Raw genomic sequence first — 60,948 nt, 5'->3', positions numbered from 1 at the left:
CTGTGGTCTCAGCATGCCACCATGTCTGCATTCCCTATGCTTTGCCCCTGGAGAGGTACAAATAATCCCTATTTTAGGTTATGTTCTATGTACTGCATCCTTTCTTGCTACCTGATGATTTGTCTGCCATTTTCTTTTGTTTTTCATCTTCTTCATGTTCTTCCTTTGCCGCTAAAAGGAGCAGAAAGAGGAGACTCTCAAACTCATCCACGTTTGTTTCTGACCTCCTGCTGGAAAGGGGAAATATAACTAATTTATAAAAATAAATATTTCTTTTTGTTTCTTTTTTTCCAGTGCACTTTGTGTTTTCATTAGGCTTAGTATTATATGATTCTGAATGATGGGTTGACTGCAGGAGTGTAACTGCATGTGTACTGGGTAGCTCCAGAGAATGTATACTTGTAATAATTTTGTGAGTATGAACAGAAGTGAAGAGAAGCCAAACAATGAAGATTATAGTTGGGCTTCTCCTCATTCATGCTCTGAATATCTTTCTGTTGGCCTCTACAAACTATCTTTTTGTGATTTTCATAACAGCATAAATAGTAGTGAAATTTCTACTTTTATGACAGTAGATATTGAAAAAAAGTCACTAATTATCCCTATGTAATGATAGCCACTGGGAAATCATGACCTTCATGGAAATATCACACAGCAAATCCCAAATAATACCAACAATAATTAATTTTGCCATTTTCTGTTCTTTGCCATCTGATATGGAGAAGCAGTTTGTCAATGTTTAGGCAGTGCCTAGTAAACTGGGGCTGGGTGCACATATGTGGCACTGCAGGACCCATGTCAAATAGCTTTATTGTGACTGGTAAACCCCAAAATCCCATAGCATCTAAAGCATAAAAATAAGCAGGTGTTACAAGAACCAGTCATGTGCCTACTTCAAACAGAATACAAACTTAGGCCTTGATTTACTAAGCATTTATCCCATAGATGCTGAATGAGGAAACAGACTTAGTAAATCAGCTTGAGTACAGGAAATTATCTGAGGCTACCAGTTTCTCTCTCCAGAATGTCTCAGTTTTCATAGTTATAGTGTTAGTTTTACTTTATCAGAGAGGATCAGACATGCTCAGAGACTGAAAATGAAAAAGTACATATTAGATGTATTTGTCCTTTTTAAAATTCAGTAAAAATTGGCAATAGCAGTTTGAGAAAATGCCCTGAAGTCAATATTCAAAAGGATTTGTCCGGGGGGGGGGGGGGGGGGGCACTGGAGGACCTCACCAAAGATGGCAGCCTGTTTCCCTCTCTCTCATGCTCCTGGGGTTTATTTTACATTTTATTGCAGGGAGAAGCTGTGGCCTAGATTTAGAGCCTTGGAGGAGATCCTGATGCAAGTTCTATTCTCAGGTGGTGAAGGGAGGGCAGCAAACGAGCGCCGATGTAAGAATTGTGCTGTGCTGATGTTGTGAGCGCAGCTGGTGTCCTTTCTGCAGCTTGGTGAATTTCTCTTTTTCAGCATAAATTCTTTGCATGTCTATCAGCTTCCATCATGTTTGAAATGTGTAGAGTGTCAGGGACTTTAGTGTGCCGACTGGTGATTTGTAATTTTTTGACTAGTCTCTCTTTATTCTTGACTTTTCTGGATTACCTGGCTTCTGAGCATATTTGGGGGTATCTCTTCTTTGAGGTGTCAACAATGGAGCAGAATCCATCATATGCAACTTTTGTGAAATTTATTAGAAGGGCCAGTAGTACAATGAACCATAATGATCCTACTTCTGAGGGGCATGGAGTTGTCAGCATCCATGTTTTTTAAAAACTCTAACATCATAGTGACAGAATTGGTAATGTCTGATCTTGTCAGAGAAATAATGTTGCTTCTCTCCAATGAAAGTAATGCCAACAATGACCTGACAGTTGAAATTAAAGGCCTGAAGGAGAGTATCACTCAATGAGAACAGATTACAGATGATTTTTATTGGGATATAAAGGAATTGGAAAGAATGACCAAGGAAAGGAAAGAGCACCAAGATGATTTGGGAAATTTGTCAGCAGCAGAGCTTGGAGTTCGAGAAATGAAGATCCTGTGAAATTGCTGAATGAAAATATCCAGTCCTGTATTTTGGCACTTTGGGGACATTCAATTAAAAGTGATAAAGTGCACAAGGTTGGTAAACCTCTCTCTGATGAATTGAAAGTCATCATTGTACGTGTGCACTCTTGAGGATAAGCATGTCCTCAGACTCCCCAAGGGTATTGATGGTCTAGATTTCAAAGTAGTGAAGATAATTTTTTTCCAATATCTCTCTCAGTACACTATTGAAAGGAGGAAAAGTTTCAATCCCCTTACTACAGTGTTGAGCGACAAAGGGATACATTACTGATAGGACTTTATTTTAGTTTTGCAATTCACCTGGGATTAGGGATTATTGGAGTGCAAGGAAATTTCCAATCACATGGTGAGAAGGCCAAAATCCAGAAGAGTTCCTTCTTCTTTGGCAGAATTGAAATAGTTAGATATCTCCCATAGAAGGAAATATCAAATCTAGAGGAAGAAGCTGAGGTTCTCATTTCCAAACCAGTCAAAACCTGTCTGACATTTAATGTGCTAAAATGATTTCATTCTCTTTTGTCCTGATTATAACACTAATATTTTCTTATTGATGCTTCTCTTTCCATTCTCTCTTTGTCTCATTTGTTCATTGTTGTATTGTTTTCTGTTCTTGTCTTGTACTTTTTTCAGTGCTGATGCTGTATATGCTTCCAAAAACTAGGCACTAGAACATTTTATTGTGAAGAAAAGCTTAAAATGCTCCTCATTCATGCATGTACCCTTTAATAGCTATTTGTATTGGCCTATGCTCTGCTTTCCAAAAAAACCTATTTGCCTCACACAGTATTTATGTCCTTGAAATAGATTAAAAAAAACTGGTTGTTCATTCCTCCAGGCTTCTTTTCTATTCTGGAGATGAACTATCTCTCCCTGCCTTCAATTTCATGCAGAAACACCTGACTTCAACCAGTAGTTGAGCACACTTGTCAGTGGTCCTTCCAACACCACTCCAAACTTCATTTATACCCTATGATATAGTTCATCTAGCTCCAGTACCATGTCTGCTCTCAGATTTCTTGTGGACTGAGGTCCACCTGTCTTCCATTGGCACTTTTGTTTTGCATCCATGGTCCCTCAAAATCCTATTTTTTTCTGCATATTGCACAGAAGTATTTGCTCAGCAAATCTGCTTTATCCCAGTTCATACATTCTTGCCTTTCCTGTCTTGTGTCGGATTTCCAGCCTAAAGGCCTCTTCTATAGTGTGGGCCAGAGATAGCTCTGGGCCTCTTGCAGTTCTGGCAGTAATAAGGAGAAGCAGATGAATTTAGCAGTAAGAAGACCAGTCCAGATAAAAGAATAGGTAAATGGATGTGTTGTTCTGGTTTCAGGATAAGCTACCTCTGCAGTGCACAGAGGCAGGCTCTGGGTTCCAGGTATAAGGTCAGAAAGCGTACAGTTTGCAGGAACTGCTTTCTGGTTCCCAGCATTCCCTTTTCAAGGGTGAAAACCCAATCATGGTAATTGGTTCTGGCATTAGGCTTATTCCCTTCAGCATCTGAGCTTTTCTTGTGCTGAATCTTTAGCCTATTGGCCAGAGCACAGGTCTGCTTTCCTGAGCAGTCCCTGGTTTAAAACCTGCCATTGCCAAAACTTTCACTTGTTTTACAAGTCAGTCCATGCATTTTCTGCAAGAAGAATTCTTGTTGTTTTGTTTTAGCACCTTAACTATTTTATCCTCTGTTTTTATCTACACTGATCTGACTACCATCCCTTGAAAAGCGGCAGTGTCTTTCCTAACTCAACAAATCATATTTCCTTGTTCTGGAAACTTCAAGGAAACAGGACATTTGCTTTAATATATTAGGGTCCTTCTTTTTCCACATAAATGTTATTTTTAATGACCTTAATTCTTTACATACAAACAATTCTTCATGGAGAGTATGGAAGATGCATGGGATGTAGTGGAAGCAAAAACAGGAAAAGATTTCAATACTGCAGTTATGTTTGGCAGTCCGTGGGCTCCTCCCATGAATTGCCACAAATACTTTCTGGTCCAGGCCATCTCCTCCAGCTCCCGACACCGCCAACCTCCCTCACTCACCCACATGGCAGGAAGCCATGCCTCATCGAGATAGTAAAATTTTGCACATAGTTTGCTGTGCCTGATGTTTTATTTAAATCAATAAGGAGCTTCTGCAATGCAAAATCATGCAAAGTAGCTCATTAAATATTCCAGTGTAGGTAAAGTGGATGTGAAATTCCTCTGTGGGCTGCATTTGACCCAAAAACCTCAGTGAGATGTCATTATTACTTATACAGTTTATGTAAAAAATTAGCTCATTTCCATATGTAGAAAACTAGAGCATGAAAAAATGTGATCATGCATTCAAAACCTTGCAACTTAGTACAGAAGCCTTTGTATGCAAATGTGCTAACATCAGAGCACTTTTACACATTAAGGTGAATTTTAAAAGCCCAGCTTGTGCAAGAACTGGGGGATATGGGAATATGTCGGGTTAGCGCATGCTGAATACATTTTAAAAAGTTTTCCAAGTGTGCGCGCAGCTCCCTCTGTGTGCACAAATGAAATGTACCAACAAAGAGGCAGGGTGTGGGTGCGGCCTGGTTAGGGCAAGGGTGATCCTGGATTTCAAAATCAAATTTGCATATAAATAATTATGTGCACAGTCACTCACTGAGGTCGCCTGCCAGATAATTTTACTTCTGCTATGGAGGACGAATAAGTAATAAAATAAAGAAAAATAGTTTGACAAGGTTTTAAGGGTTGGAGTTAGCAGGGGAGAAGGGAGGCTATTAAACTAGGAGGGTTTGGATGTAATATCCCTTACGTGAGTGAAATGGGAATGACCTGGGAAAACTGGCAATGGCATTCGGGCACATCCCTTTTAAAATACCTCCACTTATGAGGTAGATGCGTGATTGGCATGACAGGTGCATGCACCCTTAAAATTGAGCACACGTGCATGCAGCTTGGCTATTTTATGTAATGTGAGCATATACCCACGAATGTTATAAAATATTCACATTCCTTGGCACAGACTGACAAACATGCGCACATTTCTGCCCATACATCTGTTTAAAAGTTACCATCGTTATTAATAATGCTAATAAAAATAATTAAATTCCCTTATTTGAATACTTCTTGGAAACTGAACATTTGCTAAAATACATGTGCATGCTTTGGCATGTATGAGGTTTAATGGAATCATTTGATGGTAAATATTTTACTTTAATACATTAATATTTTCATGCTTAACAGCATTTAGAAATGAAACATAATCAAGGGACCACTAATAGCACAGCACTCTAAAATAAGCTGCTATAGTATTAAAGATGACATTTTTTTTGTTAATAATCTTCATGTTTTCTTCAGCTGAATGACAGTACCCTAAAGAGCAAACCTCTTGATCCTACTTTAAATTTCTGTCTTTCTTTAAAATAATTCTAATTTAGGAAATAAATTCTGAAAGGCAAAACTGTTTTATCTTGCTCTAGTTTCACCGTTTTATTGCTGATGTATAAGCAAAACTGTTAGATGTAGTGTAAAAAGAACATAATGAACCAAAAGGCGGCAATCTCCATTGTCATTCATGCCCACAACCTAGGAGTCATAATTGACAATGAACCACATCACTGCTAAAATCAAAGATGGATATCACAAACTCCTAATCCTAAGATGTCTAAAACCTTTCCTTTCCCTAAATGACTTCAAAACAGTCCTTCAACTATTCATCTTCTCCAACCTGGACTACTGCAACTCCCTGCTATTCAACTTACCTCTCATCACCATCCGACCACTCCAAATCCTTCAAAATACAGCTGCCAGAATACTCACAGGAACTAAAAAACATGATCACATTACTCCAACACTTATATCATTACACTGGCTCCCAATAAAATTCAGGATAGATTACAAAATACTATCCATATTACAGAAAATAATATACCAAAAGCAAAGTACATCAATAAAACTCCACTCACCAAACCGAAGCCTCCACTCAACTAACAAATGTCTCTTAAAAATTCCACCTGCTCAATCCAAACAACTTACCTCAACTCAGAAAAGAGCCATATCCCTAAGAAATCCCAAACTTTGGAACACCCTCCCAACCGAACTTAGAACACAGCAAAATTTAAAAACCTTCAAAAAAGAACTAAAAACATGGATGTTCACCAAAGCCTAACAAAACACCCAATGACTCTCTTTTATTACTTCCCTCCCTACCTGCTCTATGTACCATGTGGAACCAATGAAAGCAGGTAATATAACCTGTATAGCTCGATATCCAAACTACGTTTATAACGCCTACAATAACTATGATAACACTCGCAGGAATTTTTTGAACACTCTGTTAAACATGGAAACTTTGTAAACCGAGCGACGGTATATAAAACTCCATAAATAAATAAAATAATTGGCAAAAATATTGAAGCTAGCTCACCTCTTGATAAGTGTCAGTCTCAGATTTATCAGTGATGTCTTGTTTGCTCCTGTACCGTGTTGCACAATTGTCAGTAAAAATTAAGTCATCCAGTCTTTCAAATTTTGGTTCCAAGAAAGTGAACTCGTTCTTTCCGGATTCTGATGCAGTGCATAGCTGGTAGGTATAAGGTAAAGTCCCGTCGTTATAGTGTTGGGGAAATCTGGGATCAGATTTGGAGTAAATATCAGAACCTAAACATTGAAGAACTGATGGCTTCCTTGATCTTACACATTTCTTCACTAGCACCAGAACAACAATCGCAAGAAACAAAAAGGAGATCAAAGCCAAAGATATTACTAAGTAAACATTCAGTTCAGATTGATTTTCTGAGACTCTGGAGTGGTTGCTTAATTCGGGTAGAGCCTCTTGGATGTTTTCAGCAAAAATCATATTCATAGTAACTGTTGAAGATAGAGACGGCTTTCCATTATCCTGCACCAAGATGACCAGTCTTTGCTTCACAGCGTCTCTGTCCATAAAGACACGAGATGTTCTTATTTCTCCAGAGTGGAGCCCGATGCTAAAGAGCACTGGTTCTGTAGCCTGGAGCAGTTTATAGGACAGCCAAGCATTGTGTCCAGAATCAGCATCCACAGCCACCACTTTAGTAACTAGATAACCTCTGTCAGCAGAAGGAGAAACCATTTCGAATAATGCGGAACCATCCGATCCAAGTGAAGGGTACAGGATTGTAGGCGCATTATCATTACGATCTTCAATAAGCACTTTCACAGTGCAATTACTACTAAGAGATGGGGAACCACTATCTTTAGCCTTCACTTGGAATTGAAACTCCCTGAATTGCTCATAGTCGAAAGAGCGCTGAGCATAGATGATCCCAGTCAGTGAATTGATGGAGACGTAGGCCGACACAGGTAATGTCTCAATGTTACTGTTAATTATGGAGTAAGTGATTCTAGAGTTCTGATCAAAATCCGGATCTGTAGCACTTACACTGTATATGAAAGATCCTGATAAATTATTCTCCGGAAGATACACCGTGTAAGAGCTTTGCTCGAAAACGGGTGCGTTATCGTTTATATCCGTAATTTGTATTTGAATTGTTTTGCTCGTGGACAGAGAAGGATATCCTTTATCAGTTGCTACAACTGTAACATTATAATCTGAGATTAGTTCTCTATCTAGGATACTGTCAGTTATAATTTTGTAATAATTACTTGAAGATGAGATTATCTTGATCGGAAAATCATCTTGAATTTGACAGGTGACCTCACCATTTTCTCCATAATCTTGGTCATGGACTTTGATCAATGCAATCACTGTTCCAGGAGGAGAATCTTCAGGAATTGGAGTGGAAAGAGATGTAATTGTAATCTCAGGTGCATTATCATTCTCATCAAGAACCTCAATTAGCACAGTACAGTGAGAAGCCAGACCACCTCCGTCCCTTGCTTGCATATCGATTTGAAAATTACTTATTTCTTCAAAATCAAGGTTTCCATTTACTGTAATTTCTCCACTTCTAGGATCTAGGCTGAATACCTGACGAGTGCTGCCTGGCATATTTTCGAAAGAATAAGTAATTTGTGCGTTTGAACCTTCGTCTTTATCATTGGCTTTAACCTGTAGTACTACAAAGCCTATTGGTGTATTTTCCTTCAGGCTTGCTTTGTAGATATTTTGAGTAAAAGTGGGGAAATTATCATTTGCATCAGTAACTTTAATATTAATTTTGGCAGTGCAGGTTCTGATTGGATCTCCCCCATCCGATGCAGTCAGGATAAAAGTAAATGTATTTTGTTTCTCCCGATCAAGAGATTTCTCCAGCACTAGTTCTGCATACCTCTTTCCATCAGTGCTTTCTTTCTCTTCCATGATAAAAAACTGATTGGGACTGAGCTGATAATTCTGCAGCGAATTAATACCAACGTCCGGATCTTCTGCCTTTCCTAGAGGGAATCGCGCACCTGGTGAAATGGACTCACTTATCTCTAGTTCAATGTTATTCTTAAAGAAGCTCGGCGCATTGTCGTTAATATCCAGGATTGTCACTTTGATGTGGAAAACATTCAAGGGATTTTCAACAACTGTTTCCATATTGAGGAAACAACTGTCAGATTTTCCACACATTTCCTCCCTATCTATTCTCTCATTTACATACAAGTTTCCATTTTCTGAATTTACGGTGAAATATTGCTTTTTGACGCTTGAAACAATACGGAGCTTCCGATTTGAAAAGTTTTTTAAATTCATACCCAGGTCATTTGCGATATTTCCTATTAGGGAACCAGTTTCCATTTCTTCCGGAATGGAATAATGAATCTGTCCAGAAACTGCGTGAGAGAGACAAAATAGAAAGGAAAACAGTACTTGCCGTCTGACTCCCCATGCAGTCATCCAATGTTTTATGTGCAGCATTGCCGTGGTCAGAAACAGGACGCTTGATTTCCAAACGCCTGAGCAAATTCAGCTTTCGAAATATTCTTCACATACAATTTGTCATTATTAAAAAAATACATGAAAATCTACTTCCTTCTACGGTAGTTTAGGCGATGCGATTCCTTTTCCTGGTGTAAGCGCGTGATCTTTTGATGTGTTCCTTTCGGATCTGCACCGTGTGACTGCAGATTCAGAGGGAGGAGGCTCCAATGGATCTCCCGCTCCTGCTCTTGTTCCGCATTGGCCAACAGCGACACCCTGAGTCTCAACTAGAGAATTACAGCAACTTAATTTCAAAATAGTTCTATTCAAACCAACTACAATATTTTGATCCCAAACATGAAATCCGAGAATACTAGAACGCAGTCCGTTTTACAGTTTATTAGCATAGAAGCAGAAACTAGTACTTTTCATAATTTACATATTTTCAGCATCTTGGCTAATCTACTCATAGATAAAAGACTCAATATTGTTGGCATAAATGACTATTCTATAGTATGGAAATAGAATGTTTAATCTTATGGAGAACGATGGCGCATAAAAAGGCTACTTATCTGCAGTGTGACATAAGTACAATGAAAAAAATTGTATATCACAATTTATCCCAGTATTTGACCAGTCATTAATCGTTAGCACATGTTTTAGCATAGTGAACTACTGCTACAGTATTTCAGTTAGCACATATCATTATTGTACACTAGAGGTGTACAATACAATACAATACTAGAGGCAGATCAATGTATGTGTGGTGAATACTGATTTTGATTATATATAAATTCTTGCTATATCTGATGAAAACTTTAGTCTTTAAACTCAAATTGCTAAAAGGTATGTGTTAAAGAGCCATACAGAATAGAGCATATAAGAATATAAGCTATGCCATGTTGAGTCAGACCAAACATCCATTGAGCTCTGGCAGGGGCCAATCTGGTTCACAAGAACTCGGTAGATTCTGAAAAGTAAATGCATTTCTTAGACTTGGGAAAGCCACCATCTGGCTGAAAGTAGTATATGGACTTTTCCTCCAAGAACTTGTCCAAAGCTCTTAAATCCAGCTGTGCTGGATGCCTTGACCACATCTTCTGTCAATATATAGTTAAACTTTCTTTTCTTTAAGTGCATCACTTTACACATTACATTAAATTTAATCTACCATTAGTTGCCCAGGCCCCCATATCCCCTTCACAATCTTATCATAGTATAACAACTTAGTATATTTTTGTAGAAATCTGAACACTTTCACTCATTGCTCCCTTTTCTACATCATTTATGAACATGTCAAACAGTACCAGTGCCTATTAGAGATGTGAATCGGAACCGGAATCTGATCGGTTCCGGTTCCGATTCAAATTTTAAAATTTTTATCGTCCAGCTCGATTTTTTTTTTGTTATCGGCTGTGCCCAATCCGATAATAAAAAAAACCCTCCCCCACCCTCCCCCACCCTCCCCCCCCCCCCCCCCCAAAATGTTTTAAAATTACCTGTTGGTCCAGTGGGGGGCGCGGGGAGCAATCTCCCGCTCTTGGGCCATTGGCTGCGTTAATAAAAATGGCGCCGATGGCCCTTTGCCCTTACCATATGACAGGGAATCCGTGCCATTGGCCGGCTCCTGTCACATGGTAGGAGCACTGGATGGCCGGCGCCATCTTTAAAGATGGCACGGGCCATGTCCGGCGCAATCTTTAAAGATGGTGCCGGTCTTTTACACAGTTACCATTGCTTCCAATCCCATGAAATTTCAAATTCCTGAGGAGTCTCTCATAGATGACTTTGTTATATGCCTTCTGAACATCTAGATACATTATCCACATATTTATTAACACTTTAAAGAATTGAATAGATTGAAACATATAAACAGAAATAATGGCAGAAGAAGACCAAATGGCCCACCCAGTCTGCCCAGCAAGCTTTCACACTTATTTTTCCTATCTGTTACTCTGACCGCTGAGTTCAGGGCCCTTATTGGTAATTTTTTGGTTCTAATTTCCTTCCACCCCCTCCATTGATGTAGAGATCAGTGCTGGAGCTGCATCAAAGTGAAGTATCAAGCCAATTGGTTAGGGGTAGTAACCACCGCAATAAGCAAGCTACTCCCATGCTTATTTGTTTACCCAGCCTGTGCAATTTGCTCCTTGTTGGTTGTTGTCTGAATATAGATCCTATTTTCTTCATTCCCCCCTGCCGTTGAAGCAGTGAAATGTGCTATATATGTATTCAAAGTGAAGTATCAGGCTTAATTGGTTTGGGGGTAGTAACTGCCACAACAAGCAAGCTACTTCCATGCTTAGTTGTGAATTCAAACCATTTTTCCCACATTGCCTCTTACTGTTGAAGCATAGAGCAAAGTTGGAGTTGCATTAACCATGTTTATGTTTATTGAATAAGAGTATTAATCACCAGGTAGTAGCCTTCATTCCCGCAAGCCAACCCCTTGCCTCTTCTCTTCATTCACATCCTCTAGACTTTATGGATCCACAGTGTTTATCCCATGCCCCTTTAAAATCCTTCACAGTTTTGGTCTTCACCACTTACTCCAGAAGGGCATTCCATGCATCCACCACCCTCTCTGTGAAGAAATACTTCCTGAAATTGGTTCTGAGTCTTCCTCCCTGGAGTTATAAATCGTGACCCCTGGTTCTGCTGATTTATTTCCAATGGAAAAGGTTTGTCGTTGACTTTGGATCATTAAAACCTCTCAAGTATCTGAAAGTCTATATCATATCACCCCTGCTCCTCCTTTCCTCCAGGGTATACATATTTAGATTCTTCAATCTCTCCTCATAAGTCATTCGATGAAGACCATCCACCTTTTTGGTCACCCTTCTCTGGACTGTCTCCATCCTGTCTCTGTTTCTTCGGAGATATGGTCTTCAGAACTGAGCACTGTACTCCAGGTGAGGCCCCACCAAGGACCTGTACAAGGGGATAATCACTTCCCTTTTCTTACTTGATATTCCTCTAGGAAAGACTTCCCTTTGTTAAATCTATATTGGCTTGCCCTCAATATGCCATGTCTAGCCATCGCTAGTCTTTAGATTGTCAATTTGTCTATTTTCACAGTGAGTTGCTTCAGTTCCTCTGAATCAACACCTTCAAAGAATGTTTCTAGTGTGGGTATCTCCCCAACATTCTCCTCAATAAAGACTGAAACCAATAATTTAGTTTTTCTGCTATGGCCTTTACCTGAGTGCTCCTTTTACCCCTTGGTCATCTAGTAGTCCAACTGACTCCTTCACAGACTTCTTGCTTTGAATGTACTTGAAAAATATTTTATGACTAGATTTTTCCTCTATTGCAAACTTCTTTCAAATTCTTTCTTGGATTCCCTTATTATATTTCAGTTGAAAATTAATATGTAGTATAGGAAATTATCTCAGTGATGTCACAAATGATAAACATGAATCATTTCAGAGAATCCTTATTTTCCTTTCTGGTAGACTGTTGGTTTTTTTTTACAATAATCAAGAAGATAAACAAGGTCTGTCTTTAAAGATGCCCAGGTTCAATTCCTCTGGTTTATCTCAATTTGTTTAAAAATTACAAATTAAAGGTGGTATTTCTATATTTGTGTTGAGTACTATGCAATCAAGAAATAATACTACAACTAGAAGTAATATTAGTACATATGCATTTAAAAATGGAATCATGCATGATCAACACCACAGTTATAGTAATTGAACAGTAATTTGGACAATTAAATGGTAAGAGAGATACAGCAGGGGAGAGCATTTTAAACTGAGTTCACAGAACCTTGGGTAAGTAGAAGTGAACAAATGCAGTATTAAAATGCATTGGACAGGTTTGACAGAGTAGAAAATTAATTCTACAACTGAGTAATATCCTGATATAGGAACATTTATGGCCTGAGTCACTAAAGCTTTTCTCCCATTCTGTGTACATGGGGAAATGTTTATTGGATTTAATTCTGAGTTACCATGTCCACTTTGCAGACACAAGTGCAAAATGGATATTGAGAAATAATCATAAAATGCAAAATGCATCCTGTGTGCTGATTATACTAAAATACCATAACAGGGAGTGTAGAATGTTGAGAACAACAGGACACAAACCCAGGTAAGAAAACACCCTCATTAGAGAAAAAGAAAGTCATCATTTTTTGTTATTTTGAAATGTAGGAAAAAGTACATCAATGTTTAGAACTTTCTCACTTCATCAGGAGACAGCATAAAATATTGATTTGCTCTATTCCATCTACAAAATCTTAATTTAACTGAATTTGAAAATGTATCAGTCACACAATCCTTAGGTCTAGGTGATTTACCTAATATAATTTAATATATAAAACATAAAAAGCAGTAACCATTGATTGCTAATTTTGAAATCATACACTCCAGAATGTTGTTTTCCTCTTCCTAATTTAAGGATTCTCTGCTTATAATTTTTTGGTGTGTTTGTGCAGGTGGAAATTATAGATTTGCTCACATTACATGTATCTAAGATGGAGAGCATTTCAGTATATATTTTTCAAGGAAGCACCTGTTTTCTACCACATTCCCCATAGTATAGATAAATTGATGGAGCAGAATTACAATTTATAGATAAATTTGAGTTTTTGTAAATGGTGTATGCTGACATTGAAACACCTACTCAATATTACCACATCCCCCTCCCCCCACATACACTGACACATACAAATCTTAAATAATTTGAAAAGCTTAGCTTACCTGAAAGACATTCTGGTTGTCATTACTTGTATTTAATGCGTCTGTGATTAAGACTGAAGCTTGTCCGTCAGACTCCTGGTAGACAGCAAGGGTATTTGACTGATTGTTTGAATCGAAGTATTTAAAGTGGTTCTTTTCAGAGTCTAGGCTTAAAGAATGATCACCAGAGTAAATCTGAAGAAATGCTCTGACACCATCTACACCTACATACTGAGATGTAGGAACTGCACTGAAATCAACATTGGAAGAGTCAAATAGTTGAGACTCTTTCCATCTACGTACCTTGATGGCTAGAAGTACTATGATGAAAATAAAGAAGAAACAAGAAATAGTGGCAACAGCGATTACCAAATACAGTGAGAGGTTGGATTCGGTGTCTGTGGGCGATGAAAGGCTGCTTAGATCGGAAAGAATTTCCTGGATGCTGTCTGTCACCATTACAGTCATAGTAATTGTGGCAGAGAGGGAAGGTTGACCATTGTCTCTCACTGAAACCACCAGAGTTTGCTTGATGGAGTGTTTCTCTATAAATAAACGGGCTGTTCTGATTTCTCCAGTATGAAGTCCAACCGTGAAAAGCCCCGGCTCTGAAGATGTGACGAGAATGTAAGAGAGCCAGGCATTTTGTCCTGAATCTGCATCAACTGCTACCACCTTAGTTACAAGGTATCCTGGATCACAGGAAGGAGGCACCAACTCCACACCAGTTGAACCATCGTTTGGAAATGAAGGATATAAGATTTCAGGAGAATTGTCATTCTGATCTAAGATAAAGATATTAACGGTGATATTACTTTTGAGGGATGGAGAACCCCCATCTTCAGCCTCCACCAGAATTTCAAAATCTCTGAACTGTTCATAATCAAAAGACCGTACTGTATATATTACTCCAGTCTCCGAGTTAATGGATACATAAGAGGATAGAGGGACTTCACGGAGCTGACCCTCAATTATAGAATAAGTAATTCTGGAATTCTCGCCCGAATCCAAATCTGTTGCCTTAGCAGAATAAATGGAGGCTCCAGGAGGTACATTTTCTGCTACATAAACAGTGTAGAATGATTGATCGAAAATAGGTGCGTTGTCATTTTTATCGGAAATCAGCAATAGTATATTGATGGATGTAGACAGAGGAGGTATCCCTTTATCACTGGCTGTTACAGTTATATTATATTCTGAAATCTTTTCTCTGTCAAGGTTTCTATTGGTTAGTAAACTGTAAAAAGTACCAAATGACTTCTTTAGTTGAAACGGTAAATTGCCTAGGATGGAACAGGTTACACGGCCATTTTCTCCTGAATCTCGATCGTGAACATCTAATACAGCGACAGTTGTTCCAGCAGGACTATCCTCTGTTATTGCACTGAGGAAGGATGTGACAGTAATTTCAGGGACGTTATCATTTAGATTAATAACCTGGATTAAAACTTTGCACCTGGCTGACAGACCTCCACCATCATTGGCCTGAACTTCGATTTCATATACTTCTGACTCCTCGAAGTCCAAACTTCCCACGACTGATATTGTTCCAGTTTTAGTGTTAAGTTGGAATATTTGCGAAGCTCTATCAGTGACTTTTCTAAAAAGATAGGATACTTCTGAATTTATTCCGTCGTCCTTGTCAGTAGCGTTCAGTGTAACCACCATAGTGCCTACTGGTACATTCTCCAAAACATCTGCTTTATATAAAGATTGATTAAAAACGGGCGCATTATCATTTGCATCCAGAACAATGACGTGAATCTGTGTAGTTCCAGATCTAACTGGATCCCCTCCATCAGTGGCTGTCAGGGTGAGATAGTGGATAGCCTGTTGTTCCCGATCCAGAGTTTTCTGAAGAACTAGCTCTGCATATTTCACGCCATCATATCCAATTTGTACCTCCAAAGTAAAATACTTGCTGTTGCTGAGTTGATAGCTCTGGACAGAATTATTCCCCGAATCTGGATCCTGCGCATCCTGCAAGAGATACCGCGCTCCTGGTGGCGTCATTTCACTGATTTTTAACACTGTTTCTTCATTAAGGAACGAGGGTGAATTATCATTTATATCCTGAATTAGAACATCAACTGTATACATTTTCACCATGTCTTCCCCAATTATTTCTACATTTAAAAGGCACTGATTTTCCTGCTTGCAAATCTCTTCTCTGTCGATCTTCTCATTAATGTTAAGATATCCGTTTTCTAAATCGAGAGCAAAATACTGAGTCCTACCTCTGGAAACAATGCGGGCTGCGCGATCCGATAGCTCCTTTACATCCAATCTCAGATCCTTTGCAATATTTCCCACGAAAGCGCCTTTCTGCATCTCCTCGGGAATGGAATAACGAATCTGCCCAAAAGCCGTCTTCCAAAAAGCAAGTATTACAAAGCAACATACTACTTCACCTTTTAATTCCCGGTGTCTTTCTATCGCAGCCATTCAAATATTAGATATGTTCGGTTTACAATTTTCCGAATTATTCCGATGAGCACTAATCTTCTCAAGTAATTCTTGGTAGACAATAGTAAGTCTCCCTTCAGAATCCGTGTGTCTGAACCGTCTCGTCTGTATTTGCAAATGTATCTAGTGAAAGAGATTTGCCGGATCTCTCATTACGTTTCTCTCTTCCTGATTGGTGAACAGCGGCGCTCAGAGGCCCAACCAATAACTGCAGCGTCTCCAGTAAAAAAAAACAACATACTGTCAAAAACTACTTACTGCTACTGTACTTAGAGCTAAATGTTAAAGACTGTGTACAGAAGTGCATTTACACAATACAATTATAAATAACATGGCACGGTAACAGTCGGATCTCAGACCTGCCACCTAGAGGACATTCCCTATCCGTGTAAATATATAAATTCACGGTATAATCTTCATAACATTTTTGTAGTGTATTAAAATGCGTAGACTGAAAGAACTTTGGCGCAGAGGTATAGCTATGTGAAGTAATTTTTAGAGAAATCTGTAAGCTAATGGTGAAATTATAATTAACACAAAGAGAATGCATAATGTTTACTCATTATATAGATGTAATTGTGTCACTGATCATGAATTAGTTGAGATGTTTCTAACAAAAGTTATATTTTCTGTACATTATCTATACTTTATTATTAATTGCTGAAATAATACCTTATATGTATTACATATAGTACACTTCTATTGCATTTTATGTTGTATGTTGACAGAATTTTATAAAGGTAATATTTTCCGATATGAATAAAGATTTTAGATTCTTCTCAGGCACAAGGCTGAAATGTGGTTATAATGGTTCTAAAATCAATCCTTTGGGCTCAGCCCTGCTGATTAGAGCTTGATGAGATTCTTACAAAGTGAACACATGGCTAGAAAACTATTCCAATCTGGATAATTTTTTGAGTGAATACTCAGACTTTGAAAACAAAAATATTTTAGCAGCAGGTTTAATAGGGTTGAGTGGAAGGATGTTAACGCTTGCCCTAAGCAAGCTCTGGCATTTCTTTGTGAATTGGAGGAGGTTCTTTATTCTCTGAACTTAATGCTACTTTGTCTCTGAAGCAGTGTGGCCTTAGAGGCTGCTAAGTGCAACTGATATCTGTAGTGAAGCAAGAGGCTCCTACTTCAGGACCCTTGGCTTCATATTTCCTGAATCAGGTGAGAGAGAGTGGGAACATCGATTCCCTCTTTGCCCATACCATAACATTTGGAAAGTAATGACCGGGCTTGGGTTCTTTATTACTGGTCATATTGACTGCTTTGATAGATCTTTGTTTAAAAATGTAATTTTATACATTTAAACCTAATTTGCCCTATTTGAATATGGATAATTAGGTTTACAGTTATCCCACTAAAGTTAGTGGGATAACTTAAAACTTATGTAGCTATAGTCAAAGAGTATAACTGGATAAGTGCTGAGCGATGTAAAAAAAACCCAATAAGTTCAAGCAGGAGGCCAAGGTCCCCCCCCCCTCCCCCCCACACACACACACAGTGGTGCAGACTTTGGGACCATCAGCATCATGCTCCCCCCCCCCCCCCCCCCCCCCCCCAAGCTCTCTAAAAAACATGATGGGCTGAAAGGTGTGAGACGAGCCAGCACCTACCCCTTGGTGATTCCATTTGTTTCAAATTAAAGAATTCCCCTCTGCCCAGGGCTGGTGCTAACATTTTTTATGCCCTGTGTGAAAAATTGCTGTGCTGCTCTCCCCCCATTCCTTTTTTTTTTTAACACAAACTTTTTGTCGTTTTCCCCAATAACCAATACACAATGCATCTGATGAAGTAAACTACCCTTGAAAGCTCATGCTTTAATAAATTGATCAGTGTATACGGTGCTGTCATTTCAGCACACAATAGAAACTGTCAATTTTATGCTCTGTCCCAATCCCCCTTCCACTGCCAAAAAAAAGCCCTGCTCCCTCTGGCAATCAAAACTGTTAAAATTAACACACTCCCCTGAACCTATTTTACCACATCTACAGGTCCAAAATTTCTAAATTGTGCAGGAATGATCTCCAGGTGCTCCTCCCCCACCTACCGGTACATAAAATTGATGCTGGCTGGGCCCTGTAGTCGGCACCAATTTGTTGTACAGAAAAACATGCACCACTGTGGTGCCAACCAGAAAACCCTTCAAAAAAAGACACTTGGAACCAACACAGTACTAAGCCTATTGTAATGTGTCATAGGTGTGGGTTTGGCCCTTGGACAGCCAACAATATAGTAAAAAACCCATACCAAAAGAGTACTAATTGCAAGCACTCAAACAGGAACAACCCTATGTATGAAAAGGCAAATGTTACACCGGGCCCTAAAACACCTCCTATTAGGAAAGCAGAACAAACTAGTCTGTTCTAAATTCCTACATAGAAACTATACATGTTAGCAGAACACCTCACCTCGCTTACACATGCAGAACACAGACAGAACCTGACCAAATAGAGAAAAAGAGAGACCATAAATATAAATAGAAGTGTGTAGACAGAAACTGAATTGGAAACTCCAACAAACTAGACTCTGTATATTAAGAAGCAATGGAAAAACAGAAACATCACCAATCCTCATAAATCAAACCAAAAAAATTAAGAAATATAAATCAATCATAATAAGCCATAATAATAAAAAAATATTGCCAAAAAGAAGACAAATAGAATAGCATCCAATAATTAAGTACCCATATAAAAAGTTGTAAACATTTCCAAACAACAATAAAATATTTCAAAATAGCAGACACATCAAACACCTATAATTAAAAAAAAAGAAGGGAAAAATACCTCGCTTCCCATACCTGAAAAAAAAATTTTCAGTCACCTTGCGCTTGTCATGGATCAGTGGGGGTGGCAAAAATGTTTCACCCTCTCCCCACAAAGGCAGGCTCCCATTCACACATAAACACACCCATCCCTTCCCCCAGACAGACTCCCATTCAAATCCACCCATCCCAGTCAGGCTCCCATTCACACCCAACCACCCTCCCACCTCAGGCAGGCTCCCATTCACAACCAAGCAACTAACCTACCCATCCAACCATCCATCCCAGGCAGTGTCTCATTCATGACCAGCCCCTCCCCCCATCCCAGGCACACTCCCATTCACAAGCACTCATTCCAGGCAGGCTTTCATTTATATACACACACATATCCCCCCATTCCCCCTCAGCCAAGTTCCTATTCACTCACACACACACACACCCCACCAGGCAGGCTTAATTTACACACAGTCTCTATGCAGGCGGGGTCCACGGGTCTTTCTTGCCGCTGCTGCCATCTGATGCCTTATTCCTTGGAAGAGAGACGGATTCATCAGGTGGCAAAGCTGTAAGCATCCTGCCTGCTGCTCCTCCACCTGTGCAGGCTTGCCCGTGGTACTCAGCACTGGCAGTGCTAGCACTTCCTGTATGCTCTTCTCGGGCATTGCTATATGACGATACAGGAAGTAGAAGCACCGCGAGTATTGAGTACCGTGGGGTCAGACAGCCGAAGAGGAGGAATCGCAGAATGAGCTCGCTGTTTTCATCTGCTGCTGTCTCCGGTGACTAAGTTATTTGGCTAAATTTTATTTGGATAATGACTTATCGGAATAATTTTTAGCTTGATAAGTGCCAGCAATGTTCAAAATCTGGCATTTATCTTGATAACTAAAAAGTTAGCCAGATAAATGCCTTTGACGATCCACCTCTATGTGTATTCTGAATCGTGAAAGAGAATGTGGCGCGATGATCCTTTTTTAAAAGTAATGTTGTAAAGTGAAATGACTGGCAGGAGTGAATTACAGATAACAGAATGTCTGCTACAGAAAAAAAAAAAACAAGCCTGGAAGTATTCCTCTTTGCAAGAGCAGTAAAACAGCATTGCTTTAGCATCAAGACAAAACGAAACTGAAAGCAGCTGTCAAGTCCTCCTACAGAAACAGAAACCAAGTAAATACACATGCAGAGCAGTACGGAAGCCTGGTAGTTCAAAACGTTCGAATCTAATGCAGTCCAGCTCAGTGACATGAAACATTTCCACTAGAAATATGCTGTCATTTGGAATGAAATAGCAAATGTCAATGGGATTTCCCCTTCTTTTTTTTACATGTCATTTTCAACATGAAATGAAAGAAAAACTAATTTGAATTTGTTTTTCTTTTGCTTCATTTTGAAGCCCAGCGAAGCTCACACCACCGCCATTTGAAAAACAAAAGCCTCCGATTTTGGGTGCCTCCTCCTGCCCATCAAACATGTTTAAATTAAGGTCATCTGGCCCTCGGGACCCTGCCAACCTTCCCCTTCCCCGACTATGAGTCTAGAGGTCTTGCAGGGGCAGTTCTGGTTTTTCAGTCAGCCCAAGGATGGTGCCATTATGTTGTATAGTAGATATTGGAGGGGCTGGGGGAGGGAGCCTTTCTTTAAGCAGGTCTGGTTGGTGGGAGGAGGGAGGATTTGTATTTTATTTTGTTTTTCTCCTTGTGCTATTTTTTTCATTTTTTTATTTCATTTTGTTTCATTTAACACAAATGAAACAAAGATGAAGCAAAAAACAAAATGAAATCCATACAGTTTCCCAATAGCATGAATGTTCCTTGCTGTGGTTCCTTTAATGAGTTCAAATCCTTACTTATAGAATTGATTCCTATTCCTCTGAGGTTGTTTGGTCAAGATATCAGTGGCCATCTTTCATTTTGAGATATAGCTCAGTTGAAAATTTGCCTGTTTCACTTTATCTCTTATGAAAAGGTATTTAGAATCAATGTGTTTGTTTGCAGATATTGAACTGTTCTTTCCACAGGTTTCATCTGGTACTGGCTGCCAGTTTTTATATGCCACCTGAGTTTTTACAGTACTTGATAAATCCAAGTTCTTCCAGAATTTTAGTTAACTGCTTTCCTTCTGTGATAGTTTTACATTAAGTGATGAAATCAGCTTCAGAAGTAGATAAGCACACCATCTGTGTTGCGAGAGCCGGCTGTGGAGACCTCTGACCAGTCTTCCTCACTCACCCACGCGGTCAGTCCCGCCTCCTCAGCCCCAGAAGTCTCGCTGTGGCCAGGAGCCACAGCAGACATGCTCCGCCATGGCCTCCCTTCCGGGCCGCCAGACCGATGCTGCATGCAGGATGGCATGCTGTCGGCCCCAACACAGGCTTTCCTCCTGACCCCGGGTCTCCCAGGTGTGCGCGTGCACCACATGACCCCTTTTCATGGGTCACTGTGGGAGGACTGCTCCTCCCAGGCCTGCAGCTATTTAAAGCAAGGCCTGCTCCTCAGGCCTTGCTTTGGCTACTCCTGGCTCCTGTTCATGCTTGGACTCTCCGTCGCCTGGTTTTCCAGTTCCTGTCTTCTGCCTGCTCCATGTCAAGACCCTTGCCTGCCTGACTACGACTTACGCCACCTGCCAAGGTCCTTGTCTGCCTGACCACGAGATATGCCGCCTGCTAAGACCTTTGCCTGACTGACTACGAGATACGCCACTTGCCAAGATCCTTGTCTGCCTGACCACGAGATACGCCGCCTGCCAAGACCCTTGCGTGCTTGACTACGACATACGCCACCTGCCAAGACCCTTGCCTGCCTGACCACGAGATATGCCACCTGCCAAGATCCTTGCCTGCCTGACTTCAAGATATGCCACCTGCCAAGACCCTTGCCTGCCTGACCACGAGAATCACCACCTGCCTGAGACCTCACATAAATCCAGCCAGCCCTGGTACCCAAGGGCTCAACCTGAGTGGAACGAGGGATGGTAGTGGTGAAGCCCCAGCAGGGTCTCAGGTCACTCCAGCCTCACCTGCCGACAGTGGGTGCCTGTGGTGATTCCTCCCCTGTCGGCCCAAGGATCCACTCCTGTAACAATCTGTTGTGTAACAGGTTTCAAGCTAATTGATCTTATGATGGCTTTCATACATATCCTCTGGTATATCTTCCATCTTGACTCCAAGAATTCCATCCTGCATCTGAATAATTGCCATTTGTAATGCATTAAATTGTTTGATGGCCTTTTTAGGACTTAATTTTAAATACCCATTTGATGTAATTACCTTTCATGTCCTTTTTTTCTTGGCACTAGTCCCCAAGTTTCCATCCTGTGATATAAAAATTCTTCAGCAATAGACTGCACTCACTTATTATGCTGGTTGGTCTTCATCACGTCTTCAATGCATATTGGTTCTTTCATTTTATGATGCACACATTTGCAATAAGACAACCTTTGGCTTAGGTACTTAGTTATTAATCATGTAGGGACTTTTCCTTTAAGAACTTGTCCAAACCTTTTTTAAAACAGCTACACCAACTGCCTTTACCACATTCTCTGTGTTAGGCTTCAGCTGCCTCCCCAATGTAAACCCCTCACCTCTAATCCAAAGTGACTCCAGTGTAGCTTCCGGCAGCATGTTGTTCCAAGGACTTGGGATAAAACTTCCTGTAGACTTGGACTGCTTTGATAGGCTCCCTAGACAGGGCTTCCTGTGGCACTGGAACAAGAAGCCATAGGCTGAGGGTGAAAGGGGATAAGCTGAGGAGTAGTCTAAGCACCCCACTCTCCTACCTCCCGCTTCCTCAATACTAATATTTATATTACATTTAAATTGTATCCTGTTTCTTTTCTTTTAAATTGAATACTGTATTTCTATTTTTATCTACTAACATTGTAAACCGCTTAGTTTACACTTTGTATAAGCGGTCTATAAAAATCTTTAAACAAACAAACAAATAAATAAATAAATAAATAAGGGTGGGGCTGAAGAGGGCTGCCAGAATCATCAGATAATACATCCTGGAGCCCTATGGAATTGTGGGCTGGGGTATCTCCCCCTATTGCTCTATTAGATGGGAGCCCATTGGAGGGCATTCATCTGAGAGGCAAAGGTCTGGGAGGAAGGGTAAAAAGCACAGGTGGTGGCTAGTCTGGTCTCTTTCTCCTTCCTCGCAGGGGTCAGGCAAGGCTATTTAATGTTGCAAGCACAGTCCTGCCCATGTGCTTTTAAGAAAAATTATAATTAAAATTATATATATATAGCCATGCCTGACCCCTGTGAGGAAGGAGAAAGATATAAATCTTTCTCTAGTCATCTAGGCCCATAAAGTCTTCTCAGTTTACTTTGAGAGTGATTTAGAGGAAGTGGGAGTTTATATTTATTCACTAGAGGTGGGGTGGTAATGGTTTTGGACAGTAGTTATCATGATTCCTTTTAAGATAAGAGGTGGGGAAAGTATAGTTATTGCCTTTTGTTTTTTTAATGTTAATGCTCATGTCCCAAAATTTTTGCATTAAAAGTTGCTGCTGAGTATAGGTCGCATTAGTGAAAAAATGGCAAAACTCTTGTAAAGTTAATAAACAAGTCACTGTTTAATATAGGTTGCACCCCAGCAATGAGCACACACACCTGATCTCTCTCGCTTTCTTTCTCCAAATATTTATCAGCCTCGCTCCCCTGATACTGCCAAGTATTTTTCAGCCTCACTCCCCCAACACCGCCAAACCATTGTGAGGCTTGCTCTCCCGATATCTTTGCTATGGTCATGAATCCTCTGCACATTTAAACATGGTGCCCATGTATCTTCAATTGATGCCACACTCACTAAGCCTAATATGTACCAGGCAGTGCTTACTATCAGTGCTTTTAGAATATGGGGACAAAGCCTTGCCTGTATCCTTCATTCACCAAAAATTTGTAAACAAATGTGACAATTATTTTTTTTGTAAATTTCATAAACATGTCGCCCCTTTGTATAGGTGCCACTTTCATAAGAACATAAGATAGTGCCATACTGGGTCAGACCAAGGGTCCATCAAGCCCAGCATCCTGTTTCCAACAGTGACCAATTCAGGCTACAAGTACCTGGCAAGTACCCAAACATTAAGTAGATCCCATTCTACTGATGCCAGTAATAGCAGTGGCTATTCCCTAAGTCAACTTGATTAATAGCAGTTAATGGACTTCAAGAACTTATCCAAACCTTTTTTAAATCCACTACACTAACTGCACTAACCACATCCTCTGGCAACAAATTCCAGAAGTTAATTGTACGTTGAGTGAAAAGAATTTTCTCCAATTAGTTTTAAATGTGCTACTTGCTAACTTTATAGAGTGAGTGCCCCCTAGTCCTTCTATTATCTGAAAGAGTAAATAACTGATTAATATTTACCCATTCTAGACCTCATGATTTTATAGACCTCTATCATATGCCCCCTCAGCCGTCTCTTCTCCAAGCTGAAAATGCTTCTGCAGTAGTTTTACTTCATATCCTTCCTCCAGTGAATAGGTCAAATTTGATTGCATCATGGTCTCTATTGCTCTGCGGCCCCACCACCATTATCCCTTGCACCAGGTCCTGCATTCTACTGAGGACCAGATCTAAAATACCTCCCCTTTTTGTCAGTTCCAGTGATGAAGTTGATAGGTTTTTGTTGTACCTTTCTGTCCAATTTAGCTTATGATAGCAGATCAATATTCTCTCAAGTTATATCCTATCAAATTAATTTTAGCTATATTTATGAGGTTAGCAGGAGCAAAAGTCAAGGTCTCCTAATTAGAGAAAAATGTATATTCCTTTCTTATATCTCTTGGTCTGAAGCCATACTACATCAGAAATGTGCCACTAGAGCTGAGTTACACACAGTCACTCTAGTAGAATATTGCCACGTCGAAAGGATCCCTCATGGTTTGAAGATCTTGAAGGAACCAAGTTTGCATGCTGATAACCCCGATTTTGTCACACACTGGAACCAGATTCTAAACAAGTGCTCATTTGATTTGATGATTCTCATTGTGGAAACCTCCAAGTAATCTGCTATTGCTTTTCAGGCGATTGATTCTTTTGAAATCTCAGATACCATCAGAACGTTTTTCTTCACAATTATATGAGTTTCAACAGAATTTGGATAAGTTCTGGGCAGATCTTAAAAAACTTAAATACAAAAAATTTCAACAGTGAAGCAGCAAAAAGTGCCCCTCCAGAACACCTCCAAGCTGGATGTAAAAAAAAAAAAAATGTGATCTATACCCCAAAAAATATGATATATGCTATTTGATGTTTTTGCTCTTGTTTTTTATGTATACACTAATGATGTTTAAGTTATTTTATTTTGATGTATATGCTTTTGAATTTTGCTATGTATTTTGATGCTGTATGTTGCTCTGGGTCCTCTTTGGAAGAAGACAACATAAAAATTGAAAAGTTTTGTATATCTAAAATGCCAGTCTGTGTGATCCAAAGTGACTAAGTTTAAATTATTGCAGAATCAGTTGTTTATTTATCCATTGTTACAAGAAAGAAAAATATTCAATTCAATTATAATTGGTAGCAATAACAATAATTACACAGTCTACCTACAAAGCTTGTAAGTGCTATTTAAGAACAAAAATATTGTCATAAAATACTTTTCACAGGGCATTTAGATGTAACCTGTAAGAAGTTAGGATTTATACTTTAAGACCTTAGTGAAAGTCACAGCAATCTATATTACAATTTTAGAGTACATTATTTCTTGCATTTGAAGTCCTATAGGAAGAAGTAACTTCTTAACAGCTACCTCTAACTTTCTTGTAACAATTATGACTTAATTCGACATTAGAGGGCAACACCACCCCACATCGAAGATGGTTAACCAATCAGAGAGGAAGCAACAAAAGAGAACGTCGACATCCTATATACAGTCACACAACAGCATAAAAGTGCCTGAGATCAAGCAGGAACTTACTCATGACAATAGAAGTAAATAACATCATACCTGTTACTATCTGTGAAGAGATGTGGATAGTAAAACTTGGACTACTGGCTGCAAGATTAGCATGCATATCAGAGTGACTGAGCAGCCTCTTGTAGGGACAGAGGAGGAATGGACCACTTGGAAGGTTTACCAAGATTCTTTTTGTTTAAAATTTTGATATACCCCTGGGTGATCTCAGCTTCACAATGTGTGCTTAATATGCCATCAAATGCTGAGTATAAACTGCATGTGACATGAACTAAAGCTTTCTCTGTGCATGGTCTCAAGTTATGGAATACTGTGCCCTTTGAGAGTTGCAGTCGATATAATTAATTGAAGAAAATCTTATTAGGAAGATATTAAAAACATTTCTTTTTATGCAGGCTTTTAATAATTGAGATTTTATTCTGTCTATTGTTAGTATTTTGCCTCCTACACAGCCTTATTCTACTTTCATGATACCTCCCAATCAACAGAGACCTTCAGCATGCCTCATCACAAGTCTTGTCAAGTTCCTCCTCACTGACCTTATCATGCCCATGTCCCAGCCCTATGTAAACCAGCCTTGCCAGAAGCTCCCTGTCTTCTCATGATGTCTCTTGGCTCTGTGACTTGACCCTTGTTCTTGCCTTACCTTGTAGCCTATGGGCCTTCTGCTTTGCCTTGCCTTAACTTGTGGCCTTTGAGTCTTTTAGTCTCCTGCCTTGAAGCCCTCAGGCCTATCCTATCCTGTTTTCTGTCTTGAGGCACTCTGGCCTATTCTCTCTTGCATCCTGCCCTGGGGCCCTTGTGCCTATTCTGTCTGTTCCAAGCCTTGCTGCCTTCAGGCTTCTGTATTTTTTGTTTGGTGTTTCCCTTGTCTAAGTCCAGCCCTAACCTATATTGTGGGCCTTGTCCTGTCTGTTTCAGGCTCAAGTCTTGTCCTTGCTTTGCCTCATCCTTGTTTTATCTAATTCCAGGTTGTACTTAATATCCAGCCTAGCCTTGTCCTGCCAGCCAAGTCTGCCTTGTTCAGTCTGCCAAGCCTTGTCTGCCTTGTGTCCAGCCTTACCTTGTCCAAGCCATGTCTGTGTAGACTCATGGATGTACTGCTGCTGCTGCAGAGACCTACTGGCCCCCAGAACCCAAGGGCTCAACCTGTGGGGGAGGGAGTTGTCTAGGCAGAAGACCTGTCCTTGTCTTGTCCCAAGCCCTGCTCTGCAGTCCCATGCCACTTCCTAGGTGGGTTTCCTGGACTCTGGGGCCCGTAACAGAATGAGAAGACCAATGCCCAGCTGCAAGAGTGAGATTCTTAGTTCTGCCAGTTAGATCAAGCCAGTTTTTTCTGCTAAGAATGAGTGTAATTATGTTCCTGGAATCTTTCTACCTTACTCCTTAGAATGAAATTCTTTTTGTCCTGTCTGTTTAGTTCAAGGCCCTTTCAAGATCTTTCAGCATTTTCAATGTACTACTTGTAATACTAAAAGCTGGAGATGTGCTCACTGTAGCTCTAACAACTGTAGCTCTAAAGACCTAACCCACAAACACTCGAACCTCCTTTTAGACTAAGCCTTTAAAAATTCACAGAACCACTGAAAGCACTAACTGCCTGGGTTAAATCACTGGAAATCGCAGCCTGTCTGACCAATTTTTCTCCTCCTAGTTACCAAACTAATTTAAAGTAATGTACTCATAGCCTATTCCAGGGATTTAAAAACCTTACCTAAAAAGGGATTTCCTGTTGAATTGAGCACAGAGAACCGGAGCAAACAGAAGCAATGAAAACCCCAGTTTGCCTGACTAATTTGGGTTCTATTCCTATTGATCAAGATAATTTAAACTACACAGTTAATTCCACCACAGCATATTCAAAGATATTAAAATCCTTATCTGGAAAAGTAGAATCTTCTTGTGAATCCATCTTAATGCTCCTGGGACAAGTGAAAGCACTATTTAATCCAGTTCTGTCCCCATTGGTAGAAGCCATGAGGCAAGCACAGCTAACTAACCCTACCTCAAGAAGCCAGAAAGCCACATATGTTTGCAGCAACCTGTTAACGAGCTCAACACTGACAGCTAAGGGAGAACTTGCAAAATTTTTCTGACTGCTGTTTCAGAATCCAGCTCAGAGACCAATTCTCTTCCTGTTTCACAGACTCAATTCCAGCCTGCTGTTCTGTCTCCAGGTACCATCAGAACTTCTTGTCAGCCAGTAAGTGAAGTGAAAATCCTGTTAAAACCTTTGCTTCAAGAGAAATTTGATCCTGCAGCCATAGTTTTACCTCAGCATCTGGAGGACTCCAGTCCAGATGATCCACTCCGGGAGGAACAATCCAGTGTAATGGTCCTATTCCAACAAGTGCATTGTTTTCCAGGTGAACCCTTCCAGAAAGAACCTGAATCCATAGCCTTGTTGGTGGGATCCTACCTTATCTAGCCATCAGCCAACTTCAAAGGACTCCAGTCAAGCCATGCCACTCTGAAAGGAGCCCAAGTCAGTCATGCCACCCCGGGAGGAGCCCAGTCTACCATGCCAGTGGTTCAACTCTCCACTCACTCTGTGCTGGTGGTCCACTTAATGGATCCTGAGCCATTGATCTCATGCTCCACTCATCCCATTCTCCCCACATCCTATGCTGGTGGTCCAGTTTTCCCAATGATCCTGAGACAGTTGTCTTACATACCAGTCACCCTATGCTAGAGATTCTGTTTTTCAGACACTCTGAATCAGAAGTGCTTCTGCCCAAGCACCCAGATTACCCAGAAGAGGGCACTCTTTCAAAGGCTGCTTGCCCAGAAGGGAGCATTCTTCCATAGCCTGACCATGCAGAAGGGGGCATCTTCCACAGCCATACCACCCAGAAGGCGATGCTCCTCCACAGCCTGACCACCCAGAAGGGGGTGCTCCTTCACAGTCCTCCTGCCCAGAGGGGGGGACTCTTCCACAGCCTGCTTGCTCAGTAGAAGCCACTCCTCCACTGTCTCTCCACCCAAAAAAAAGAGAACTGTTCCAGACATCCAGCCCTCAAACCAAGCCAAGCCTTCTTCGTCCAGTCAAGCCCGTCATGTCGACCCTGCCATAGCTCTCATAGAAATTAAGACCCAGGAGGAGGGAGTATTAAAAGAGGGGGATTGTGTTATGATTTTGCCTGCTATGCAGCCTTATTTGACCAGCAGAGGCCCTCAGTGTGCCTCATCACTAGTTTTTTCAACATCATTCTCACTGGCCTTACCATGCACAAGTCCCAGTCCTATGTAAACTAGCCTTTCCAGAAGCTCCTTCTCTTCTTATGGTGTCAATTCTGGCTCTGTGACTTGACCCTTGTCCTTGCCTTGCTTTGTGGCCTATAGGCCTTTTGTCTTGCCTTGCCTTGTGGCCTTTGGGCCTTTTAGTCTCTTGCCTTGCCTTGAGCCCCTCGGGTCTATCCTGCTGTGTTTTCAGTCTTGAGGCCTTTTGGCCTATTCTCTCTTGTATTCTGCCTTGTGGCCCTTGGGCCTATTCTGTCTGTTCCAAACCTTGCTGCCTTTGGGCTTCTGTGTTCTTTGTTCAGTGTTTCACTTGTCTGCCTTGTCTAAGTCCTACCATAGTCTGCCTTGTTGATCTTGTCCTGTCTGTTCCAGTCTCCAGTCCTGCCTGCACCAGAGTCTTGTCCTTGGCCTTGTCTCACCTTGTCTTGTTTAGTTCCAGGTTCTGCTTAATATCCAGCCTTGCCTTTCCTTGCCAGCCAAGGCTGCCTGATCCAGCCTGCCAAGCCTTGTCTACCTTGTCCAACCTGCCAAGCCTGCCTTTCCTTGTCTGCTTTGTCCAGCTTGCCAAGCCTGCCCAGCCTTGTCTCCAGCCTGCCTTGTTCAAGCCTTGCCTCTGTGAATTTATCACTATCATGTATGGCCGCCGCAGAGACCTATTGACCCTAGAATCCAAGGGCTCAACTTGCAGGATAGGGGCTGGTTAGGCAGTAGACTGCCCCTTGTCTTGTCCTGAGCCCTGCCTGTATCCTCATGCTGTTCCCCAGGTGGATTTCCCAGATTCTGGGGCCCATAACACCTATTTTATCTATTTTGTTTTGTTTTTACATTGTGATTTATTTGTTGTGTGTTAGTGACTTGTATACATATGGGATTATGATATGAAGGCATTTTGTTGTTTCATATCTTAAACAATATTTTTTATTTAATTATTTTCTCTTTATGATCTGAGTTTGAAACTCTCTTATGATAATTCATTATTGTTAATGCTACTATACTTTGTTTTGTATTTTAATTTAATTGTAATTTTGTGTTTTAATTTTCTTACTTTTACTTTCTATTTTAATTTTGTAAACCATCATGATTGAAAATCAGAATGATGGTATATAAAAGGTTTTAAATAAATAAATAATCTGCAATGTAAATTAATATTGCAGAATATAACTATGGTTAATAAATAAATTACATAGTGAACAATATAAACACAAACCTGTGTATATAGTATTTATAAAGATTTATTTTAACAATGAAAATTTTACCAAGAACTCATTAAAATTGTTATTAAACAACACTATACAAGACAATATACATTATCCATGTAAATCATTCACTCTTCTTATTCCAGTAGATACACATTTAACAACTTATTTGAATTAGGACAACTAAGGAAACTAGCACTCAATTTATTTCAAATAATAAATATCTGAATTTTAATAGTAATGTTAAAGAAAACACAGGCAAGGTAGGAGAGAGGTAGAAGAGGGAAGAAGTGACTTTTTCGATATTTACAGAGTTGCATCCTTGGGAGTTTTTCCAGAATGACTGGAAGAATGGACATTTGGGACACTGGTAGCTGTTAGAGGATGGCATTGAGAATTAGATTAATGTTTTTTAGTATATTTACTGTGATGCTGCTAATTGTGTTATGCTTTTTTCATATAATGCCTTGTTTATATTTATTACAGTTGTTTATATTTATTACAATGAAATTGGGATGTAATGTTAGTACTCTATAGAAGTGTGATAGTCCCATCCCTTCTGAAGTGAGATAGATGGCTGGGTAGGGCCACATTTGGGATTGTTTACATTTTTTGTAGGTGTATACTTTGCTGAATTGATGTATTTTATGTCATACGATGTAAACTACTTTAGGTCCTCTTGTGGGGGGATAAGGCAGTACAGAAGCCTAAGAACAGAATAGAATAGATCAGAGAATATGGCAATGGGATTTCTTCTAAATGACATTGTGACTCTTTTATTATTGTTTTGCATTATTGTTTTACCCATCGACAAATAATAGGATGTTTTATTTATAAATCTGGTGCAAAACTAAAACCTTAGGGCCGGATTTTAAAAGGGTTATGCACGTAATCGAGTCTACATGCACCGGGCCTATTTTCAAAAGGCCCGGCGACGCACATAAAGCCACGGGATGTGTGTAAGTCCCAGGGCTTGCAAAAAGGGGTGGGGAGGTCCAGGGATGGGGCAGGGTCAGAGGCCTCTGACAGAGTAGCCATTGCTGCTCTGTCAGAGGATCATGTACCGGCAGGCTGCTGGCATGCGTAACTTGCGCCTGTCCGGAGGCAGGCACAAAAGGTAAGATAAACCTTTTGGGGGTTTAGAGTAGGGCTAGGAGGGGGAAAGGTTAGGGGAAGGGGTGGGAAGGTCAGGTTAGGGGGAACGGAGGAAGTCAGTGCAGCTCGGCGTGTGCAAGGTGCACAATTGTGCACCCCCTTCTGCGCACCAGGTAGCGCGTGCACATATAGGCCTTGCGCACTTCTTTTAAAATCTACCCCTGGCCTATAATAAGTAAGTCCTAATATTTCTATGGCCTGTTCAAGGTTCAATAACTGATCAGCATCTATCCTGCAAAATACCAGAGTTGTAAATAGGCATACTTGGAGATGTTAAGCCCTCAGATCCAGTTTTTGCACACATGCTAATTTTGCAGTTTAGAGCCCCTAGAAATGTAATTTGCTCATTGCGCTGGTTCTTTTATTTTCCATCATCTTCTACTAGTCTTGAATTATCCCTAAACTTGTAGTCCAGTTTTTGGATTCAGCTTTTTCCAAATTAAACATTTTAGACTCAAAATATTTTAGTGAACATTTAACCGTTACCCCTTTCACATCAATTCTCTCTCTCTCTATTTTCTTTCTACTGCTGCTCATTATCTCATTCCAATGTAGAATATGTATCACCACACTTTAGCTTTATCCAAAAAAAAAAAAAAAGCAAATTACATAATATATTTTAAAGCATATTTATATAAAAAGTATACCTCCTCACCTTTTGATCTGCATCATTCTCCCACTTTAGGTTGATATCTTGACTGCTCATAAATAATATCGCAGCGTTATCAGCTGAATTGTGATTATTTATTATTTCTCTTTGTTCATTTGCTTCAAGGAAAGTAAACGTATTCTTCCCGGATTCTGTGGCTGCGCAGAGTTGGTAGGTATAAGGTAAAGTAACATCGCTGCAGTGCGATGGGAAGCTGGGGCCAGTTTGAGAACAAAGGTCAGAGCTTAAGCATTTCAGAACCGTTGACTTCTTTGCTCTTAAACACTTTTTTACTAACATCAAGAAAACAGTCATAAGAAACAAAAACGTGATCAAAGCCAACGCCGTCACTAAATACAAATGTAAATTCGATTCGTAATCCGAATCAGCGGATTGGTTACTTAATTCTGGAAGAACTTCCTGAAAGTTTTCCGAAAATACCATGTTCAGCGTAACTGTGGTGGAAAGAGGAGGCTGTCCGTTATCCTTTACCAAAATGACCACTCTCTGCTTCAGAGAATCCTTCTCCAGAAAAGCTCGAGATGTCCTTATTTCTCCGGTATGAAGTCCGACTTTAAAGAGCGCTGGTTCTGTGCTTTGCCGCAGGTAATAGGAAAGCCAAGCATTGTGTCCAGAATCCGCATCAACTGCTACCACTTTAGTCACCAGGTAACCAACCTCGGCTGAAGGAGGAATCATCTCAAAGAGTACGGAACCATCAGAACGGAGTGAAGGATACAGAATTTTAGGAACATTATCATTCTGATCTAGAACGAATACCTTCACAGTGACGTTACTACTGAGAGGGGGCGTTCCACTGTCTTCAGCTTTCACCTGGAACTGAAATTCCCTAAATTGTTCATAGTCGAATGAACGCTGAGCGTAGATAATTCCAGTCTTTGAGTTGATAGAGATGAGGGCAGACACGGGCACTCCTTCAACGTTTGTGGTCACTACTGTGTAAGTAATTAGAGAATTCTGCTCCAAATCTGGATCCGAAGCTTTAATACTAAAAATGGAGACTCCTGGTGAATTATTCTCATGAACGTAAGAAATGTAGGGTATTTGCTCAAAAGTGGGCATATTGTCGTTTATGTCTGTTATCTGTAGTTGTAAAGTCTTCACAGTGGAGAGAGAAGGAGACCCTTTGTCAGTGGCTATAATTGTAATATTATATTCTGAGACAGATTCTCTATCCAGAATATTTTCAGTGACAAGTTTGTAATAGTTACTAGAAGATGATATTAATTTAAGAGGAGCACGGTCTTTGATATGACAGATGGCTTCACCATTTGCTCCAGAATCCCGGTCATGAACGTTGATTAATGCTATTACTGTACCAGGAGGAGAATCTTCAGATACTAATGTGGAGATCGACGTTAGTGTTATCTCTGGCGCATTGTCATTCTCATCAATAATCTCTATCAATACCTTACAGTGGGCAACTAGGCCACCTCCATCCCTCGCTTCCACTCCTATTTTTAAATTCCCAGTCGCTTCAAAATCAAGAGATCCTTTAATTGTAATTTCGCCATTTACGGGATCAAGGTTGAATACGTCACGAGAGCTGTCTGGTATGTTCGTAAAAAAGTAGGAAATTTGCCCATAAGCTCCTGCATCTTTATCAGTAGCTTTCACTTGAAGCACAAGAGAGTTGTTTGGTGCATTTTCCTTAACTCTAACTTTATAGCTCTCTTGATTGAAGATGGGAGCATTATCATTAGCATCAATAACATTTATCACAATCAATGAAGTTCCGGTTCTGATTGGATCTCCCCCATCTAGTGCTGTCAAAACTAAATGATGAGTACTTTGCTTTTCCCGATCCAAAGGTTTCTGTAACACTAGTTCTGCATATTTGATGCCATCGGTGCTCTCCCTCTCTTCCATTATAAAGTATTGATCGAGTCCGAGTTTATAGCTTTGTATCGCGTTCTTTCCGATATCGGGATCTCGCGCGTTTTCTATGGGAAAGCGCGCACCGGGCAATACTGTCTCACTTATTTCTAAGATTTTATTTCTGAAGAAACTTGGAGAATTGTCGTTAATATCCAGGATAGTCACTTGGATATGAAAAACATTTAGAGGATTTTCAACAACCGTTTCGAAGTTAAGGGAGCAAATCTCGATATCTGGGCAAATTTTCTCCCTGTCTATTCTCTCATTAATATATAAGTTTCCATTCCAGTTTACACGGAAATACTGCTTTTTAGCACCAGAGACAACCCGCAGTTTTCGATCAGTTAAGTCGCTTAAATTCCAACCCAGATCCATGGCGATATTTGCCACAAGGGAACCTTTTTCCATTTCTTCCGGGACTGAATAATGATGAATATGTCCACAAACCGACCGACAGAGCCAACAAATTAGGAAGGAAAATGATACTTGCCGTCTGACTCTCCAGTCCGTCTCGCAGGGTCGGATCCTCCTCACAGCCATTGTCAGAGATGCTGGATTTCCAGTATGTTAGATTTTGACTGTCTTTGGTCTTTGCAGAGCACATCAGATAAAAAGCCGTTGAAGTGAAAAAAGATTAAAATACAGATGTCTCTGTTATGAAGAATTTATATAAGAGAATTCCTTTGATTTAGGTAGAGTGATTTGTATTCAGCGTTTCCTTCCGCAACTACACATGAGATAGTGCAGGAAGAGAAGGGGAGGCTCTAATGGACTCCAATTCCTTCTCTGACTCCGCATTGGCCAACAGCGGCACTCTGAGTCTGAACTTGAGAACTGCAATAAGACTAGTGATTCTTTTGTTGACTAGGAAAATGACTGAAAGATTCCCCCCAGAGCAGTAAATTATAGATGCTCAAAGACGTTATAGCATATTGATATTGTAAAAAACTAAGAGAAAAATTGTCTCGCATACAAGTATCCAAGCGTGAAACTAAAATACCATTACATACAAATTATGTTTTAGTTTTTGTTTGCCATGTTATAGTTTTTTTTTAAATTTGTGATATAAAACTACCAGAAATCTTTGCAAAAATCTTACACGATGAAGAAATCTTACCTACCAATTTTCAGAGGATAGGTTTAAAGGGATCAGTTATGATCTCTTCTGTTATGATCTGAACACAGACTAGAACTATTTCAAATTTATTAAACTTTTACAGTCAGCAAGAAAATGTATGCAGAATCCAGTTTACAAGAGAATACAACTTAAGTAGATACTTTCTCCAATTACTATAACACCTTTATTTTTGGTTCTATAATTAGTATCACAACCCAGAGATTCCCCATCACAGAAGAAAATGAGTTTCCATTATTTCATAATTACAAAGTCATACTGAAACAGGACCAGAGGTGTATCCAGTTCAACCTTTTTCTAATTGTCTTTAAAAAGTTTCTACATGGTAATCAGGAGAAAAGCTAACAAATTAAAATGTGCATCTATAGTCAAGTATGTGCATAGAAAAAAAAAATCCTTATAACACCACATACCTAAGCACCGGCTCGGTACTTATTTTTTATACAGTCTAATTATATTGTATTTTTTCTTTCTACTTTTTTTTTTGAAATGACGTTATGTAGTGTAATAGTCTTGACAACAATAAGCAGAGAGGAAAGGTGAAGGATTTGAGGTGTCCGAACTTTTCAAAGTTTAAGCATCAATATTTTTTTGTTTTGAAGATGTGGCCTATAAATGCTGTGTTGACACATCTTCAAAACAAAAAATATTGATGCTTAAACTTTGAAAAGTTCGGACATCTCAAATCCTTGATCATTCCCCTCCCTGCTTATTGTTGAGATATTGATGGTTTGGGTCTCCCACCGAATCTAAGTAATAGTCATGGCCATTTCTCCTTGCAAAATATTTCTTAATTTCACCACTATTTTAATGAAAGTTGTGAAAGTTCTGTTGAAATCTAATTTCCATTTGCCTGTGAAGCTACCCCTAGTTTACTGCTCCAGTGTAAAAAAAAAAAAAAAGCTTCTGTAAAACACCTGTAGACTTCATTTATATATTGGTATAATTTTACCTCAATTATTATTTTACTAAGGAAAATACCTTCGGCTTGAACAAGTTTTCTGCATTGGTAAATTTTGTCATTCACTTTATTTACTGAAAAGCCTATTTGTAATGCCTTTTCCAAAACGTGATTTTCCATTATAAAGATTGGTGGCCCAACTGAACACCATATTGGAAAAGTATCCTGCCAAGGGCATTATACTGTGGGAAAATTACAGATTTTTCTGTTTCCACACAATTTAATTCATTGCAACCCATCTCTAGCTTTAGCTGCTATTCGTTGACTTTATACTTATTACAAGCTTTTTTTTTCTTTGTAGCAACTAATACACCCGGTTAGAATTAGAACCCATGCCTCTTGGAAAGTGTATATCACCTATTTCTTATAACTCATATGCATTTATTTCCCCTTTTAGGTCCACATTAAATCTCAGTTGCCATTTCTCTGTTATTTTTCTAAGGTATCTATGTTCCTTTATGAACTCCATGAGTCCTGCATCATATTTACAATGTGGCACAATTAGATGTTCTCTACAAAAAGAAAAATATTGCTGCTTATTCTTTTCTCAGATTGTTAATCAAAATATTAAATAGCAATTGACCAAGTGCCATCTAAACAATAATGCCTGAATGTGCTTCACTTATTACCTTAATCCAACTGGAGTATGTACCATTAAATATGACCCTTGGGTGCTGCCATTTAAACCACATCAAGTTTTGATGAAGTCTAAATTAGCTACCTTAATCTTATTTCTCTATTAAGTTTGTCTTTAGCATCCTCAAAAATTCAATAAAGATGGCTTGTCAAACCTTTTAGACAAATAGAAACACACAGCATAATGGAAGCTGAAGATCATAAAGGTCATCTAGTCTGCTCACCTTCTATTTCTATTGCAATAGATCAGAGCCTGCTGGATCCCAGGCTTTACTTTCATATCCTCAGAACTAAGGATCCTCTGAACTTATCCCATGTTGTCCTAAATGCCTTGTCACCACATTTTATTTATTTATTTATTTATTTACTTACTTACTTCTTTTTACTATACCGATACTCAAGACACAGCTCTTATCGTAATGGTTTACATCAAACCAGGGGGAAAACCAGAGAGAAAGAATAAATAAGTTACATAAAACAAGGGTGATGAATTCGGGACAACTTAAAAGGTAAATTTAGATTAGCATAGGAATAGAAATAAAGGAATTTAGGATTTTACCTCTTTGGTTATCTTTTCTTCTACTCTAGCTTTCACTATCCTGATTTCTTTCCATGTCTCCTTCAGTTTCATCAGATAAAATTCCCTGTATTCTTCTTTTTGAGTTTCTTTGTTCTTTTTGAATGCTGATCTTTTTTTTCTTTATTTTCTTGGCCACCTCCTTGGAGAACTATATTAATTTCCCTTTTTCACATAAAGGTTGGTTGCCTTTGTAATAGTTCCTTTTAATTTGACCCACTGTTTTTCTGCTTCATTGATCTCCTCCCAGCCTTCTAGCTCCTCTCTGAGCTACACTGCTATTTATCAACATCCATATTTTTGAAATCCAGGACTCTGATCTTAGTGTGACTTCTCTTCCTCCTGGCTGTTATATCAAATCATACCATCTGATGATCACTGGTGCCCAAGTAGGCATCCACCCAGACATTAGAGATATGACTCTCCATTTGTGAGTACCATGTCCAGTATCACTCCTCCCCTTCATATATTCCTCTAAGAACATCCACAATCTTTTTACTTCTTGCAGATTCTGCAGTAGGAATACTGCAATCCATATCTGGCAGATTAAAATCTCCAATCAACACTTCTCCCTTCCTCCCCACCTTTTGATGTCTTCTGGCCAGATCTCTCTCCAATTCTTCTGTCTGACTTAGAGACCTGTAGACCACATCATATAAATGGAAATGCAATCATCGTTTTAAAGACAGCCCACAGTACTTCTTCCTTTCCCCATGACCCCTGCATTTCAATTGGTCAGATAATGTTTTCAAAACATAAAGAGCTGCTCCCCCTCCCATTTTTGTCATCTCTATCCTTTTTGAACAGGTATGTCTGTATCTGCTTCATGAGATCCTTTGAACCATGTTTCTCTAATACCAACAATACCCAAGTCCACCTCCACTATTAAGGCCTATAGAGCTGGAATTTTATGGCCCAGACTGTGAGTATTTGTGCTTATACTTTTCTCACTTTTCTTACCTGCTTGCTGCTCTTCCTAGTCATCTTTTCTGCTCTTTTGTTAAAAAGATGGCCTATTAATCTGATTTTTGTTAATTTCTTCATTCACTTCCTGTATTTATTGGGGTGATATTCCAATTACCTTCTGCCACCCCATCCTCTGGTTTAAATGCTTTATGATATATGATCTGAATATCTCTCTTAGGATCCTTTTTTTCTGCCACAGACAGATGTAGGCCATTTTTACTATATAGCCTTTTTACTGTTCCATACACAGCTCCAGCCCCCAAAACTTTCTCCCATACAGCAAATACTGAGCCATGTATTGAAATTGTATATATAGGTTAGCCTTTCTTTCCCTTTTCCATGAACAGGTAATGCTTCTGAAAAGACAATATTCTTTACCATGTGCCCAGTCTGCTTCCCCTGAGTCTGGAAATTTCTCTATACTCTTGGATGCTGTTTCAAGAGAAACACTGGTCCCCAAATGGATGATAACATACATTTTAGAGTCCTTACTTTCTTCTTTAAAACCAATGCTTTCATCTTTCTGGATTTCCCATTGATTAGCAGCACAAGTTTTCTATTTCTACAAATGAGCTGGGTAGAAAACTTGCACATGAACTTGATTCTAGGGATGGCCAAAAAAAGATAATTACACCTTACTGAGTTCTGACTATGTTTTCTGAGAAAACTGGCCCATGAAGACCAGAATTCTTACTGAATTCTGAGTTGAGCTGCTTTAAGTGTGTAGTGGACTATGCGTGAATATATACTGCTTGCAAAGGGATAATTTGTGATTTTTTTTTAAAGGCCCTATTTATTTTTTTATTCTGTATCACCTCTCCCATAGGAGCACTTGAAGTTGTTTTCATCAATAAAACAATAAATTATCAACATAAACATCATAAAAGCATAAAATGCATGGAAAATTTAAATGATGCAAATCAATACTGAAAAGTATAAAAAAATAAGCAGTGTATCCCAAATAACCCAGTACCCCATCACTTGAAAATCTCCAAAGGCTTGAAGCTCCACTATTTTGAATTTTTTTTTATGTACTTAGGCCCTTATCTGTGAAAAAAAATTGGAGGCCTCCTATTTATTACTATATTTGCACTCTGCAAGACCCACCCAATTACTAACTAATTCTATTATCACAGAGTCAGCTATGTGGTTGTCTGGGTTTCCTCTAAGACTTCTAACAATTCACATTTCCACTTGTCATTCACTCTGGCAATTCTCATGCTCCTTATTCAATCAAGGAGCAAACATGTTACTCACTACTTTAATTTGTATCTTTTTTTCTAATTATTTACACAATTTCTGCATTTCCTACTAAAACCTGAATTCAGATTGTTTTGTTAAGAAATTTCTGGATGAATATTTCTACTTGGACTTTGTACCTATACAAAACATTGGTACTTTTAGTTAGTATGTATAAGTCATTTATGGGCATGCATAACATTGTTTATAAGTAAACTCATTGCTTACATTGACAAGATATTTAGATCTCTATTTTGTGCAGTTAGTGTGGTGCAGTAGGGAGTTCGTTTTCTTTTTTAATTAGAAAATTCCAAATCTGGTGTCAATTTCCCCTTAAGTTGCTATCTGTATTAGCAGAGACTATTGAATCACAAAGGGATTCTTTCTTGCTAAGGTGACTTTCTTTGTGTGTAGAGATTTCCATGTTATGACTTGTACATACTTTGTTTTCAACCGTATTTTGCTTTAAATTAGAACACTCACCTTACTAAAGAATTGATCGGGATTACTAATATCCAAAGCTTCCTGGGTTAAAGCAGATGCTTCTTTTATAGGCATCAGATTATCAGTTAGTGTGTTTGGATAACTTGAATTGTGAAAATTAAGAGAGTCTTTTCTAGAATCAGGTGCTAAGAAAACTTCTTGGGAGTATGTCTGTAGGAAAGCTTTCAAACCGTCAACAGCCTCATACTGAGAAGCAGGAACTGTGTTGAAATTAACATTGGGGTATAGTTGTGAGTCCCTCCATCTATGAATCCTGAGGACTAACAGCATTATTATGAAAATAAAGAACAAGCAGGAGACTGAAACAACAGCAATCACCAGATATAGTGTTAAGTTCGATTCTGTGTCCGTGGGAGAAGAAAAACTGCGAATATCGGAAAGAATTTCAGGGATGGTATCCGCCACCATTACAATGACTGTTGCTGAGGCAGACCTAGGAGGATGGCCATTGTCTTTCACTAAAACCGAAAGAGTTTGCTTGACTGCATCTTTCTCTAGAAAAGGACGAGCTGTCCTTATTTCACCAGTGTGGATTCCCACAGTGAATAACCCTGAATCCGTAGCTCTTAGCAGTTGGTAGGAGAGCCAGGCGTTCTGCCCAGAGTCAGCATCAACAGCCACCACCTTGGTAACCAAATAACCTGCCTCGGATGAACGAGGCGCCAACTCTACTCCAGAGGAGCCACCCCCCTGAGGAGCGGGGTGCAGAATTTCGGGAGTATTGTCATTCTGATCCAGGATAAAGACAAAAACAGTGACGTTAGCACTTTGAGGCGGAGAACCTCCATCTTCAGCCTTCACTTGAATTTCAAATTCACAGAATTGTTCGTAATCGAAGGAACGCAGCGCGTAGATGACCCCCGTCTCAGAATTAATGGAGATGTAGGAGGACAAACGTAATTCGGGGATATTACCTCCCTGAATGGAGTAAGTGACTTTGGCATTTTGATCCCAATCTCTGTCTGTTGCGGTAACAGAAAAAAATGAAACGGCTGGAGGATTGTTTTCCATCACGTTAGCTGTATAGGACGTCTGTTGAAAGATAGGTGGGTTATCGTTTCTATCGGAAATCACGAGGCTAAAGGTTCTGGTTGTATAAAGAGGTGGGCTGCCTTTGTCCCTAGCTGTAATTGTTATATTATACTCTGACACTTCTTCTCTATCCAGGGTTGCAGTGGTTACTAAACTGTGGTAAGTGCCGAATGATTGCTTTAACAGAAATGGAAAATGCTTTGGAATCGAACACGTTACTTGCCCATTTTCTCCTGAATCACGGTCATGCACATGTAGAAGGGCGATTAACGTGCCTGGAGGACTATCCTCTGCCAGAGGGCTAACAAGTTTTGTGATTGTTATATCCGGGGCATTGTCATTCACATCAATAACGTGTAAAACAACTTTTGACGTGGAGGAGAGGTCTCCCCCGTCATTTGCTTGAACTTCAATTTCATAAAATTCAGATTCCTCAAAATCCACATTCCCTACAACTGATATTTCTCCAGTCCTAGCGTCAAGCTGAAATATTTGGGATGCTGCATCTGTAAGTTTTTTGAATAAGTAGGTTACCTCTGAATTTATTTCTTCATCCAAGTCAGTGGCATTTAGGGTGACCGCTACAGTACCTTTAGGAGCGTTTTCTCTGATGGTCCCTCTGTATATTGATTGATTAAAATGTGGCGCGTTATCATTTGCATCAAGAACAAAGATGCGAATTTGCGCTGTTCCTGATCTGACTGGATCCCCGCCATCAGAAGCTGTGAGGATTAGATGATGAACAGCCTTTTCTTCACGATCCAGAGTTTTCTCTAGCACCAACTCCACATTTTTCACTCCATTTGCTCCGGTTTTTACATCCAGAGTGAAATGTTTATTTGTGCTGAGCTGATAGCTCTGGAGAGAATTCATCCCCACATCTTGATCCTTCGCGTCCTGCAGGAGATATCGCACTCCCGGAGCTGCACTTTCACTGATTTTTAAGACTATTTCATCAGCAGGAAATGTTGGGGTATTGTCATTAATATCCTGGATTTCAACTTCAATAGCATACAACTGGACTGCCTCTTCAACAAGAATCTCAATATTTAACAAACATTGGGCCGTTTGCTCACAAATCTGTTCCCTGTCAATTCGTTCTTTTATGCGTAAAAGGCAATCTTTCTGACCGAGGGAAAAATAATTCGCCCTACCTCTGGAAAGAATGCGAACTCCACATTCCGAAAGCTGCAGGTTACTAAGTCCGAGATCCTTTGCAATATTTCCCACGACAGTGCCTTTCTCCATTTCCTCCGGAATCAAATAATGAATCTGGCCATCAGCAGTCTGCCAGACTATAAGCATTATGAAGCCAAATATCACTCTGCCTTTGAAATTTCGTCCACTTTGCTTTTCTGCCATTTCCATTTAATTGCAGAGTTGCCTCAGCTTCTGCGCCTTTAGGTTATTCTGATTCTTCTATAATTGTTTTTTTCAGATTAAAAACTACCAAGACGAATTCCTGATATGCGGAAAACATTAATCGAGATTCCCCCTTCTGTATCCAGGAGCTATGAGTCCGTCCGGTTCTTTTTCCTGTGCGTTTGTGATTTAATCCGTGTGGGTACACTGTAGGAGGAGGTTTTGACGGATGTCGCCTTATATTTTTGTCCCTGACTGTAGAACAGCGACACTCAGAGTTCAAACCAATAACTGCAGCAGCTCAAATAAAACGGTTATTGGATTGCCAGCTGTTTTCAGCTCTCTCTTAATTTATAGTTTATATATCTCTGTACACATTTACAAAAGTAGGTTCCGACTCTTCCAGCTTGTCTCTTATCCTTTGCCAATGGGAAAAATTGTGAGATCAAGACCCAAGACAAACACAGAAAGCGTTCTATACTAAAATGTGATAGGAGCTAAGATAAATCACATTTAGAATTTTCCATATTCTTAGATAGATACTGTACTGTTGGAAATATTTTCGGAAAGATTAGATATTTATGATTGGGGTAATTTTGTGAAAGAAAAGGTAAGGCATTGCTTTTAATTTCTCTCTCTAAAAACGGTAACCTTACCATTCTGACTTGAACTAAATTAGATTATGAGAAATAAATGCTTTGACATTTTTGTAGTCTATTTCCATCTTAATTTACCATGAAATGTCTTTATTATTTTCTGTGGGGAGCTAAAGACTATTATAATCGTGTATTTATTTATTTTATTTATTTTAAGTTTTTCTATACCGGCATTCGCGATAAATATCGCATCATGTCGGTTCACAATTAACAAGTGGATAGGAACAAAATCAAAAAATAACATTTAGTAATAAATAATAATAATAATAATAATAGTAAAAAACATAGATCAAGAGAAGGCTAAGGAATGCAGTTACAATAAAACAAGGGAATAAAATAACTTGGATCTGAGAAAAGAATGCAGGGGTTTAAATTAACAGAATATATATGCCAGTCAATGTGCTTATAGCATTGATGAATTGCCCTTATGAGGTAGGGATGTTAATTACCATGATTAAGGCAAAGTCTGGGCGACTGGTTGATAATGTAATAAGTTCAGTTTAGTTCAGGAAAAGCTTTCATGAATAGCCACGTTTTAAGTCTTTTCCTAAAAGTAGTGTATATAAATCTATTGGTCATTGATGACTTTTCCAAATTTATAGCAAAGCAGATTCTTTCTTTACACAAAGCTCTTTGAATGTAGTAGCATGGAAAGAGTCATTGGCATCAAATTACATATTAATGAAACTGATATCTAATATTTTTTCATATTTATAGGCATGTTTGCTGATGAAAAACAAGATTAATCATAAACTGGCAAATGAAACATTCTTAATTCTCAGAACTACTATAGTAGAGATTCCTTTTATTTCAGTATCAGAAATTGACTTTAATTTTCTATTTTGTAGGAGAGAGAACTCACCAAGATGCTGATAATAATTATGTCCCTGTCTGAAATACTTATGCAATTTATATTAGTTTACCTATTGCTTTATTCCATTTAGTAAATATAAAATAATGTGATACATCCATACTAAGGTAATGCATGATAATCTGTAGTAGTATGATACATGTTTAAATTAAAATGAACCTCTAGGTCTATGCTTGGAATCTGAACAAAACCAATAGTTTGATATTCATTTTACATAGGTCATGATTATGACTTAATAGACAGAGTCCTTCTACAAATAGACTTTGCTAGCAACTGTGATCAATAATGTCATTAACTAGCACCTGCACAAAAAGACCAAAAACTGAATAGATATGGAGGCAGAGGTAGGTTGTTTGCTTCTAAATATGATCACTCTATGGTAAAGTCGAGGTACATTGAAGGTTCTGTGGAGAAACTTTAAAGCAGTCAAGTTTACATCCAGCCAAATTATTTAGGTCTCTCAAGGTGTCTTAATGGCTTTCAATGGCAGACTGGTCCACACCCTACCATGCTTGTATTACCAATTACAAAATAGGACCCTAGCTTTGAGTCTGAATTTGTCCTTAAACATTTTCAAAGTATTGTGTGCCTGTTGATTTGGTCTACTAAATCTTGCAGTAAAGGTAAGCTGCTTTCTACTCCACATCAATTAAAATGTATAGAAACACAAAATATAAACACATAACTGCTGCAAATCCTGTCTTCTCTGTCTGTAATTTTTCTGAAATACCACAGAATCTGCTTTATCCCCAATTTTGCCTTCCCCAGCCCAGGACTAAGTATCTTCTGGCCTTGTCCCAGGCTTTCAATTTTGATATGATTTTTGCCTCCATCACCTCCATTTGGAAGCTTTCCGTGCATTGATAGAGAACATTATTAAGAATGCTTTACTCATCTAAATAGTAGTACTAATAAAATTAATCACATTTTTCACAATACACACAGTAATAGACCTAAGATACAAATACACCATCTCACCTCTTGATGTGTGTCCGGATTAGACTTAAGGTGGATTCTTTGAGTGCTCATAAATAATACAGATGAATTATCAGAAGAAATCATATTATCTGATTTTTGTTCATTTGGTTCTAATAAGGCGAATTCTTTTTTCCTTGATTCTGTTGCTAGGCATAATTGATAGGAGTAAGGTAAAGTCCCATCGCTGTAGTTTGTTGGGTAAATAGGTCTCTCTTTGGTCTTAAGATCAGAACTTAAACATCTGAGAACTGTTTGGTGCTTAGATCTCAGAAATTTTTTCACTAACAGAAATATAATCACCAAAAGGAACAGGAACGTGATCAAAATTAATATTGCAGCCAGGTAAAAATTTAAATTTGATTGATGATCCGAATCATTGGATTGTTTACTTATTTCGGGGAGAACCTCTTGAAAGTTTTCTGCAAATACCACATTTAATGTGACTGATGAAGAAAGAGGAGGTTGCCCATTATCTTTCACCAACACAACTAATCTTTGCTTTACAGCAATTGCCTTGAGAAAAACACGAGACGTTCTTATTTCTCCAGTGTGAAGTCCGATGTTAAAAATCTCAGGTTCTGTTGTCTGAAGTAATTGATAAGATAGCCACCCATTGTGTCCAGAATCAGCATCCACAGCTACCACTTTGGTTACCAGGTAACCAGCATCAGCTGAAGGGGGAACCATCTCAAACAAGACTGAACCATCTGATCCAGAAGAAGGGTAAAGAATTTCAGGAGCATTATCATTTTGATCTAAAATAAATACATCGACAGTGACATTGCTATGGAGAGAAGGTGTTCCACTATCTTGAGCTTTTACTTGAAACCGAAACTCCCTGAGCTGCTCATAGTTGAATGAGCGTTGAGCATAGATAATTCCAGTCTGTGAATTGATGGAGATGTGGGAAAAGGCATGCACTTCCTCTGTGTTGTTGTTTATGATGGAGTAAGTAATTCTAGCATTTTGATCTAAGTCCAAATCTGAAGCTTTCACGCTGCAAATAGAAGTTCCTGGTGGATTGTTTTCTGGAACATAGATGGTGTAGGTAGTTTGCTCAAAGACAGGTGGATTGTCGTTTATGTCTGATATTTGTAATAGGAAAGTTTTACTTGTGGTGAGAGAGGGAGAACCTTTGTCTCTGGCTGTAATTGTAAGGTTATACTCGGGATTTTTCTCTCTGTCTAGTGTAGTTTCTGTAACCAGTTTGTACAGGGTACTAGAAGATGATATTAATTTCAGTGGAATATATTTGTCTTGTAACTTACAAAAGACTTCTCCATTTGGTCCTGAGTCCAAGTCGTGGACATTAATGAGAGCTATGACTGTATTTGGTGGTGAATCTTCAGGAATAGAATTAGAGAGAAACATAAGGGCCATATCAGGTGCATTGTCGTTTTCATCAATAATCTCAATAAGAACTTTGCAGTGAGCAACCAGGCCTCCTCCATCTTTTGCTTCAAGGATCATCTCGTAACGTTTTACTTCTTCAAAGTCCAAAACCTCTTTAACTTTAATTTCACCAGTTCTCTGATCTAGGGTGAATTTTTGACGAGCTCTATCTGGTATGTTTTTGAAAGAATAAGTAATTTGTCCATATGAACCTTCGTCAAAATCACTGGCTTTCACTTGAATCACCATCGAGTCCTTTGTTATGCTCTCTTTAACACTAACTTTGTAGATCCCTTGAGAGAATTCAGGGGCATTATCATTAACATCAGTAACAAGAATCTGAATGTTAGCGGTCCCGGTTCTTTCTGGATTCCCCCCGTCCACTGCGGTTAGAATTAAATGATGAATACTTTGATTTTCTCTGTCTATGGATTTCTCTAACACTACTTCCGCGTATTTTTTACCATCCGAATTTTCTTTAGTAAGAAGCTTGAAGTACTGACTTGGACTAAGATAGTAGTTTTGAAGAGAGTTGATGCCCACATCTGCATCTACAGCACTTCCCACTGGAAAGCTTGCACCCGGTAGAGAGGATTCACTTATTTCAAAATCAATGTTATTCTTGGTGAAGATTGGTGAGTTGTCATTAATATCCTGAATAAGAACACTGATGTGAAAAATATTTAGAGGATTTTCAATAAGCGCTTCGTAGTTTAGGACACAAAGGATTACTTCGCCACATATTTCTTCTCTATCTATCCTAGTATCCACACACAAGTTTCCGTTTTCTGTATTTACAGTAAAATATTGTTTTTTGACGCTAGAAATAATACGCAGTTTCCGAGCTGAGAGCTTGTCTATACTTAAACGTAAATCCTTGGCAATATTTCCTACAATCGAACCTTTCTCCATTTCTTCGGGAATTGAATAATCAATCGTTTCACATACTGCTTGGTAGAACAAACAAAAAGAAATCAGTACCTGCCATCTCAGTACTCGGCCGGTCTGTCTGCTTCCGATTTTCATTCTGGTCGCCAAACGCAGTTCTATTGGTTTGTTTGTCAGGAGTCAGCATTCAGAAGGCCATCGATGAAAGAATTCCGAGGATATATAGAGAGAAAAGCATTTCCACTGCGTGAAATTAAATGATTCCTTCTCTCTGCGGTGTTTCTATTCTGAAAGGAGAGAAATAATACTGGAGAAGGCTCCAGAAGATTTCCTATTCTATTGCATTTTTTGCTCCTCCTGGCCCACAGCGGCATCCTGAGTCTCAACCAAAGAACTGCAGTGGGATTGTTCTGAAATCGTGAAGTTAGAGAATTGTGATGGGAGCTTTTTTTGTTTTATCTGAATATTGAGATTGGTCAAAATATGATCATGATGGTTTCTTGGCTTTTTTGTTTTTTTACTTGTAGATTTCTTGTTTTCCCAATATAATGCATTTCTTGCTGTTCACCTTTTTTGAAATAAAAGGGGAGGGTGTGCCTTTTGTTAACTCCTGTACTTTTTAAATGTTGTCCATGTTACAATTATTCTTGAGAAGCATTAGTGTGATGCAGTAACAGAGTTTTGATAAGGTTCATCACAGTAGCACTCAAACTAATTTAGATTCATGATGACGGTGAAGGAACCATTTGATTAATCTGAATATTTTGGAAGTCGTTCTTCCATTTATGGAGTAATTAACTAGAAGTATTTATTTTGATGTTTAACCTTTATGAGGCTGCTATTAATTACTTTAGGAAACTAATGCATGCTTGAGTACAGAAAATACCTAAAGTTAAAATCACAATTCTCGCCAGACACTTTACATGGCACCCTACTGTGCTAAATACAAAGAATCTTATTTCAGGGGATTTTTCCTTAACTACAAAATGGAATAAAGTATTTGACAAGTTTAATGCTAAATTAGACATGTATTATCACCAGACAGACAGAAAGAATGCCTCAGGCATTTCAGATCTTCTTAGTCTGACCTATATACTGTTTGAATGATTTCTCCGTCCAGGAAATCTAGTAAAGTAATTGTGGTTTTAGATGAATACAGCTTTTTTTCCCCCTCTAGTACAATGCATGTGAGCAGGACAGAGAAAAAAAAAATGATCAGAAAATCCAAGATCACAAAATGTGAATGAGTGCACAAAGTCATGCAAAAGCATTCAAGGCTGGGCACATATTACTATGCATTAAAATGTGGATAAAAAAGGGCCTAGGGAGAAAAGAGGGAAGAAAGCAAGGAACAACATTCCATCTGTGTCCACTGTAGAAAGCCTCTGTTAGGCCAAATGGGAGTATGGATGTTAAACTCTGGACACCCATCTCAGTTAAAGTACAAAAAAGAACAACTAAAAGGAATCGAATCTAGTGACTTACATTTAGGGAAAGATCTACCAAACTGTGTCTTCTTCCTCGAGAAACAGAAGGTGGAGTCAGAATCAATAGACACTAGAACAGTTGTTGTCAGCCCTGTCCTTGGAACATACCTAGCCAGTCAGGTTTTAAGGATATCCATGACAAATATGCATGAGATAGATCTGCATACAATGGAGGTGCATTGCAAATCTCTCTCATGCATATTCATTGTGGATATACTGAAAATCTGGTTAGGTGTGTGCCAAGGACTGGGTTGAAAACCTCTGTCCTAGAAGTATCTTGTAGCATGGTAACACAGGATTTGATTTATTAAGGCTTTTCCCCATTCTATGTCTATAAATCAGGTCCATAGTCACATAATAGATGATGGCAGAAAAACACCAAGTTGTCCATCTATTCTGAACACTTATTCCTATCCACACTGCCAAGGATATATCTGAGCTGACAGCCATATAGTGTGACCTTCTCTAGCATATCAATTCTTATTCAAGACCATTGTATTCCACCTTCCTGGGTAACTAAGCATGCAAGATCCTCTTTCAAGTTCACACACAGCACTCTTCCTATATCTAACCACAATGTTCCACATAATCCAAACATCTGCAACACCAGTGCAGTGTTATCCAAACATCTATCCTCTCAGGCCTCTCTGTCATTACCAACCCACTGCATTGACCCTGTCAACATAAGGAGTACATAGCTTGCTATATGATCTGGCTATATGAACACCTGCATTTTACCTAGGACTTCTATATTTTATTGTAGTAGTCTGCTAATTAATTGTCAGTGCAATTTGCCAGACAGATCTGACTATGTGATTGCCTACATTTCCATTAGGACTTCTAGCTCTGTGCAGTTTGTGTTGCAGGCTCTGTACCATTTTAGTTGTCCTTCTCTGAACTGCTTCCATCCGCAGAATGATATGACCTTCAAAACTAAACTTTTCTCAAGGTGATGTCTTACTAGTGACCTATACAAGGATAACATTCCTTTTTTTCCATAATGATAGTATCTTTTCTTGGGCAAGATGTACTAAGCATTTTTCTCTTAGACATAAAGTTGGAAACTATCATTAATACATATGTCCCCTTATATATCTAACCAAACTATTAGCTTTCTATGATGCTTTATAACAATGACTTATAACTTTTAAGTAATTTGAGATGATTATGCTAACTGATAATTGACTAATGAAGTTTTGCACATCAGATATATAATTTTACACTTTTTTCCTTGGAAGCATAGCTTCCAAGCCTTTGACAATTCTTCCAATTTTTTTCAGGTCCACATATATTTCCATCAAGTCCCTCTACAATGTCATTAACAAAGACATTGAAAACAACTAACCCTAGCACCAGACCCAGAGATACTCCACTCGACACTTTATCTTTACCAGAATAGCCTTTGAGTTTTGTTGTTTAACCAGTTCCTCACCCAGTTAACCACCTTCTCCCATACTGACTATATGGTTTACTGCTCCTGTAAGTGGTACAGTATCAAAAGCCTTGCTGAAATACAGAGAGGTCACATGCCCTTTCGATGAGCTTTTTACTCTAGTAACCTCCATGTTCTGCTTCCCTCAGAGTTGAAAATTCCTGTTCCTAATCAAATACATGCAACACATGAATGGTCTCTGGTATTCTGTTTCTTTCATAGAACAGATTGCTGATCCTTTAGTATTTTTATTTTGTTCTACTTATGTACACTGGGTGGATGTAATCTTTTATTTGACATTTACAGTGGGACAGCACTAATAATGAACAAAAGTATGACCATCATATAAAATATGGGGATATCTACTTCTAAGTCAAAAGTCAAATTGGTCTTTTCAAGACCTCATCTTGAATTATAATTATTGGTCATACAAATGTGATTTTTTAAAATAATTTTTCAATATGCAATTTTTAGGAAAAATAAAAGCATTGTACTTGAAATTCCAATATATTATTCCTGTTGTTAAAGGAGAGCTACCCAACACTGCCAGCACTGTTTCAGTCTTTTGGTTCCTTAAACTGGTAATGTAGCTTTCATATTATCAAGTCACAGTAATGTTTCATTTGTGGGAATGTCAACAGATATCCCCATCTTTTTTATGATGGTCATATATATATATATATTTCACAAGAGTATGTCTATGAAGTACAGGTGAATTCTGAATTTTATCACTCACATCAGCTGAAACATAGTTCAGAGACATTACTCTAGTTATTCTGTGTCTGCATTTCATTCTCCAGGCAGATATATATTTGTATTTCTAATAAATGTTTATGGATTTAAAGAACTGACTTGTTTTTATGAATTTATTTATTTATTTATTTAAAGGCTTTTATATACCAAAGTTCATGCACTAGTGCATACTACTTCGGTTTACACAGAACAAGGAACAGAAAATTACATCAATGAAGTTAGACAAGAGTTTAGCGGTCTGTGTAGTCATGTTCATGAAGAGCAGTGAGTGCAGAATAAAGTATGTGAACATTTTGTTTGAAAAATAAAGCCTTATATATTAAAGTTCAGTATGCATTTACAGGTTAAGGTAAGTGCATATCAGCTATATGTGTATATACACACAGACATATACATACACACACACACACACATCCTGGGTCTAGTGCTGATCAATTAGACTGAATGCACTTATTGAGTAACCATAGATGCATACCACTGAAATGGATCAACTTTGACAATGTGGAGCTGTTTAGATCTCTATAGCCCACACCAACATTTGATGCTAGGCTATTTAACACACATTAATAAAAACTGCAAATATTATTTGTATTTTCAATCATCAAAGGAAGCTTTGTGTCATCTCAACTACTAATATTTGCATTTGAATCAGACCTGGATAAGGCAGCGGCAATATAGGCAACTACCTAGGATGCCAAGCTTCAAAAATGACAAATATCCAGGCCAAGACAATCCTGTTTCTGTTTGATTTAGGGCCGTGTGTTTGGATAGTTTAATGGATTGCTACCATGGCACCCTGCCTATGGTTGCAAATTTCTTAATTCTCGTCCTGGTTTGAATATACTTTTGTGGCTTCAGATATGTGAGACTTATATTAAAGAACAGCCTCTGATATTTTGCTCCATATAGAAACAAAGCTCAGGTTAAGTCAAGATATATGGAAAATATTATTGGAGAAGAGAATATATTTTCTTATTTATCACTTTTACTAGATAGATGTCTTGTATTATACAGAATATTGAAAATGTATGAATTGCAATTCTGAGAAACCCAATAAATAGGCCAAATACAATATAGCATAGGATATAGAGCTGTAGAAAACAGATTCTACCATACAAAAGTATACTTGAACACTAAACAGTACAATCACAGAATCTGTATTTCTGATTATCCCTGTTTCCCTAAGACTTTCCAGAAGGAGAGAATGGAAGAAACTTCCTTTTGATATTTTTAAGTTCTCATAGAAAATGTACACAAATATCCTTACCTGCAAAAGGCTGCTTGTTTCCGTCTGAATGTTTTCTTCTTTGTCAGTAAGTAGTAATCCATTATTATTAGCAGTAACAACGTTAGTTGGCCTATTACTTTGGTCACTTGCGTTCAGGAAGCTAAACTCGTTCTTTCTGGAGTCTGCTGCTAACCAGACGTTATAGGAGTACGGCAAAGTGCTATCACTGTACCGTGGTGGAAAAGCGGACTCATCCTTTGAATAATGATCAGCACTTAAACATTCAAAATGTGATTTTCGAAATTTCATCACTGCCACCAGTATACCAGTCAAAAGGAATAAAAAGCAGATCAAAGCTAGAGCTATTATTAAATAAAAATTTAAATTAGACTGGAAGCTTGCTTCACTGGACTGGTTGATTAATTCGGGTGGAACCTGTTGAATGTTTTCTGAAAATATTATATTGAGTGTTACAGTGGCTGAAAGAGGTGGCTGCCCATTATCCTTTACGGAAATAATCAGCCTTTGCTTCACGGAATATTTTCCCATAAAGATGCGAGATGTCCTGATTTCTCCATTGTGAAGTGCAATGTTAAAAAGCTCTGGTTCTGTGGCCTGAAGCAGTTGATAAGAGAGCCAGGCATTGTGACCAGAGTCAGCATCAACAGCCACTACTTTAGTTACTAAATAACCCGCGTCAGATGAAGGAGGAACCATCTCGAACAGAGCCGAGCCATCAGATTCGAGTGACGGGTAAAGAATTTCGGGAGCATTGTCATTCTGATCCAAAATAAACACCTTCAAGGTGACATTGGTGCTAAGTGCTGGAGATCCACCGTCCTGTGCCTTCACTTGCATTCGAAACTCCCTAAGCTCTTCATAGTCGAATGAGCGTTGAGCATAGATGATTCCAGTCTGTGAGTTGATGGAGATATAGGAAGAGAAGGGCACATCCACTATGTTGCCGTTTAGTATGGAGTAAGTGACTCTAGCATTTTGATCCAAGTCCAGATCTGAAGCTTTTACACTGTAAATGGAAGCACCCAGGGGATTGTTTTCTGGGACATAAGCGATATAGGAAATACTCTCGAAAACAGGCGCATTATCGTTTACATCTGATACTTCCAAATGAATTGTTTTTCTGGTGAAAGTGGGAGGAGATCCTTTGTCAATGGCTATAACTGTAATATTATACTCGGCGACTTTTTCTCTGTCCAGTATGGAGTCTGTGAGGAGTTTGAAGTAATTATTAGAGGATGAGACTAATTTAAAAGGAATATCGTCATGGAAATGACAACTGACTTCTCCATTTAGTCCGGAATCTCTGTCGTTGATATTAATGAGTGCTATGACTGTGCCAGGAGGAGCGTCCTCAGGAACAGGACTAGATAAGGACATAACTGTTACTTCAGGGGCATTGTCATTCTCATCAGAGATCTCTAGTAGAACCTTGCAATGGCCAACCATGCCCCCACCATCCTTCGCTTCAATGATCATCTCATAACGTTTTGCCTCTTCGAAATCCAAAAGCACATTAACTCTAATTACACCAGATAGAGGATCCAGACGGAATTTGTGATGGACACTGTCTGCTATGTTTTTGAAAAAGTAGGTGATTTGTCCATTTGTACCTTCATCAGCATCACTGGCTTTCACTTGAAATACTAGGGAGTTGTTTGGCGAATTCTCCTTAACACTAATTTTGTAGACCTCTCGAGTGAACATGGGGAAATTGTCATTCACATCAATAACAGTAATGCAAACTTGAGCTGTTCCGGTTCTCATAGGGTCCCCCCCATCAGAAGCTGTCAAGATTAAACGGTGAGTACTTTGTTTTTCTCGATCTAATGGTTTTTCCAGTACAAGTTCTGCATATTTGTTGCCATCACTGTTCTGTTTCGTATGAAGTATAAAAAATTGATTCGCACTAAGTTCGTACTTCTGAAGGGAGTTGGTACCAACATCCAGATCTACTGCATTTCCTATAAGAAAGCGCGCACCTGGTAGCGTGGACTCGCTTATTTCTATCTCAGCATTATGTTTGTTGAAAACAGGAGGATTATCATTTATATCTTGGATTTCAATTTTCAAGTGAAAAACATTTAAAGGATTGTCGATAAGCATTTCTAAGTTTAGGATGCAAAGAGGTGTTTCGGAGCATATTTCTTCTCTGTCTATTCTTTCATTCACGTACAGATTGCCATTGTTTAAATCTATAGCGAAGTATTGCCTTTTGCCACTAGAAGCAATACGAAGATTGCGAACTGCGAGCTGTCTGATGTTCAGTCCTAAATCTTTTGCTATATTTCCTACAAAGGAGCCGCGCTCCATTTCTTCTGGAACCGAATAACGAATTTGTTCAGAAGCGATTTGGCAGAAACAAAAGAATAAGAAGAAAGCCCTTACTTGCAGTCTGATTCCCGGACCGATCTGCTTGCGCCATATTCCCATGTCCGCCAAGTTAAACGTTGTTGAATTGTGCTGAACGCCTTCCTCTATTTCCAGAAAAATTTTATTGTAGTGCTTTATACAGTAAATCACTGATAAGAAGAATGAATACAATCCATTCCTTTGTACATTTAAAGTATTTTACGCAGATGATTTCTTCCCAGACCCTCTCTCTCTTGTCCTGTTTCCTTTCCGATCTGCACTGAGTGAGGGTGCAGTGGGAAGCTCTAATGGATCTCCAGTTCCAGCTTGTCTCCTCATTGGTCAACAGCGACACGCTGAGTCTCAGTCTAAGAATTACATCAAACCTAAAACAGAATACCGTCAAATTCCCAAAATTCAGATCTTTGAAACAAGATAGACGGATCTGAGCCAGGTCTGAAAGATAATTTACGGATATTTCTACTAGAAATTACTATAAAATGAAGGCTAATTATCAGATTAGTGCAAATACATTTTTAATTCTATACATTTGGGAAAGATAAGTTCAAAGATTCTTTTCTAGCATTTCTTATATTCACACAAAGAAAAATATTTAATTCCAAACCTAAAAAAGGCAAGTTATATACCCATTTTATGCATTTATACTGATACTTATCCTGGGTGTAATAATTCAACAATCTTAAGTGTTCCTGTAGAGAAACTTTTTAACACTCACTTCAGTGTTAAAGCCTTTAGCCACATTTTATTTATAAATCACCTTTCATCATTTTCAAAGGAATACTTCTTCATTAAAATAAATTCTGAAGCCACTTCCCCTTCTTTAAAACAATAAACTAGATGAAAGAAAACACATCACATACACAAAGGAGGAAATATTCTTGTCTTTATGTTTTGTATTTTATACAGTGCATGCTAAAACCATTTATTGTAGAAACACCTAAAATGGACTTATAACAGGCTATGAAGCTCCTGTCATTTTAGAGCTGATAATTACAAGAAAAGTTTATTTTAATAAAAGAGAACTGAGAGAAAGTGTGCTGTTAGCCTATCACTGCTTTAGTGCCCTGCTGTGCTGCTGCTTAACCCTGTGCAATGGTATTAGAATCTGTAAAATGTAATTTTTAGAATGTTACAATATATCAGCAGGGCTAAGAGTAGGCATAGTCTCTGTCAAATGATTGTAACATGGTACAACCTCAAAAGATCTATGAGACACAAGAAGGGACTATAAAGCTTAGCAGAAGATATGAATGGGCTAACTGGATAGGCCATATGGTTTTTATCTGCCACCTTGTCCTATATTTTTATGTTTCTGTGACAGTCTGTCTGTGTTTTCATTGTGTGGTCTGAACTATGTCAATGTGCTGTCTCTTTGAGTGGAAAAGTGATAGTGTGTCATGCAGAATAGTAGTAGACAGAGTGAGTTAGTCAATACATAGTCAGCAGTGCTCTATTGTTTCAGATAATAGTGACTTATGTGTGTGTTCGCTCACTGTAGTGTGTACATTCTAACAATACCTCACAAAAACTGGAGAGGAAGCCTTCTGGATGTGCATAAATCTGAATACTACAAAGACAAAGCAAAGGAGGAGACTCCCCAGAGAATGCTGAACATGTCAGAGGAACATTGATGTCACGTGAATGTTGCAAGCCAATCATGTCAATGAACATGCAAAACCATGAAAGGGTAGGCACACTATCTTAGTCCTCATGCATTTACAGTGAAGTCTTAAGCAGATGTATGCCTGGTGACCTGCAGTGGTTTCTGGCTGTGAGTGGAAAGTTATCCTGTTTGTAAGCCATCTCTAAAGCAGAAAAGTTTCCTGAGATTAGTCCATAGAAGAAGAGTTGCCTTTCCGGGTTGTGGGGAAGAGACAGTTATAAGATAATTCTCAAAGTAGTCAGAGAGTTGCCTAGAGCAGTCAGTAGTAAGCAGAGAAGATTTCCAAAGGCCCCAGACTGACCTGGCAGAGAGAAAAGCAGAAATTGAGCTTGAATTAGAGCAAAATCTTGCTGGGCCTAGAGGGAGGTTGAATGGCCATTCAGTTTGAGTGCAGAAAATGCAGCCTACATAGTCCTCTTCCTGGACTGGATTTGATGTGTGGCAGTCTCCAGGTGCAATGCATCTGAAAGAGATAACTTGAGGAGCGGTTGGCAAAAGCCACATAGGCCTTTGGTCTTCTAGGAGCAGGAGATGCACCAGTCAGAAGTCAGAAAGAGAGATATGGTCTTTGCTTTTGAGAGACCTACTATATAAGGAGGCTTGCGTAGCATCAGAGAAGCCAACATATACAGGACTCTTACTCTTTGGCTAACAGAAGAAGGGTGAAGTAACATTGTGTTGACTATCTAGATTAGTGAGAAAGAAGTTTCAAAGGAAAAACACAGTGCAGGGTTGCACTTCATATATGGAAAGTTCCAAAGGGATGCAAGTATTGCAACCTAAGGAAGAATGCTGTCAGTTGTTAAAATAGAGGCAGGGAATACTTGGACAGAAGGGCCAACCATGTTCAGAAGTTACATCTCTGCTCTTAGTATTAATGTGGAGGTTAAGGATAAAATAGCAATGGGCCAAGAAAAAAATATAAAGCTGCTATTGGGTGTAAAAGGTCTTCTGAACACTGTAGTAGTTCTAGTGAGTGATATACCAAAAGTGAAATCCATGTGTGGGACCTATACTCAGGAGTCATGGAAAGCTGAACTTGTAAGCTAGGGACCACTATAAGGGACATTTTGTTATATTTTTCATGTTTTTAGTTTTTCATGTATTTCTGTTTGCAACACACACACACAAATTAGCCTTTGTTTTTACTTTACATTTTCTTCTTTCTTATGACAGATATTTCCTATATAAACAGTTATTCCACTTTTTTTGTTTTTATATTTGCAAGCTTTTCAGAAACGTTTAATTTGGAGGAAGCAGGACAGTGAAGTTATAAACCTTGGACTGCAGGATGCCAGAGGTTAAAAAAGGTCCCCATAATTACCACAGAAGACACCTGGAAAAATCATAATCAAAGGGATATGCATTAGATGTCCACTTGTTAAACTTGGATAATGAGAATAACCTTTTTTTTTTTAAACTTGGCTAATGAGCATGGAGTTGTCCATGATTTAGCTGGCTACTATGTTCCAACAGTATGACTGGCCTATCAGTGAGACTCTGGCCTATTAAAACCCAACTGAGAAACCCTGATCAGTCATGGCCTGACAGTAAAGCACTATCCAATCCTTACTGCCTAACATCAATCACATCCTCAGGTGGGACAGTCCTAACTTGGAGCCTTAAAATATATATTTCAGGCCTTCGCAAATAAATTTGCACCGGACAACAGAAAGTACTAAGAACAGAAGACATCAGAGAGAGGGGGGCATCCCTAGAGTCATTCTGCTAAGGAGTCTAGCTGGCCACTGGAGTATTGGTAGTCCAGGATTTGGGATGAGATTGACCTTGTGGGTTTTAATTAGTTTAGAGGGTAACAGACTAACAAAAAAGGTTTCAGCTTGACTGATCAACTTTAGTGAATTTATATGTCTGCTTGATTAGTTGCTTAACACAGTAAAAGGTGTAAAAGGGTATACATGAGGAAACTCCAGAACACCTAAAATGACTTGCCCGGTCACCTATAAACCTGATTCAGTAGGGAATCCAGTTCTCTGGGAAAGGAGTATAACTGCCCGGCTCAGGAGGGGAACAGGAGGCCCAAGGGAGAAAAGGAAGCCTAAGGAAAGAATACAACTGTACTGTAAGTTGTATAATTCATTTGTTTTGTTAAACTGCAAAGAATGCCAGCACTGTTTTGTTAGTTCTGATCACAAATAAGGAAGTTTATAAGAGACTTGCCAGCTTCAAGTCATGCATATGGGGTGTGGAAATCCGAAAGAACTGTATTTGATGGGGGGTGAAGGGCTGATGTGAACGGAACAGGAAGAGAGACAAGACGATAGCTAAAGCCAGAAGAATGCTGGGCTGCATAGAGGGAGGAATATCTACTAAGAGAAAGGAAGTGATGATACCCTTGTACAGGGCCTTGGTGAGGCCTCACCTGGAGTACCGTGTTCAGTTCTGGATACTGTATCTCCAAAGGGACAGAGACAGGATGGAGGCGGTCCAGAGAAGGGTGACCAAAAAGGTGAATGGTCTTCATAAAATGACTTATGAAGAGAAATTGAAGAACCTAAATATGTATACCCTGGAGGAGAGGAGGAGCAGGGGTGATATCATACAGACTTTCAGATACTTGAAAGGTTTTAATGATCCATGGTCAACTATAAACCTTTTCCGTTGGAAAAAAATCAGTAGAACTAGGGGTCACAATTTGAAACTCTAGGGAGGAAGACTCAGAACCAATGTCAGGAAGTATTTCTTCATGGAGAGGGTGGTTGATGCCTGGAATGCCCTTCCGGAGGAAGTGGTGAAGTCTAAAACTGTGAAGGAATTCAAAGGGGCATGGGATAAACATTGTGGATCCATAAAGGCTAGAGGATGGGAATGAAGAGAAGAGCCATGGGAGTGGCTTTCTTGAATGGTGGCTACTACCTGGGGATTACTACCCTTACTCAATAAGCCTTCACACAGTTAATGCAACTCCAACATTGCTCTCTGCTTCATTGGCAAGGGGAAATGTGGAAAAGAGGATTTGCTTTCAGACAACAACCAACAAGGACTGAACTACACAGTCTGGGTAGACAGATAAGCATGGTGGTAGCTTGCTTATTGCGGCAGTTACTACCCTAAACCAATTAAGCCTGATACTTCACTTTGAATGCATATAGAGCATTACTCTCTGCTTCAACGGCAGGGGGAAATGTGGAAAAGAGGATTTACATTCAGACAACATCTAACAAGGCATGGATCTGTGCAGTCTGGGTAAACAAGCATCGGGGTAACTTGCTTGATGTGGCGGTTACTACCCTTAACCATTAAGCCTTATGATTCACCTTTGATGCAGCTCCAACATTGCTCTCTGCTTTGGTGGCAGTGGGGTGGCAGGAAGTTTGAGCTGAACAGTTGCCAACAAGGGCCCTGAACTTGATAGCTGGTGAGACATATAAGTATGGGAAAATAAGTGTGGGAGCTTGCTGGGCAGACTGGATGGGCCATTTGATCTTTTTCTGCCGTCATTTCTGTTTTTATCTTGCCAACCCAATATTTCTTTTACCTTTACCACTATCTTCATCTTGTGCCTGCTGAGCACTATAACACATCCTTTTAAAAACATCTTTATGAATTACATATTTAATAGCTCTACAAATCATAGCAGAAATTATATTCTGCTGACCTGCAATATACTTTCCCCAATCCTTTCCTATGGGCTGTTGAGGAAAGACTTCTAACCTGTAATCATTTTTCTCTCCTTTTGGTTATCTCCATCATAAATGGAGCTCCAAATTCTGGCTCTAGACACTGCATTTTCCAATAAATCTTCCTCTTTTGATTCTTTTCCTCACATTCTAAATCCAGGTCTACTCTTGAGGTGCACATTGCCCTACTTAATGCTTTTTTTTTTTTTTTACCTTAAACTGTAAACAGCAGGATCCTTGGGTGGGTGAATTGCCAAACTCTGGTTTTAAACTCTTATCAGACCCTGTTTAGTGTAACTTTAGAAATCAGTCATCTTTGTTTCATTTATTTCATTTATTAGAATTTATATTCAGCAAATTTATATTCAGCAAATTACAGTAGTAGTTTAAGGTGTATTACACTGGTAATATATACACAATTTCAATATTGGAGTCTTTCCGATTCTGCATGCCTTCACAGCTTTGTCACCTATCTCACTTGGAAGTCTTTGTTTATCTATATCTCATATTTTGCTTTTCTTCCTTTCTGCCTCTACAGATGCTATAAGATCTCCATCTGATTACTTTTTTATTTTTGGCACTCTTTTTTACTCACTCATCTTAGTTCCCTCCTTTTCTGGCTCAAACGTTCTGCCCCAATAACTCTCCTGTATTTGATGTTGGGGGCTGATACTCTGGTTTCTTCCCTTACCCCCTTGTGTCCAAGTCTAGTTTCTCCATACCCTGGGATTAGTTATTTTACTCTATAACCAAGCTCAGCTTCATTGTCTGGTGTTTTTCCTTTTCAGTACCAATCCACTGCTAGTATTCTAGATCAATCAACTCATGCTGAAGGTACATTTTGGACCTCTCTAGCTTGCATAGCCTTCTCATCATAGCTACAAGCTAAGTATGCTTCATGTCTACCCATAGCTTCTTGTTTGCTTCTTCCACCATCTCTCTCTTGATTTCAGGTCATCTTTTACCTATTTTATTTATTTATTTATTTATTTTTAACTTTTATATACCGACATTCTTGCACTAAATGCAAATCATGCCGGTTTACAGTGAAACAGAAAAAGCAGGAAAAAATTCCTTTGTCGAATACAATGAAACAGCTTAGTTAACAAAGGAAACATAAAAATAAATTTTTACATATACACAAAGGTTTGCACGAAGGGGTGCACAAAGGGGAGAGCCCCTTTGTCGCGCCCCTTCGGCGTGCGACGCCTGGTGTTAAGGCTGTCTTAACTGTCCGATGTTAGTGACGTCATGGGGGGCGGTTCTAATGAT

At 39.0% G+C, this 60,948-nt stretch overlaps 6 protein-coding genes across 6 annotated transcripts; all 6 read right to left on the bottom strand.

Annotated features, from left to right (window-relative positions):
- Positions 1 to 6,467: 6,467 nt before the first annotated feature.
- Positions 6,468 to 9,080, bottom strand: LOC115079673 (protocadherin gamma-B1-like). Its single transcript, XM_029583426.1, has one exon. The coding sequence runs from the start codon at positions 8,895 to 8,897 to the stop codon at positions 6,468 to 6,470; it is 2,430 nt and encodes an 809-aa protein (XP_029439286.1). The 5' UTR covers positions 8,898 to 9,080.
- A 4,514-nt stretch (positions 9,081 to 13,594) lies between these two features.
- On the bottom strand, positions 13,595 to 16,150 carry LOC115080005 (protocadherin gamma-A4-like). Its single transcript, XM_029584002.1, has one exon. The coding sequence runs from the start codon at positions 16,025 to 16,027 to the stop codon at positions 13,595 to 13,597; it is 2,433 nt and encodes an 810-aa protein (XP_029439862.1). The 5' UTR covers positions 16,028 to 16,150.
- A 15,805-nt stretch (positions 16,151 to 31,955) lies between these two features.
- On the bottom strand, positions 31,956 to 34,602 carry LOC115079672 (protocadherin gamma-B1-like). Its single transcript, XM_029583425.1, has one exon. It carries the CDS (start codon positions 34,422 to 34,424, stop codon positions 31,956 to 31,958), a length of 2,469 nt encoding a protein of 822 aa, XP_029439285.1. The 5' UTR covers positions 34,425 to 34,602.
- A 5,261-nt stretch (positions 34,603 to 39,863) lies between these two features.
- On the bottom strand, positions 39,864 to 42,335 carry LOC115079671 (protocadherin gamma-A12-like). Its single transcript, XM_029583424.1, has one exon. The coding sequence runs from the start codon at positions 42,300 to 42,302 to the stop codon at positions 39,864 to 39,866; it is 2,439 nt and encodes an 812-aa protein (XP_029439284.1). The 5' UTR covers positions 42,303 to 42,335.
- A 2,418-nt stretch (positions 42,336 to 44,753) lies between these two features.
- Positions 44,754 to 47,360, bottom strand: LOC115080001 (protocadherin gamma-B4-like). The gene has a single exon (XM_029584000.1). It carries the CDS (start codon positions 47,217 to 47,219, stop codon positions 44,754 to 44,756), a length of 2,466 nt encoding a protein of 821 aa, XP_029439860.1. The 5' UTR covers positions 47,220 to 47,360.
- A 2,425-nt stretch (positions 47,361 to 49,785) lies between these two features.
- Positions 49,786 to 54,612, bottom strand: LOC115080072 (protocadherin gamma-B1-like). The gene is made up of 2 exons (XM_029584099.1): positions 52,021 to 54,612; positions 49,786 to 49,875 (listed from the first exon to the last, which is right to left on the bottom strand). Exons 1-2 carry the CDS (start codon positions 54,430 to 54,432, stop codon positions 49,786 to 49,788), a joined length of 2,502 nt encoding a protein of 833 aa, XP_029439959.1. The 5' UTR covers positions 54,433 to 54,612.
- Between the last annotated feature and the right edge of the window lie 6,336 nt (positions 54,613 to 60,948).

This window comes from Rhinatrema bivittatum, chromosome 18 (genome assembly GCF_901001135.1).
Source record: "Rhinatrema bivittatum chromosome 18, aRhiBiv1.1, whole genome shotgun sequence".
In the NCBI taxonomy this organism is placed as follows: Eukaryota; Metazoa; Chordata; class Amphibia; order Gymnophiona; family Rhinatrematidae; genus Rhinatrema; species Rhinatrema bivittatum.
This window is presented reverse-complemented; position numbering and strand designations above follow the sequence as displayed.

What these genes read in the sequence shown, in the direction of transcription:
- LOC115079673 (XM_029583426.1), bottom strand. Translation starts at nt 8,897, where the DNA reads ATGCTGCACATAAAACATTGGATGACTGCATGGGGAGTCAGACGGCAA.
- LOC115080001 (XM_029584000.1), bottom strand. Translation starts at nt 47,219, where the DNA reads ATGAAAATCGGAAGCAGACAGACCGGCCGAGTACTGAGATGGCAGGTA.
- LOC115079672 (XM_029583425.1), bottom strand. Translation starts at nt 34,424, where the DNA reads ATGGCTGTGAGGAGGATCCGACCCTGCGAGACGGACTGGAGAGTCAGA.
- LOC115080005 (XM_029584002.1), bottom strand. Translation starts at nt 16,027, where the DNA reads ATGGCTGCGATAGAAAGACACCGGGAATTAAAAGGTGAAGTAGTATGT.
- LOC115080072 (XM_029584099.1), bottom strand. Translation starts at nt 54,432, where the DNA reads ATGGGAATATGGCGCAAGCAGATCGGTCCGGGAATCAGACTGCAAGTA. An exon ending in AAACAAGCAGCCTTTTGCAG is followed by an intron (nt 49,876 to 52,020) that starts GTAAGGATATTT and finishes ATGACATTGTAG; the next exon opens with AGGGACTTGATGGAAATATA.
- LOC115079671 (XM_029583424.1), bottom strand. Translation starts at nt 42,302, where the DNA reads ATGGAAATGGCAGAAAAGCAAAGTGGACGAAATTTCAAAGGCAGAGTG.